At 33.0% G+C, this 72,089-nt stretch overlaps 6 protein-coding genes and 1 long non-coding RNA gene across 8 annotated transcripts; 6 read left to right on the top strand and 1 right to left on the bottom strand.

Moving 5' to 3' along the window:
• Positions 1-7,346: 7,346 nt before the first annotated feature.
• Positions 7,347-18,388, top strand: LOC123221628. 2 transcript variants are annotated; one of them, XM_044644507.1, is made up of 21 exons: positions 7,347-7,771; positions 7,954-8,016; positions 8,160-8,503; positions 8,594-8,693; positions 8,775-8,852; positions 8,966-9,025; positions 9,186-9,290; positions 10,274-10,384; positions 11,303-11,344; positions 11,497-11,601; positions 11,680-11,855; positions 13,439-13,710; positions 13,800-13,918; positions 14,086-14,128; positions 14,223-14,314; positions 14,610-14,658; positions 15,244-15,314; positions 15,468-15,587; positions 17,020-17,120; positions 17,550-17,595; positions 18,103-18,388. In XM_044644507.1, exons 1-21 carry the CDS (start codon positions 7,619-7,621, stop codon positions 18,151-18,153), a joined length of 2,301 nt encoding a protein of 766 aa, XP_044500442.1. In that variant the 5' UTR covers positions 7,347-7,618; the 3' UTR covers positions 18,154-18,388. The 2 variants fall into 2 exon arrangements, with proteins under 2 accessions (XP_044500442.1, XP_044500436.1); XM_044644501.1 differs by having other exon boundaries at positions 7,349-7,771; positions 13,797-13,918.
• Positions 18,389-20,190: 1,802 nt separating this feature from the next.
• On the top strand, positions 20,191-25,322 carry LOC123228279 (T-complex protein 1 subunit gamma-like). Its single transcript, XM_044653628.1, has 13 exons — positions 20,191-20,352; positions 20,441-20,502; positions 20,584-20,656; positions 20,775-20,842; positions 20,960-21,029; positions 21,510-21,578; positions 21,684-21,755; positions 21,875-21,948; positions 23,091-23,753; positions 23,841-23,966; positions 24,138-24,242; positions 24,559-24,633; positions 24,853-25,322. Exons 1-13 carry the CDS (start codon positions 20,328-20,330, stop codon positions 25,042-25,044), a joined length of 1,674 nt encoding a protein of 557 aa, XP_044509563.1. The 5' UTR covers positions 20,191-20,327; the 3' UTR covers positions 25,045-25,322.
• An 861-nt stretch (positions 25,323-26,183) lies between these two features.
• LOC123229186 lies at positions 26,184-29,552 on the top strand. Its single transcript, XM_044654831.1, has 3 exons — positions 26,184-26,195; positions 28,611-29,339; positions 29,423-29,552. The coding sequence occupies exons 1-3, from the start codon at positions 26,184-26,186 to the stop codon at positions 29,426-29,428; spliced, it is 747 nt and encodes a 248-aa protein (XP_044510766.1). The 3' UTR covers positions 29,429-29,552.
• A 1,222-nt stretch (positions 29,553-30,774) lies between these two features.
• LOC123209936 lies at positions 30,775-31,265 on the top strand. The gene is made up of 3 exons (XR_006501179.1): positions 30,775-30,882; positions 30,962-31,023; positions 31,119-31,265. It is a non-coding gene; the product is annotated as an uncharacterized LOC123209936 (long non-coding RNA).
• Positions 31,266-31,324: 59 nt separating this feature from the next.
• On the top strand, positions 31,325-32,628 carry LOC123194080. The gene is made up of 5 exons (XM_044607225.1): positions 31,325-31,377; positions 31,456-31,536; positions 31,610-31,867; positions 31,953-32,186; positions 32,276-32,628. Exons 3-5 carry the CDS (start codon positions 31,706-31,708, stop codon positions 32,462-32,464), a joined length of 585 nt encoding a protein of 194 aa, XP_044463160.1. The 5' UTR covers positions 31,325-31,377; positions 31,456-31,536; positions 31,610-31,705; the 3' UTR covers positions 32,465-32,628.
• Positions 32,629-45,302: 12,674 nt separating this feature from the next.
• Positions 45,303-56,462, top strand: LOC123222025 (chloride channel protein CLC-c-like). Its single transcript, XM_044644961.1, has 7 exons — positions 45,303-45,780; positions 45,866-46,066; positions 46,352-46,529; positions 53,500-53,762; positions 54,109-54,378; positions 54,667-55,795; positions 55,932-56,462. Exons 1-7 carry the CDS (start codon positions 45,584-45,586, stop codon positions 56,019-56,021), a joined length of 2,328 nt encoding a protein of 775 aa, XP_044500896.1. The 5' UTR covers positions 45,303-45,583; the 3' UTR covers positions 56,022-56,462.
• Positions 56,463-60,346: 3,884 nt separating this feature from the next.
• Positions 60,347-63,586, bottom strand: LOC123214081 (pentatricopeptide repeat-containing protein At4g39952, mitochondrial). The gene has a single exon (XM_044633796.1). The coding sequence runs from the start codon at positions 63,232-63,234 to the stop codon at positions 60,934-60,936; it is 2,301 nt and encodes a 766-aa protein (XP_044489731.1). The 5' UTR covers positions 63,235-63,586; the 3' UTR covers positions 60,347-60,933.
• Positions 63,587-72,089: the final 8,503 nt, after the last annotated feature.

The raw sequence follows: 72,089 nt of genomic DNA on the forward strand, positions 1-72,089 counted from the left end.
GGGACGGTACATGACCGTGTGTCACGGGCACACAAGCGTGTATCACTGATTTTCTAAAATTCCGATTGAGTTTGCACTTGTAATTCCCAGCCAACATATCCATTTTTCCAACAAGCAAATTACATAAATAAGGCATCCAAACCCAATAACATGTAATCCAAATTCTCACAATCAAAATACCATTAATCAATTTGTATAACTATCCACCCTTGAATCAAACAATTACAACCATCACCAAACTATTCCGAATTCAACAATATATCTCAGTTCAAGGATCTTAACATTCAACCAAAAATCATATGAATTAAAGAACATGCTATTTACCTTCCCTCTGAAGATTCCTTTATCTTCATGTGTCGTAGATGGCTTTCAAGAATGATCTTTCATGTTCCCAAGTGTCAAAACTCTCAAAACCTTTCTTTTCTCTCTATTCTCTACAAAGAAGAATGATGAGAATACTTAACCAAATGTGTTTGTGATCTTTTTATTTTTATTCCAAACAGTGATGCACAAGCATGTATGTCATTGTGCAAATAAAATCACATTCTGAAATCTCTATGAAACGCATCATTATCTAAAATTCAAATGAATTGACAATGCACGGACATGCATAACCCATGCATAGGCGTGTATATCCTCTCAACTTAGCCAAAAATAAGACAACAAATAGGAAAAAGATTGTTTTGCAACATACTTGCAAGTATTACGATAGTTATATACTAGGCTAATTAGATTGGATCAAATACAGGGTTTTCACACCTTAGCCATGTGAGCACTTACTAGTCTATTACACCTAATCATAATCTTAATTGTGCTTTACTACAAGCAAGTACCTAACTACAGGTATAATGTTCTACTATGGACACACTTTACTATAAGCAGTGCAGAGAAAATATATTTATAGTGTCCCCTCGTAACAATTTTAAGACGTCTAGCATGCATGCATCTCGAGTCTCATGTCATCTCTGGCTCAATTTCGCTTTCACCCTAATCACACGTCGTGCCTAACTATTTAACTTATCTCTTGACATATAGGGCACTACTGTGTACCCACAGTATCTATAATATCTCTCAGGACTGATCTTCAAGCCTCTTACTTAGTTCCTTTTTTTCTTCCTTTATTTTGCCCTTCATACACAAGTGTATTATCTAATATACACAAGCATGTATCTTATTTATGTATGAGACATGATTATCCCGTTGAAGGCATGTCTCTACTGTGCTCTATACACGGGCGTGTTAGCTTGGTAATTTATACACGACTTACTTTCCTTGTGGTGTCTCCCCATGTAAGTAAAATTACACATTCACGGGGATGTGGGTCCTTAGACAGGAGCGTGTACCTCTTTCTCTACATTTACCATATTTTTCATAGTTAACTCATCTCAACCGTTCTATTTCTTAGGGGCATTTTAGTCATTTTATCATACACATGGTCATCAAAAGTCATTCACAGGCAAACTCATGTCTTAGTTTATCACTCAACGATTAACAACATCTAATAGTTTAGGATCACTAAAAAATATTAACTAAATTCTAGGCTTTGTACCACAAGCATGTGTTGAAACCTAAAAGCTCAACATAGACTTAAGAATTAAACCTTAATTCAGTCTCTACAAGTTTCTATCATTTTAATATCGATTCAACAACTTTCCATCACATATATCTCCTATATTTAGGATCAATAATCTTCGCGATATTGCCACAAACAAAAGACATCAATCAAACATGCAATTTAACTATTTTCACTCATCTCATTTAATAAGTATGATCGGCTGATGAATTACAATATTACACCACACACAAATCAACAAAAATAACCATCAATATAGATGTCAAATCCTTTGTTTAGAGCTACACATGATCATTCTCTTATAGTCCACTTTCAACATGAAATATGTGATACTTTGAAAATACAATACTTGATTCCATATCCAACATCGTCATGCGAAGTTTATTATTCCATCAGCACTCAATTTTTAATATCATTCATATAATATAAAATCCAAAGTATCAAATTCAACTTATCAAAAGATAGACTCCTCAATCCATAGAGCATGAAAAAACAAGCAGAGAGACATACCACTTACTTGATTAGCGGTCTTCTTTCTCTCTACTAATAATGCTTTGTCTCTTGTCGAAAAGTGTCACCAAAGTTGCCAATAAAAGGTCTGAATAACCTTATCCTTTTTTCACACCTTGTAGGGGTAACAGTGTTATTTCCATAAGCATGGATGTGCTTGACTACTCCCTACATGCATGTCCTTGAAATATTGACGGTGCATGGGCATTCTTCCTCATGAGTGACAATTGTGCATCCTTAATTCTAACTAATATTGACCTAATGTCCATCTATATTTGTTAACTCGTGATTCCAAAAGTCACAATCATGCCTCCTTATATATAATGGCATGCATCTGCGTTGTCACGAATAGGTGTTTATTTTTGACCTTAATGACTTAACGTTCGTCCCTTTGATGAACAAGGGGGTTGTCCCTAACCGAGGGGATTCACGGGCATCCCTCCATGCAAGCACAACCGTGCATCGCTATTTGGAATTACCTACCTCACTGAATTCTATGTTTTTTGGCCATCAAACTCAATTTAGAGTTCTCACAATCATATCATTTAGTTGATCCACATGCTTAAACATGAGTCCAATATATTGTTAACTAAAATCACACATAAAATCACATAATTAAGAATTCATCTCATATTTTTAAGTATATTTTCATAGCAACATGCTTACAGATAATAATCACACAAAAAGCCTATGAACAATACACAATCCATCAATAATATCAATTTGTAAATCATCCAAAAAAAAGCCATTGTACTTACCTCACTTTCGACGTTTGCACAATTCTTTGCACGGCTTTGGTTAGTTTCTAGCATCCTTAGTTTGCTCCACAAGCTCCCTTAACACTCTCAATCCTCAATCTTTAGCTCTAAAAATTCTAGAAAATGTAAATGAGTCAAACAATCTGTAAATTCCTTTTTATTTCGGCGTAATAACACCATGAACAGTTGTGCATCCCAAAGACACAGTCATCTCTATGGTTTAGTGGGAAAATTACAATCCAAAATCTTTGCAAACCGTTCTTATCCACTTTTCAAATTTGTTGAATAGGCATTCACCTCTAATACACACGATCTATCATCCTTTGCCTTTAGTCATTTTCACGCATCTTATGTAAAGTGACAATTCTACCCTCTTTAACACAAGCATGGGCATGCACTCTACCCATGCATGATTATTCAAGCCCACAAACAACCACAAACATAAACAAAAAAAAAAAAAAAGAGGAAAAACAGAATTACCCTTAGATGTACTTGGGGGTATTATAGGCGTCCACTCTTATAATGTACAACCGTTAATACACTTTACCAATATATAATCAATTAAATCACATAAATTCAAAGGAAAAGACCAAAATATCCTTTTATGTGCCTATATTTGTTACAATTAGACTAGTATCAAACTATATTGATCCCTATATAAAACAGTTCAATGACCTCAATTCTAAAGATCACATGTACCTTCGTTCATTAAGAGAACATATTTCATAAACAATGGAATAAAATCCTCTTGGTGGGTCTCTTTGGTGAACACGTTTATAACGTAAATCAATATGTTACACTGACCTATCAACAAACAACTTTGATATATGAGAATTATCATAATCTTTTGATAATATCATTTAACACTATCATAACTCTATAACTATTAATTATACCTCTAGTCATGATAATATTAGAGTTACGAATGTTTTAAGAAAGATCCTTTAATGAGCACATAAGGTTTTTACAATAATGTGTTATGCACTAATTCATTCATCATAGCTCAATCATTCTAAGAATATTTATCTAATAATATATACATGCTTTAACAGAATAAAAAAACCATTTGAATTTACAAATATAATTTTTATTAATGAACTTATATGGTCCTAACGATTGATTTTATGGTAGTAACTCCAACAAGACATTTGAGTAAATTATTATTTAATTGGATTATTTATAAGTCAACAAGGTCACACCAAGAATACTTGATATAATTCAATTCCCAAGCCCACATAGTTATTTAAAAAGGTGGAGACATTAATTTCAAAGGAAAAATGAGGGTGGTGATTAAGTTAATTTTTTATAGTGAAATTGAGGTGTCCCTGGATGTGCTAGATGTGTTGTCAACTGTTTTTATGATGGGAAAAGAATTATTTCCCACTCAAATTTTAGCCCAATATCAAACCTACATAAGAATTATTTCTCATTCAAATTTTAGCCCAATTTCAAACCTACACCTACGGAAAATGAAAAACTCAAATTCTCACCTATCACCAAACTTCCGTTAATTTTTTCTATTAAAAGGAGAGGTAAAATGGTTATTTTACTGTTTATATTAAAAGCTATAAAGTTTATTACTTTCTACCTCCTAGGTTTTAAAAATTAACATTCACTTTTACTTAAAGTTTAAAAACTTTAAAAAGTAACATTTTCACCCTGAAACCTAGGGTTTTCATATTTTTCAAAGCTCAACCGCCCCCTAACTTTAAAAAACAACAGTTTCAACCCCGTTTTTCAACTTCATCTTTCGACGTTATCTCCAATATCGTCTCTGACCTCCTCTTTCTCCTTTGTCATCTCTGTCTTTTCGTTGCATCATGCGACAAAGAGATCTCTCTTCGCCGCATAACCCAAATGATGAAGGACTATGCTTCGTCGTCTTTTGTCGCTAGTCGCATAGTCCAAATGGGATGACGAAGGATGATAAAACGTCGTCCTTCGTTTGTTCTTTCAAATCTAGGCGAAGCTTCGTCATCCAGATTTGGGCATGAACGTCCTTCCTTCGTCGTTCTTTGTAGTCGGAGAAGAGAGATCAATGAAAAGAGTCAATCGTTCGTGGTGGCTGGAGAAGGAAGCAAATCCTAGATGCGAAATCTAAACTTTTCAAACTTTAAGGATGAGTTGAAGTGTTAGTTTTTAAATCCTGAAAGAGGGAAATGATAAAAATTTTAAAGTTTTAAATTTTATAGGTAAAATAACGATTTTATCTCTGTCTCTAACTAAAAATTTGGATAACAATTTGGTTATAGATAGAAGTTTAAATTTTTTATTTTTTATAGATATGACTTTGAAATTAAACTAAAATTTAGATGAAAAATAGTTGTTTTCCCTTTTATAACTCTTGATTTGGTGAGTATACGATGTTTCCATGTCTATCGATAAGATTTTGTTTTCCCTCCTACTATTTCTTCTTTCAATTACAATTTGATTTGAACTTGTGGATTTTTACGAGCTTGGTCGTGTTTGTTGCTGACTATATGTGTTGAGCACATTCTTTCTATTGTAACAAACTATTTTATTCAACGATTTGATTTATTCTCATTTATAGCGTGTCAAAGCATCTGACCATGCCTAGTCTTTGTGCCTTAAACTATAAGCAACAAGTTATTGTACCAAACTTTGGCGTTATCCAAGGAGGCCAAGGAACGAGGAAAAAGAAGAAAAGAAAAAATAAAGAAAAGGAAAAATATAACATAGTTAAGAAGTAAATATAACTTATTTATATAATTAGGGATATAATAATATTAATTTTATTATATAGTGTGTAAACTAATAAAAGAGTAATACTATTTATATTTATTTTAAATAAATTATATATATATTATTATATAATTAAATATTATTTTATTATTAATTTAAAATTATATAATCATATATTGATACATATAAATATATATTTATTTATATATTTAAAATAGATATACATAATTTTATTATTAATAAAATTAAAGATAAATAACTATTTTTCACGGAAGTTTTAATTGAATCTTAAAAATATATTTATGATAATTTAAAAACTTAAATATTTATTTATAATAATTTTTATTATAAATAAAAGTAAAATTGTTATTTTATTAATAAATTTCAAAATTTCAAAACTTTATATTATTTCTCTTACTTTTAATAAATTAAAAAATTATAATCTTCTTTATAAGGTTTCAAGTTTTTTGGTGAGCCGTTGATTCACCAGAATCTGATGGCCTGTCGGTGCCAGAAAAGTGTCAAAAAACACATTATGGTCTAAAACGATGCTTCTTCAGATCTATTTGAGAATACCAATAGAATTTGAAAATAGATAGAAATAAGAATGGTGAGGTGATGATGGTGAAGGAACTAATTGACTTGCATTGATGAAAATTATGGGTGGAAATGACAGTAGTAGGGCTACTGAAACGACATTATGTTGATCCCAATAGTGGTATACAGGGTCCATTCTCCCTGACTTCACTAAAACATTGGATTATTTTCCTCTAGTTAAGAGCCAAGACACGTGTCAAGCACATATTATTCAACAAAACTCAGATTTTTGTTTTCTCTTTATTTACGTCTCACAGACTACTTCCATGACTTTGGAGGATGAAGATAAATTAGTGTCCAAATTAAAATTATGGAATACAACGTCATATTTATTTTTCTTTCGGTGAATTACATTGTCCCACATAACATTTAGCCTTAAAATATTTTTTTATTCTTATTTGATATAAATAATAATTTTATTTAAAAATCAAAGAAAATAATAATTTTTATCTAAAATTAATCAATGTAATAATAATTTTTATCTAAAATTAATCCATGTTAATGGAACAATAAATTAAAGGGTAAAATTACCATTTTATTTCTAATTTTTTTATTTTTTAAAATTATTATATAATTTAAAATTAAAAAATTAAAAATAACCTTTTAAATATCTAAATTATATATAAATTATTTAATTATTTTTTATTTTACTTTCAACTTTTTTTTTCTCTTCTTATAAATAGGAATATTTTTATTATATAATTGCATATTATACATTAATCATAATTTTTAAAAATATCAAGAGTTTTTGTAAAAATTTTTAGGGGGTTCTTACAATTTAAAAAAGATTCAGAGTCTTTTAAAAAATTTTAAAATATCAATTTAATTTTTAATAATTTAAAAAATGATAATTATAATCTTAAAAAATAAAATAAAATATAACAGTATTTTTTTAAAAAAATTAAATTAATATATTAACAATATTTTAATTTAATAAAAAATTATTTTTTTATTTTGAAAATTAATAAAAAAGATGAAATAACTATTTGATCTTCACACTGTTAGTTTTTTTGATTAAAGGTTGAGTTGAGTGGGGAAATGTTAAAAGAAAAAGAGATCGACGGGAAAAAGGCCAAGAACTGTTTTTGGGGTTAGTTAGCAACAGAAGGAATTTTTCTTTTTTTTTTTAATGTGATGATAAAACGACAAAATAATTAAAAAAAGAAAAGAAAAGAAATTGACAGGAAAATTAGGAAGAAAGAGAAGACCGGCAGAAAAAGGAAGAGGACGAGGTGAGGGATTGATTTGAGGAGGAAAAAGAAAAGTAAAGAAAAATAGCTTCTTCCTCTTATGTATAATTACTCGTGTCAAGTGATTATATAGATAAATATTTTATATCTCATCTCGTGTCTTCCTTTTTAGGGTTTCATTTCCAAAAGCCCTTTTATTCTTTTACGAGAATGCTTCTTTTATTTTACAATTTGAATAAAATTCAATTAGCATGGTGCCAATTTTGAATTGAATTTATTTGTGAGAAATGGAGAACGGCCATGGTGAGAATTTACTTGATAAGTTGTCGGGATTAGCGCTCAATGATTCTAATAACAATAGTAGCAGTAACAACAACAATGACAACTTATATCAGGTTATGAAAGCCGTGGAAGCCGCCGAGGCTACCATCAAACAACAGGTACTTTATTCTTTGTCTCTCTCAAAATTTTCGTTGAAATGTTTTTATTCTTGCAGCTGATTCTAATCGTGTAAACCATGTCTGCAAAGCTTTATTTCTATGATCCATCGAGTTCTTTCTGTACTTTATTTTCAAAAGGAAGGGATTAGAAGAATTATGACATGTTGGTATGAACTTTACAGATAGAAGAGAACACCCAATTGAGGACTGAACTTTACAGGAAAATTCAAGAACTTGAAAGATATGTAAGTTTTCCCTTAGTCACTGCTTATGATAAGATAGAGACTAACTGTTTTCATCTATTAATTGGTTGGAGGCTGCATTTTTTGCTTTTTGCCTTACTTGTTTCTATCTGTTTTATTGGCACCTCCTTGTCATATATTCACAGAAATTAGAGGGATCAGTGGCTCAAAGATCTCATGGTGATCCGTGGAAAGAGAATCTACATGGACATAATGAATTTCACCAATCAGTACCCCCAGGAAGTAGCGTAGATGGAATCAGAAGCAATTCCAACACTTCTGTAGTTGACCCATCGGGTCTACTGGTTCCGCACCACGATCTGAAACCTAATGTTGATGGTGCTGCGTTGCTAAGCCATTCACAAAGCAGTTCTATTAGCCACAAGAACAATGGAATGCTAAAAGTTCATTCTAGTAGACAAGTAAATTCAGATATTGTGGGTCCCTCTCAGTTATCTTCACCTTCTACAGCATCCTTTTCTCCTACTAGGTATCTTATATCAGAATGAGTCTTATAATCTTCTGAAGCAATGTTATTGAAGGATGTGTAGAGTTTCAGCAATGTTTATGATTCTGTTAGGTACCAAATAGACGGAGAATACGATCAACAATATAATTTGCCTGGGCAGGGGCTGATGCCAGCGGCTGAAGTAAATAACCCTGGCAGTCATTGGAAGCAGGTACAGTTGTATGGTTATAGAGGATGAGCTTTTTCCTTTATAAGATTTAACTTCTATTGACCTAGTAATATATCTGTCTAGGAACTTTTTCTCAAGGTTCGGGAACAAGAAGAAGAGATTTTGCGGTTACGGAGACATCTTGCTGAATATACTATCAAGGTAAAATGTGTATATGTGTCTGGCTTGGATCAACTTTTCTTCGCTTCTATTTGTTATGTTCCTTGTTCAATATGTTCCTCTAGTGGACATGGCTAACATATATATTTTGATAGGAAGCACAAATACGCAATGAAAAATATGTTTTGGAGAAGCGCATTGCTTATATGCGTCTGGTAAGAGGGCCCCTTTTTTCCCAGTCATTGCTAATGCATGAACAATGCCTTCATTCAGCCCTTCTCTGTGTGTGTGTGTATGTATGTATGTATGTATGTATGTATGTATGTATCATTCTTGTTCAGGATAGTCATTAGGCTTTTATGTCTCTTGAATCAGGCCTTTGATCAACAGCAGCAGGAACTTGTTGATGCAGCATCAAAAGCTCTTTCATATCGGCAAGACATTATCGAGGAAAATATACATCTCACTTATCAACTACAAGTTTGTTTTCTCTCTGATTTAGTTTTATCCCCTGTATATCATGCAGATTGGTCTTAATTTGTTTGCAATTAGCAATTTTTCTAGAGAACTTTGATTTAATCATGCCTTGAATGTGCCTTTTTTTCTATAAATATATCTGGAAATTCATTTGTGTTCAATTTAGTTAATTTAACTTCCTTTGTTCTAATTTAAATCAATTCATGCCTCTTCTTGTTCTCATTTGCTCTTAACACTCTGTCATATGTTGGGATGAACCCAAGTTAGTGCCAGTGAGGGCTGTGGGCCCTACTGAGCCTAACGTGGCCTTTGAAAATCTCCATATAACTTTTTTTATAACTTAGTATACCTTACTTTGAACCCCACAAACCATCATGATGTGAAGTGTTCTACCATAAAGTAGCTTTAATTTGAGCAGAATTTACCAATACATATCAATTAGAAAGGTGAATACTATATCCCTCTTTTATGTTTCTTGTTTTATACATTTGTCCTTTAAGATTGAAACAAATAAAAATTATAGAAAAAATTGAATCTTAGTATATGACATTTATAACTTATATTAATTGTACTATTCAAGCTATTATAAACTCATAATAGGAAACCAAAAAATATGCCATAATGAAATCATGGAATATTATTTTTTAAAATTAAAATGCATTAAGGATATTTGTTAATATGAGAAAAAATGTAATTAATAATAATGATTATGTTTTAATTTTTGAATATTAAATGTGGCTGCCCCCACTCATGTAATTGTCTAGGTCTGTCACTAGTTAGGTTAACATTTAAAAATTAACTCAGGCTAATAGACTTGAATTTTCAAGTTATGCGAGGCAATTATTTTTATAAAAATTGTGAAATTGATTAATTTATCCTATGTGATGTTAATGGAGCTTGGAGTTACCCAAATATTGGAAATTCTTAATTTACATCCTTTGGAAGATTTATGTATAGTAGAAATTAATCAGTATTTCGTTTTTCAGGCTGCACAAGAAGAAAGATCAACTTTCGTCCAGTCCTTGTTGCCTCTCCTTGTAGATTATTCTCTGCAGCCACCTGTGCTTGATGCCCAATCCATTGTTAGCAATGTCAAGGTCAGTCTTGAAGGGTTTTAACTTTTTGCATTGAAGCATTAATGTTGTCGCCCACTAGCATGTTGTTAATGAAGATATCTTGTAATTACCAAATACAAGAAATTGACTCTATATATATTTGATCTATCTATTTTATATGTTCTAGCATCAATGTATGGTATTCCATATTGTACTTCAAAAGCTTCTTATAAATCTTGTCAAGATATTATGTATTTATGCACATCCTACTTGATTTGAACCAAGAACTTCATCCTTGGAAAGGAATCATGATTATCAATTTTTGTAACATCTAGTATAACAACTTGGTCTATTGTCAAGATATTGTCTGCTTTGAACACAATCTTTCATAGTTTTGTTATTCAGCTTTGTTTCTTAAAAACAAGTCTTGATAGCTTAGGAATTCATGGGTTTTTTAACTAATCTTTTCCTATAATTTCCAAATGATGTGATATATGAAAATTCACCCCTTTTCAAGAACCATCGTCCTCGTTGAATCTCTTCATCCTTTCAAGCTATTGTGACCATCCACACACTTCCAACACTTCCTGTTAGGTCTTGCTTTGATACCATCTATAACATCCTAGTAAAACTACCCAACCCATTGATAACATCTACAACATCTTAGTATAACAGCTTGACCCTCTATCAGCATATTGTTTGCTTTGGACACACAATTTATCATAGTTTTGCTGTTGGTTTTTGCAATTAAAAACACGTCTTAAGAGCTTAGGATCTCATAGGTTATTTATCATATCCAAGTGATGTAGAATGTCACAATTTACCCCTCTTTAGGATCCAACATCCTCATTGGCATCCCTTCGGGCATGCATTATATGAACTGTAGCTTATATAAAGCTTCTTCTTTTCTATCATGCATTTGCATGATATTTAATTGTTTGGCACTTTCTTCTTTTGCAGGTTCTGTTTAAACATCTACAGGAAAAGCTCCTTCTTACTGAGGTGTGTATGCAAATATGAGGTTGTCAATAACTTGCCATGCCTGGTTTTGATCTTGTTTGTCTGGGTCATGATAGTGTGATATATCATGCAGCATTACTTTTTGTTTCCACCATAATTGGATTGTGTTGATTATGTTCTTTCCCTGGTCCCAGTCAAAGCTTAAGGAGTCACAGTATCAACTAGCACCTTGGCGTACAGATATGAATCAATCCAATGTTGCTCCACGGTCACCAACTCATTCCACTGGTGCAGCATTAGTATGCTCATAAGTCTTTTTCTAGTTACTTCCTTCTGTGACATCATAATTTTCTGTAAATCCAATCTTTCTCTGTCAGAACAAAAATGGACTTGAATTGGTTCCACAGCCAGCATATTCCCAGGGAATGGTACCAACTACTGCTGATGCTCCAACACCTACAGACTGGGATTTGATGGGTCAGAATCGGGGTGCTGTGGGTGGCATCATTGGAAAAAGTCTGGACGATGTGAGGTATTCACCTATTGCAAGAAGGTGAGCTGGTCAAAATGGAGACTGCTACTGTGAACTGAATGTACAAATTACAACCATCTGCATTTGTTGGTGGGTTCTGTTTACATTGGATTCTATGTTGATTGGTCATGCATGAATGATTGGTTATCCAGCGATGCATATTAACTTGAGGATTGCTGAACCTTCATACTGGTATCTACTTCCATATGGTAACATGAAATGACACTTTCTAGTTTGCCTGTAAAGTAACCGCATGGCCTTTTTAGTTGCAGCTTCCATTCCTGGAGTATATTCCCTTATGTGGCAGCTGTCTTTGTGACAGAAACTAATTTATGCTTCTTGTCTCAAAAAGCAAGGAAGAAAAACAATTTGGTCTTGTACATTGTATCAAAATGAAGGTGCTAGAATTTCAGAGGATATGCCAATTTTACCTTTTTTTTTTCAAATGAAGGATAAGCTTTTAGTTCATCCTCTATATTAAGAAACATTAAAACTATTTTTTTCTGTTTTTGGTCATTCCACTAATTGAAGCTTTTGTTTTGCCTGATCTTGTATATTTTATGCTTGAGATAGTGCTTTCTTTCACATTGTGTATTTTGTTTTGTATGGATAGTTTTTACCCTGTAGGGTTGAGGTAGATGTTTTTGTGCCTTTCATCTTGTTGGGAAATTCCTCCTACTTTGAAGGAAAGAGTGGCCAATTTTTAGGAATTGGATAGATATCTCCTTTTGAAAGCATAACTTCTTCAGTTTTCTTAAGTTCTTTGTAGAGATTCCTTCTTGGGAGCCAGAGGAAGGGACCCTGAGGGTTTAATTATATACGTTGGTAGATGTAGATAGGGAAATTTTCATTTAAACAATTACATGACAATAAACATCTTCAAGCCAGAATGAGCTTGAATTGATTTTTTCCAGAGAATCCTCAGTTAAAATAAACGTGATTGTTATTGACCACAACCTCGATAGAGGCTAGCTGAATCTCATTGACACAGTATTGGAAGAATGGAAGAAGAGTGAGAAAAATATTGAGGGAGAAGCTGAAGTTTGATACCCAGAGCTGAAATGTTTAGGTTCACTGCAAAATGGATAGGTTCACCTTGCATGGTGTCTGTTCTCTTGCCTAGATTTTAGTTGAATTCCCATTGCCTGGACAAGAGAATCTTACTGTGTATATGTAGCCCGTTGATTTTGCTGGGCTGAAGTCAGTTGTTTGCGAACCTTGTGGTTGATTGCTTCACATCTTGAAAACTTGTTCATTCAAATTATAAGCAAAAAATTTTGAAGGTTGAACAAAATGATAGCTTGGCTTCTGCTTTTGAGCACAGATTGTTCAGAGCTTAAAGCTCTGTGGTGTTATTCTACTCTGTAAAGTCAATTTCTTTAAGGCCACAAGATTAAGTATCTCTTGCATGGTCTATTTTTTTGGGTAAATTCCAGTTGCTGTTTCTTTAATTAGCCAAAGTTTTCTTTGTTTGACTTATTTCAAATAAATTTATCTCCGATGAAAGTGTCACAAACAGATTATTAATGACATCTTATATTTGCTTGTTATCAGTAGTATGCATAAAACTTCTGCACTAATGAAGTGACTTCTTTGTATATCAGGACCTCTTCTTCCCAAGATATACCTATGACGTTTTCCAGTGCTCAGGCTGATGCACATGCACATGTTGCACAGTATGAAGAAACTGCCAATAAACAAGTGAACTTTGTGGACCCTATCAATAGTAATGAGTTGGATAATCAGTATGCTGAGGAACGCCAGAGTGAGAGAGATCAACCATCCAATTGGACTACAGGAAACTCTCCTTACACAACAACGGTTGATCATTACCTACCACCTGTTCTTGAAGAACCTTCTTCCTCTTTTTCTGAGCGTAAAGACCTTTTGTATTTAAAAGTGTCGTTGTTGGTATAAGCAGCAAAATTTGATATCTAAAATTTAAAAAATTGCAATTTGTAGCAGCGGAAGATGATCCATTGCCAGCTATAGAGGCCCTCCAAATTTCAGGCGAAGCTTTTCCTGGACGACAACTCCAGGCATGTGGATTCTCAATTAATGGAACTACCAGTTGTAATTTTGAGGTCTGTTGCTTGATTCTTTCACCTTATGTTTCTTTTATGTTTCTTGTCAATTGGTGCTTTGGACTATGTAAACTGCTTGGGCAGAAATGCCTTTTTGAAGTCATCTTTTGATTTGATGTATATAAAAGTTTTAATGCTTGATCTTGCACCATTTATTGCATTGGCAGTGGGTGCGCCATTTGGAAGATGGATCTGTTAATTACATTGAGGGTACAATTCTCCTTGTTGTCTTTAATATTTTTTATTCCTATGATAGTTCCTGCCTTACATCAGAATCTGGGTCTAAAGCAGTTTCTGATTATAGGTGCAAAGCAGCCAAACTATCTTGTTACTGCTGATGATGTTGATACATATCTTGCCATTGAAGTGCAGCCTCTTGATGAGAGGAAGCGCAAGGTATAAAATTTTCTTTACAATGTGGTTAATTTATTGTACCTAGAAATTGATTGGCATGTTGTGTGCTTGCATCTGGTCATTGCAACTAGACCATTTAGTTTTTGGCTGTTTGAGTTTGGATTAGTATTGATGGTCACAACATCCGATCTAGCCTTTGACATGAAACTCCTGTAAACTTGAACCAAGTCTGTCTTTGAATAGAGTACTTAAAACTACTATCTTATTTTAAGTTATTCATGTTGAGTTTACAGTTTATTGCCTGGTTTTTAAATAACATGCCTTCTTTTGATTCTAGGGAGAGCTTGTGAAGGTCTTTGCTAATGAACACAGTAAAATCACATGTGGTAAGTAATTATTCTGTCATTTTGACCTGTCTCGAGTATAATGTTTTTCATTGTTACCATGTGTATGATTGAAAATTGAGGCATTTTCAGAGAAACTACACAAACACAGTCAATTGGAAAACATTGCTTATACATCAGTTGCAATTTTATTTTTATTACTTGTTTTAATGGGCTAAGAATGTCAAATATGTTGTATACTTCCATTATCCATATAGGAGCAAAGTCATTATGTATCAACCAAATCGTCTCCTCTGCCCCAACAGCACCAAGGATTGTGGTCATTGTTGATCTGGGTTCAAGTGTCCTAATTGTATTTCTTAAAAAAATTGTTGTTGGCATTTGCATTTCAAATTTCTACAATAGTTTAATTTGCATCAATTAATGAGAAATCAAATCCTAGCATTGGTTTTGGGTGAAAAATTCAATAAATTAGAGGCAGGATGTATCTCTCTATATTTCGTATATTGGAAAATGCGACACTTCTCTGTATTTGCATTGTTCAAACAAAATCTCTCAATTGACTGTACTAAGTTTTTGTGTCTTTTATGCCCATGTATGTAATGTTTTTCCCTTTTATGTTCACAGATCCTGAGATGCAGAACCACATAGAGAAGACTCTTTATAGTGGTCATGTGTCATATCAAGTTTCCTTGTCGGTATGACTTATATAAAAAGGAAAAAACCCATTTTATTATTCTGTATTTCCTTTTACTATCAAGCTCTTACTAGAAATAGTCGGAATTTCTTTTTATTTTTTCTTCATCTATGAGGTATGGCCAGTGGTTTATAAATGCTTTTTGTCATTACAGACTAGATATCTTGATATATGGGAACCGGCTACTTTGACCATTAAGAAGGATGGTTATACTATCAAATGTAGTGGACCCACTGGTATAGTAATCACCGAAAAATTCTCATCAAGCACAAATGTAAGACTTTGCACTAACTCTTATACGATTCTCTATATTAACAGCTTGGGCACTTTACATGAGGAAAATAATTATTTTGAGGTGATAACATGTCTTGAAAAGCTTATGATATTGTATTATACATTATGAGATTCAATAGGGGGCTTAATCAATGAACCAGCTTCTTTTCTGCATGAATAAATAAAATTTACAAAATTTTATTTATCCATAACCAATAGATTTTTTATCATTAGGAATATTCTTTATCTTTTGTACTCCTTTTACCTTTGGTAATGCATACACTCTATGCCAAGTACTATGCTTGGTTGAGATGAGATCTTATTGAGGCAAGTTCTAGCTTGCTAGTGTAGTCTTATCATTAGACTTCAAAGTTCCTTTATACTTCAACAACGATGATAGGAATGTTTTCTCATAATATTCAATTTTCCTCTTAAGAGCAAAATTCACAACTGAATGTTATGATAGAAAATACATGTGTGTGGATACTAACATGCATTGGTTACGTATGTTTTTATCATACCATAAACACAAGAACCTTTGTTTCTTATGAAACAAAATAAATTTCAATAAAATAACACTTTATATAATTTATTTAAACTTTCTGTCTGGCTTAGAATGCTTTGATTAAATTGGCTTATGAATTTTTATTGAAATTTAATTTCCACTTGTATTTTCTAAATGAATTCAATTAGAATATTTAGTAGATATCTTAATAAAAATTCTGAGATCTAAATCTATGATCGCAATTTAAATTGATGAACTATCTTTTGGTGGAAGCAGGAAAGAACCAATCATCTCATCCAGTTTTCCCAATTGCATTGAAGTTATGGAATAAACTTATTAGTATCATTAATTCATCTTTATTATATCCAGTTTCTTGTGTGTCTCTGCTTGTTTAAAATCCTTTGCTTTGGGGAAGGAGGAATGCTTCTGTATTGTGCAACTTTTGGGTTTCATATATGCTTTGTGTCTTATGGGTGAAAGGAAATATTAGAGTTTTTGAAGATACAAAAGAATAATGATTTTTGGTGGGATGAAACACATTTTTTAGCATCCAATTGGGTGTCTGTGTGCTAAGTGAGTTTAATGATACACTCAGCTCTTTCTAACTGTAGGAAATGGACAGCTGTCGATATTTTTTCTTAAAGAAGTTTTATGGATACTTCTTTCTTTTTTCACAGAGATGAATCTGTAGTTCACCTTTTCTTCTAGATGTACAATTGTTAATAGGAAGTTCTGCTTTATATCTGAGTAAAAAACTAATGGAGTAAGTGATCTGCTGTCACTGATCATCTGATGTATTCATGTGCATGTACTGGTTCTGATAAAATCAATTTCCTAGAGTTAGGGAAGGTATTTTTTTGCGAACTTCTGTAAAATCATGATAATGGCATACTTATGTTTCTGCTGAACATTTTTTTTACTCTGCTAGGTGGCAATTTCTATGCAAAGTGCTGTGGAATTTATAATAACTGATTCTGGCAATGATGGGCAATTCTTACGAGCAGATAACAGCTCAACAGATGTTAGTTGGTAAGTTTATATTTTTCCTGTAATTCACAAATGGAGCAGGAGAGTGGAAGCAAACTCTTGCCTGTTCAAATTGATTAAAATTTTGGAGGCTTTTAACAGGAAAAGCTCAAGCTTACACATTATGACCTAGTGTTTGAGACTGGAGCCAAACTAATGCCTGTTCAAACTAATTTAGAGAAATATACTTTTCACTTTGTGGTAGATATGAGAATGCTAACGTCTATCTTTTATCATACATTCTTTACTATAAAGTTTTAAAACATTTAGATTTCTATCATCAAACAGACTCACAGAATAGCCATGACTAAAGAGGATCTGGGGGTCTGTGAAAGCTCTCTGTAGTAGTTTACGAAAGTTGGGGCAACTGGCTAGTGCTTTATTGATTTTTTCTTTAGGACCCTTTGTAACACAATTTCTGTTTCTATGCAGTTTCAGAGATACAATTGTGCTCACCTTGAGATTGTTTATCAGGAGGGTAAGATCCTTCACTTCTAAAGCTTTTTCATCTCTCTTTTCTGATAAAGGACGTGAGACTTGCTAACTTCTGTTTATGTATATTATTGGATTAAAATTCAATAATTAGATAAAATTGTTTGTCAAATTATGTCCTTTTCTCTATATGTAGAAGTAGCGATTTTGAATCATTTGTTTCTTTGGCATCTTGTGTTCCAAGTTACTGTGTTTTAAGTGTTCATGGTTGTGATCATTGATTGATAAAACTTAACCTGTATATGTATCACTTCATGTCATAAAGATAGAAACATGTATCACCTTACCTGGAGTGGAATTTAGGCGTTTGTAGCACGACATGGTTTGAACATTTAACAAGTGAACCTTTAAAGTGGTGACCAGGACCAGAAAAAATGGACTTAAAAGTGTTCTTTTGACTTGAGTCAATATTGCTCTCCTTGATGGGATCATATTTAGATTAAAGCGTCTTCATTTGAAAGCATTTTTATAGTGGCTGCCTGTACTGTTGCAGGCTGTTGAAAGGAGGAAAGGAAAGAAAAGGGGTTTGTTCTTTTACAAGTGAAGCACATTATTGTTAAGCTGCACCAAGCTAGGCCAGCCCAGCACAGCCCTAGGAAGAAGTTGGATTGAGGATGTGTTATTAAATAGATGGGGGAATTTCATTATGCTGCTAAATTTTGCTGAGTGGCATCTGTACCATAATTAGCATTCATTATTGGCAGGAATGTCATGAGTTGTAATTATTGAGTAAACGCTGCAACTAACCTTCTAGTCCAATCCACCTACTTTTATAGTAATTGCTAAATTTCTCAAGTGGGATATAATGAACTGAGCTTAATCTAAGTGATGAAGCAAAGTTATTCTATACAGTTAAATTATAAAGTGGGTACTGTTCTATATGCAGAAGAGTTCTACATATCACTAAATCTGGACTGGATCTTGCTCTTCAATGGGGCATTTAGTCATCTAACTTTTATCACTTTCCAATTGTTAACATTTATTTGTAGTAAACTTTAAGATTAAAATTAGGGTTAGATTGTTGTCATATAAATTCTTGACCGTTCATCAAACACAATCACATGGATCAGAGAGAAAAATGTGAAATAATTATTTTTAATGTTACATCAACAGCTTTTAAACTATTAAATTGTATTGAATATTGACAAAAAAAATACGTGTTGCAAATGTTATTAAGCAATTGGTTCAGCCACTGGAAAATAAATATATTGTTAGCTTGCCGTGTTAACCAAGTCTCCACCACATCTAAGATAATACCCTTGATGACATAGCCTTCACTTTTCTGTTTGAAATAAAAACCAGTTTGAAAAAAAAAAATCTTATAAGGATGACACAATCCAACAAATTTAAAAAAAAAAACAGTAAAATAAATAATTTTTTAGTAGTAACATTGTAAATATGATAATTTAATCATTTTATAGGTTTAAAAGTCTACATTTTACTCTTTGCAATTTTAATAACTCTAGCCACCACCCTAAACAATCACAATTTATCAATTGTTCCTTGAATCTTGCAAATTCATTGCGGCACAATAACTTCATTAACAATAAAAAGATACACATCGAACTAATGAAATAGCTGGAGTAGGTCACTAACAACACTCTTTATCTCCCACACCCCATTGACAGTTGAGTCTAGTTTTAATAAAGTCACAAGTAAAGAAGAAGGCAAGAGTGATGAATCAAGGGTTTGGGCCACCTAAAACAGAAGACATGGAAGAAAATGCTAGTGTTTTGGTGAGAATAGACGCTTTAAGACCCATGAGAGTCACATTGATTTGATAGCAACAATAATAGTGCTGGGAACTAACTAACTAGATGTATGACAAAGAAGTGAAAAATGGTAGGTGTAAGAGAGATTATAGGGTTGATAGGGCGAAAGGGTGGCCCTAGTTGTAGGAGGAAAAAACAGAGTATTAATGTATAAGTATTAATATATATTTTGTGTGTAAAAGGATGATTTGGTGATTTTGTTAATGAGAGTTTATTAATTAAAAAAGTGAAATAATTAAACATAATATGGTAAGTTAATTTTTGAACATTGTGTGTCCGGAATTCTGTTTTGTTAATAGTATTAGCCTTTAGATAAGAAAGTATGATTGATGTATTTAAAAAGTTAAAAAGTAGTTTTAGGCCTAATTGGACGAAAAAATGTAAACCACTCTAACTCAGGAGAAATCCTATTCGGACGTCGATAAGGTGGTGTTTTTGTGATGTAATAAAATTATCTGTGTATCTTTATTTATAAATAATAATATATTTTTATATATAAAATTATGTATATTATTTATACATATAATATTAGTCTTTATAATATTTCTAGAACTATAAGATGTTCAAGAGAATTTTCCTATATATATGCACATTTATACATTAATTTACTTCGGATTTTTTTTTTAGAGTGTCTAAAAAATAAATTCTAAGTTTTTTTTTTTTTGTGGTAAGAAAAATATTATTTTTAAAAGTTTAAAAATTTTAGGTAAGATTGGAGTTATTAATTTTTAAAATTTTAAGTGAAAAATATAATAAATTTTATATTTTTAATATTATTAATAAAATATCACTGCAGATTTAAAAAATGCAGCGAGTATAAACTTGGGTGCGGAGTAAGACCTTTTGGCCTTAATTCAATAAGAAGAAAAGAAGACAGGAGGTTCGAGGGTTTTCTACGAGCATTTGAAAGACAAGGATTGGTACCGTGTGTCAATTACTAAAAATCATGCACTCTCCAGTACTCGTTCTCAGTAAGTTTATTTCTTCCCATTTTCGAGCCTTTAATATGGATTGAATCTTTTGATTTCTTTGTTCTGATTTATTGTTTGAAATGAACAGAGGATTCATTGAAGCGGGAGTCTGGAACTAAGGTTCACCATGCCAACATTCAGGCTTCTAAGGTAAAATGCAACTTTCTTGAGATCGTTAAACCATTTTTTAAAACATTTTAACCCTAAGTACTTGTTTACACAATTTATCAGGCTGTTGCTGACATCATTCGTACGACCTTGGGTCCCCGATCCATGTTAAAAATGCTTCTTGATTCTAGCGGAGGTAATTTTCGTTTTCAACTTTATAACTTGTATCGAAAGATTGTTTATATTTAAGTGTTTTAGGTCTTTTTTCATATTCTAGTTAAGTTTACTGAGTTTATTTGAACTCTGCTTAACAGGAATTGTAGTTACTAATGATGGCAATGCTATTCTTCGTGAGCTTGATCTTGCCCATCCAGCTGCTAAGGTATTGTTTGACGCTCTTCTGCTTCTCTTATGGTTACTTTCTTGTTTTGTTTCGGAATTCAATCCTTATTTTCACTATGGGTTTCTTTTGAAATGTTTGTTTGTGGGTGGGTGGTAGTCGATGATTGAGTTAAGCCGCACACAGGATGAAGAAGTAGGAGATGGAACAACTTCTGTCATTGTCCTTGGTAAGATTGTAGTGAATACTCATTCATAATTTTACACCTTTTCTTGCTCTGGATAGGTTACTAATTTTTTTTGTTTTAGTCCAGGAAAGTATGAGTGATGTAAGATTAGTGATTGCTTCAGCTGATGATATATATTTAACATGTGTGCCAGATATAAGATTGACTTGATTTGGCTGAGTCTGAGTAGTAGGATTATCACAATGTCCTTATTTGTTTGTGCAGATTATACTTATGTTTGAGTTTTATCTGCACCTTCTTTGTACCCTTATCTGAGGGGATGCTCTCTTGATGGTGGAAATCTGGTCCCCTTGCTGCATTTTCATGCCTATATGTGATAGAAATAATATTTTTGTTTTCTATGTTTAAACACAAAAGAATTTCACTGAACCATGCTTCTTAGAATGTAGACCTATTATATGTGTGGTTAAATAGCATATTCTAATATGGTTTCTTTTGTTGCTTATTTGAACAAAAATGTAGCTGGTGAAATGCTTCATGTTGCTGAAGAGTTCATTGACAAGAAATATCATCCCACAGTTATTTGCCGAGGTAATGTAACTTTGTGCCTTTATGTAGTTCACATCTTTGGTTTCATTGGGAGCCTATGAATTAATTGCTACTACTAATAATTTTTTTTTTTTTCCTGGTTTGCAGCTTACAATAAAGCTTTGGAAGATGCTGTTGCTGTGCTTAATAAAATTGCGATGCCCATTGATGCTAAGGATCGTAAGTTTCTTGAACACTTGATTTTCCTCACTTCGAGTTCTTGGCATTTTACAAATGTGTTTTGAAGTGTTGCCCTGTAGTGTATTATGTGAGAGTAATAGATCATTTTTTTGTGGCAGGTGCAACAATGTTAGGACTGGTTAAGAGTTGCATAGGCACAAAGTTTACCAGTCAATTTGGTGATTTAATTGCAGTAAGTAGTTGCTTTTATGATAAAGATTATGTCATTGGGGTTACACTTTTTTCCTTTTCCTTTGACCCATTTGACTTAAAATATAGGGTGATGGGTGTATAGCTTATGATGTATATATGGTAGCTATAAAATATCATAATTTGATCCAAGACTGTAGAATATATCTAGGGGTGGTTTTGAGCTGAGCTTGAGTTTGGGCCAACTCATGTTCAACTCAGCTTGAAAAATTTGAGTTCGAGCTTGACGAGCTCCCTTGAAACCAGTTCAAGCTTTACTCGGCTTAAGGGGAGTCAAACTCGAGTTTAGCGTAAGTTTGACTATAGTACCGAGTCGAACTTGAGCTGAGCCAAAATTGATTAGAACGATATTGTTTTAATGTGTATTAATCAAAATAACGTCGCTTTAGCCAATTTGGTACAATCGTTTTTAGGTTTGTGAGTTTAGCGAGCTGAATGCTCCAAAGCTCGAGCTTACGCTCGACAATGTAAAACTTTTAGGCTTGAACCTGCCTAAGCCAGGCTCATTCAAGCCAGCTCGGCTCGAATCCACCTCTAAATATATCTTAAACTAAGATTTTATCATGTAAATTTGGGTTAAAAAGAAGGTTGAAGGGAGCTTTTCTCCCCACCTTCTCAACCTCTCCTTCTGGGTGCATTCTATTCCCTTGCTTTGTATAGAAATTAAATTTCGGTCTTTATATTAATTTATATAACTAACAGAAAGCTTCTAAATTATTTATATAAAATTTCATATGAGGGATGCTTCTAGTAATTTTAATTGCCTGTTCCTACTTCCTCATAAAGCTGAAGAGAGGCCTTACTGCCTTAGCTAGCTTGAAGTTAATTCTGTATGAAATTGTACATTCCCAAAGCTTGAATAGAAAAACTGTGAGGTTTGCTAGTTGTTCCTTCTCTTTATTAGTATTATGATTTTTTACTAATGTGGTTGCATGAAGAAAGGTAGTCCCACAATCCCATATGCACACATGGAGTTATGAGCTATATTGTCTGGCTAGTCCTTTCTGCAAAAGTTTTTATAACCTTAGGTAGAGCTAGGAATGTTACACTATTTTCTGAACAACCTGTAAAATGTCTTGTGGGTTGCTAATCTGGCATGTTTTTGTATTTTTGTTGACTAAAAAGGATTTAGCTATTGATGCCACCACAACAGTTGGTGTTGATCTTGGCCAAGGGTTAAGGGAGGTGGATATTAAGAAGTACATTAAAGTTGAGAAGGTCCCCGGTGGCCAGTTGGAAGATTCTAAGGTTCTTAAAGGAGTTATGTTCAACAAAGATGTTGTTGCCCCTGGCAAAATGAGGAGAAAGATTGTCAACCCACGTGTTATCCTTCTTGACTCTCCCCTTGAATATAAGAAAGGGGAAAACCAAACAAATGCTGAGTTACTCAAGGAAGAAGACTGGACAGTCCTCTTGAAAATGGAAGAGGAATATATTGAAAACCTCTGCATGCAGATACTGAAGTTCAAACCTGACTTGGTGATTACAGAGAAGGGGCTAAGTGATCTTGCATGCCATTATTTGAGCAAGGCTGGTGTTAGTGCAATCAGGAGGTTAAGGAAGACGGACAACAACCGTATTGCCAAAGCATGTGGTGCTGTTATTGTTAATAGACCAGATGAAATGCAGGAGTCTGATGTTGGTACTGGGGCTGGCTTATTTGAGGTTAAGAAAATTGGAGATGAATTCTTTGCATTTATTATAGATTGCAAAGAACCAAAGGCTTGTACTGTTCTATTGAGAGGTGCCAGTAAGGATCTCCTAAATGAAGTGGAACGAAATCTGCAGGTATTTGAGTCTGACTGATGTTCAAATTGTTCTTTCCAGAGAGTTATAGCATTTTTTGAGGGGTTCTGAATCTTGGTTATATTATAGGATGCTATGTCTGTGGCTAGAAATATAATCAAGAATCCAAAACTTGTTCCTGGTGGTGGGGCCACAGAGTTAACGGTATCTGCTACTTTGAAGCAAAATAGTTCATCAATTGAAGGAATTGAAAAGGTGAATGTTTTATGTTTTATCATTTTGTTCATTCATCAGTTTGGTGTTCTGAATATTTCTTTACTTCTCCTGCAATATAATAGGTGAAAATAGGAAGTGAACTTTGACTTCCCTTTTTTTTTTTTTTTTGATGTTTAATTGTTCTTCTGTTAATGCTCAATTGTAAAACAGTGGCCTTATGAAGCTGCTGCTATTGCCTTTGAGGCTATACCACGGACATTGGCACAGAATTGTGGGGTTAATGTGATTCGAACCATGACTGCCCTGCAAGGAAAGGTATGAATTTTTCTTGATTGTGATTGCATATTGTTCGGTTAACTTTAGTTAGTTCACACATATACTAACTAATCTGGATTGAGATTTTCAGAAACCTTACTTAAGGTTCCTGTTTTCAGTAAAGCTAATTTGTCTTGATCCATTTTGCAGTTTATTGATGTTTTAATTTTAGAATTTGTTTTCTATGCGATGCTCCTGTGTATAAGTCTTCTATGCTAGGGTAGTCCCTTTGGAATCTGCTTAATGAATCTATTATCGATCAAACCCACTTACTCTAATTTATCTTCTTTGTGTTGTTCTCAAACTATTAATGTAGCATGCAAATGGTGAAAACGCCTGGGTTGGCATAGATGGAAACACTGGTGCAATCACTAACATGAAAGAGCAAAAGGTATTTACAACTGTTATTTTTATTCTCTTGTATGGTAGAATTTTGTTACTGTGAAAAGTCTTGGTAATATTATTGTCTGTCTTAAACTCATTCTTCCTTAAATTTTGTCCAATTCATTACTTCTACACCTATTTGTTACCAAAACAATGGAATCTAATGATTGTGACTAGGAATCTGGTGAATGGATGATTAACTATATGCTTGTTTCTTTGTGATCAGATCTGGGATGCATACAATGTGAAAGCACAAACCTTTAAGACAGCAATTGAAGCTGCCTGCATGCTTTTGAGGATTGATGACATAGTAAGTGGGATTAAGAAGAAGCAGGCTCCTGGCGCAGGCCAAGCACCATCACAACCCAAGATTGAGACAGAAGCAGATGCAGATGGTGAGCAAATACTTCCTGACTAAAACTGTTGAACTGTTTGGCTGACTTGGTGGTTATAGTATTTGAGAAAATGCTGATTTTATGTTTTGCTGGCTGTCGAAGGGTTTTTGAGCTTTTGATTGATTGCATTGTTTCTGTTTTCCAAAAATTTTGAGGCCTTGGCTGTGATTGCTGTTGATTTAGTGATTGTAAACTGTTATTAGTTCAAGTGTTGAAACACCTAGAGAAAAGCTGTGATATTTTATTTTTTATGTGAACTTTTTGGGACAAATTTTTATCAAGTGCCATCTAAACTTATGTCTGAACTTTCCAATTTGTGTAGTTACCAAAGATGACTAATAGCTACAATAGGTTTTGCTGCATTCTCTTGCATTTCTTATATTCAAACGGGGAGAATTGTCATGTTATTGGTTAATAAATGTGGCAATGTTAATTATGTAACATGTTTCTTTTTACTGATTTATAATTGTCCAAGATTTTTTGAGGGGTCCAAAAAAGGTTGTAGCATGCGCTCTTGCAAACTTTTTGCCCATTTTGAAATGAAAATGGATGGGATCCAACCCATGGGAGGAGCCCAGTTGTATTATAATTTGGAGGGTTATGACATGTATTCAACCGAAATAACAGACCCACCGGCTGATTCACTGAAAGCATGTGTTCCACGTTCTTCTCTTAATGATTCTTTTTCTTTTCTGGTCTAACAATATCCCTGCCAACAACTTTATTCAAGTTGAATGGCATGAGATAATGTAATGCAAAATTGGAGACTAATAGAGCATGGTTTTAAAAATTGGATCAGTCAATCTGGTTGGATTGGATAAAAAATTGGGTTTGATTTGTTTGCATTAAAAAATTATAATTTTTAAACATATTTATACTAGGGAAATTATTAAAAATAGGCAAAAGTAAGGGGGTTTAAGCGAAATTACCCAAAAAATTCATATTTAAGCAAAAATGCCCAACATTTGTGAAATGTCTAAACTACCCCTATATATAAACAAGCCAAAATTTCATAATTCCCACTGTAAAACGCCCATAATCACTGTATAAATTAAAAAAAAATAGACTTTTCTCCCACTATGAACCGCGTTCCACTATCACTCCACTGTCGGTCCACTGTGAAGCCATTTCTGACTATTTTCTTGCTCTCCGATGACCGAAAATGGTCAAGAAGGTTAGTATATCTTCCGTCATCTTATTTGAATCAAGTTATTGTTCATATTATTGAGATTTGAGTGAGAATTTGTGGTTTGAAATATTAGGATTTGCGGTTTGAACATTGCTTAATATGTTTTGATTTTTGGCTGTTTTTGTTAAATTGGTTGAGGGGTTTTGTGTTAAAGCATATCTAGATTCGATTTATGTTGAAATAGGAGGCCGAAATGAGCGATTTTTGGCCTAAAATTGCGTCGGAAGTCATCGACAGTGCGACAGTGGAACAGTGAGGGTTTGCAGTTTGAACATTGCTTAATATGTTTTGATTTTTGGGTGTTTTTGTTAAATTGGTTGAGGGATTTTGTGTTAAAGCATATATAAATTTGATTTATGTTGAAATTGGAGGCCGAAATGAGCGATTTTTGACCGAAAATTGCGTCGGAATTCATCGGTAGTGCGACAGTGGAACAATGTTTTCCACTGTAAAGATGAACAGCCCACTGTGACAGTGGTTAGGGGGGTTAAATGGCTTTTTAAAAATATTAGGGATCCATTTGTTATTGTTTGGCCACTGTAGGCGTTTCTGAAATTTGCCATATCACAGTGGATTGGGGGGAAAATTAACAATTTTGAAACTGTAGGGGCGGTAAGAACTTCGAGAATTACTGAGGGGCAAGGGATAAATATTGGACCTGTTTGTAATAAACATTTTATCAGGGGGTAAATTGATATTTTTCACATCCAGGGTTTCTCGATACGTAGTTTTCGAATTTTATATCCGTTTTTTCTGTTTTAAGATTTTTCAATACGTAGTTTTAGAATTTTAGATTAAGTTTCTCGATTTTTGTGCCTCTTGGACACATTTTACGATGTAATGACTCGTATTTTTAAAATTTCTGAAATTTTTTTCAATTATTACCATTATATGGTATTTCAACTTTTAGAATTCGAATTTCAGTTCCGTTTTTTTGAATTTTAATGTTTTACGATAATCGATTCGTACTTTTCAGATTTCCGAAAATTTTTTCGATTATTGCCTTTCTAGGGTTTTCAACCTTTAGAATTTGAATTTTAGTTCCGTTTTTTCGAATTTTATCGTTTTATGATATATCGATTCGTATTTGTCAGATTTCCAAAGAATTTTTCGATTGTTGCCATTATAGGGTTTTTCAACATTCAGAATTCGAATTTCAGTTCTGTTTTTTCGAATTTTATCGTTTTACGATATATCGATTCTATTTTTCCTATTTCTGAAGAATTTCTCGATTGTTGTTATTCTAGGGTTTTTCAACCTTTAGAATTCGAATTTCAGTTCCGTTTTTTCGAATTTTATCGTTTTACGATATATCGATTCGTATTTTTCATATTTCCAAAGAATTTCTCGATTGTTGCCATTTTAGGGTTTTTCAACCTTCAGAATTAGAATTTCAGTTCTGTTTTTTCGAATTTTATCGTTTTACGATATATCTATTCGTATTTTTCATATTTCCGAAGAATTTCTCGATTGTTGCCATTCTAGGGTTTTTCAACCTTTAGAATTCGAATTTCAGTTTCGTTTTTTCGAATTTCACTGTTTTACCATAATCGATTCGTACTTTTCAGATTTTCGAAGAATTTTTTTATTATTACCGTTCTAGGGTTTTTCAACCTTTAGAATTCGAATTTCAGTTTTGTTTTTTCGAATTTCACCGTTTTACGATATATCGACTCGTATTTGTCAGATTTCCAAAGAATTTCTCGATTGTTGCCATTCTAGGGTTTTTCAACCTTTAGAATTCGAATTTCAGTTCAGTTTTTTCGAATTTCACTGTTTTACGATAATCGACTCGTACTTTTCAGATTTTTGAAGAATTTTTCGATTATTGCCGTTCTAGGGTTTTTCAACCTTTAGAATTTGAATTTCAGTTCCGTTTTTTCGAATTTCACCGTTTTACGATATATTGACTCGTATTTGTCAGATTTCTAAAGAATTTCTCGGTTGTTGCTATTCTAGGGTTTTTTAACCTTTAGAATTTAAATTTTAGTTCGGTTTTTTCGAATTTCACTGTTTTACGATAATCGACTCGTACTTTTCAGATTTTCGAAGAATTTTTTGATTATTGCCGTTCTAGGGTTTTTCAACCTTTAGAATTCGAATTTCAGTTCTGTTTTTTTGAATTTTATCGTTTTACGATATATCAATTCGTATTTTTCATATTTTTGAAGAATTTCTCGATTGTTGCCATTCTAGGGTTTTTCAACCTTTAGAATTCGAATTGCAGTTTCGTTTTTTCGAATTTCACCGTTTTACAATCTTGAAATCTTATTTTTAAAATTTTTCAATCACCTCTTTTATTGTTTTGTATTTTTTTTCTTTTTATGATTTTTCCATGAAGACATTTGTTTATATATTTGCTATTTATGAATGGCTAACGAATTTTGTAAATTTTCGCAGGAAATTTCTCGCAAAAGAAGACGTGTTGAAAGCGAGCTGCGAATTCCTGATGAGTCCAGACACTTCCGGACAGATCTGATATGTCGTGCACAACGCACAGTATTATCTAGGATTACGTCTACACTGACCCCGGAGCAGTTACGACTATTTGAGAGGACATGTTTCGGGTATCTTCTTCGTTTACCCGAGACCAAATTCTCTGGTATATTAGTTCATTCATTTATACTACGGCAGCTACATCGATTCTCTGCCAGAGATGAGTTTTGGTTTCGGATTAGCGGGGTTGATATTCGTTTTAGCCCGTTTGAGTTTGCTTTGGTGACGGGTCTTTCGTTTAGTCGACGCACTGATATTTCTTCATATATTCCTCACTCCTCCAGTCATAGGATCAGAGATACGTACTTTCGAGGTTGTCTGAAGGTGCAGTATCATGACCTAGAGCGTGTTTTCTTGTCAAGGCCGTGGGGGGATGACGATATTGATGCAGTCAAGATGGCCTTATTGTATGTTCTTCACATGGTTTTGTTAGGGAATGATCGGCGAAAGAAGGTGTCTTTAGAGTATTTACAGTTGATCGATCATCTGGATGGGTTTAATTCCTATCCCTGGGGGGTTGCCGTGTGGCAGATGACATACGAGTCTATGTCACAAGCGAGTGACAGAGTATATTCTAGACGGATGCCTGAGATGCGTAGATACGAGCTTTACGGATTTCCTTTCACATTTCAGGTTAGTTTTAATTTATTGATTATATATATTAATTTGAAAAAATATCAAATGATTTATTTAAATCGTAAATGATTATATTGCAGTATTGAATATATGAGACTCTGGACACATTACACGATTGGATTGACCTCGTTGATCTCTATGCGGCCCCACATATGTTTAGGTGGCGTACGCGAGATGTCCCTAGTTGGACTCATATCGGTCGTATTTTCACTGGTGATCTAGTATGTACAAGTTAATTATTAAGTCGATTAATTCATTATATGTTATAATTATTTTGACTTATAAAACATCATCATTAGGAGGATGTCACATTCCCTTTTCGTCCATCATCGATCGAGGAGGGTTTACCCTGGTACGGTGAGATTCGTGAGTACACCGGTTTACTCGATGCTGATTCCTCCTCATCTTCTTCGATTCCGACCGCGACTAGAGACGGGGCATCTCCAGCATCAGGACCTTTAGCTGTACTCGTCGAGTCTTCTGAGTCACATGAGGAGCCTATTCAGCCTCCTGTTATGGAGCAGCCTATATGTTTCCATGTAGTTCAGAGCCCACGGACGGCAGCCATCCTGGAGAGGAGGACTATCCTAGAGTGGAGGACCATCCTGGAGAGGAGGACCGCACTACCCATCATGCCACCGAGCAGTGTCCCCCATTCGTAGCACCCAATATTTCTACAGTAGATGCTACATTAGCGCATTGGGGTGCTACGATTTTACGTGAGATATCGAATTTTCGTGAGGATATCTCTTCCCAGATATCTCAATTACGTGACGATATCTCTTCCCAGATGACTCGATTAGAGGATTGTATGACTCGTTTGGAGGACATCGTCACACGTACATATCCAGCCCCCGTCTCTCAGGTTGTAAAACCACTTCTAATTTATTACTAAAAAAAAATGTCTATAGTGTTATTATTCTGACAACTATTATTACATTCGTATATGAGAGGGACGACAATATCCGACCGACGTCTCCCATTGATACCGCAATACCATCTCATCACTCACACGAGGTTCGTATGACATTTTAAATTTATATTTATTGTTAAATGTCATTATTATATTATAATATTTTTATTTATGAAATGTTACTAATTAAGTTATTATTACTATTATCTCAGGGTAGTCGTCAGGAGGACTAGGGCTGGATTCGAGTCGAGCCAGCTCGAGCTCGGGCTCGACTGGGCTCGGTTCGAGCCCGAAACGAGCCAGGCTCTGCTTGGCTCAATCGAGCTCGAGCTGGCTCGGCTTGGCAGGGCAGATTTTTTTAAAAATTTTAAAAAATTTTTTTATACAAAACGACGTCGTTTTGATCCATATATATACACAAAACGATGTCGTTTTGATATGAAAAATGAGCCGAGCTGAGCCAAAAACGAGCCGAACTCGAGCCGCCCCTAAATAAAGCGAGCCGAGCCCGAGTTGGCTGCGAGCCGAGCCCGAGTTGGCTGCGAGCCGAGCTCGACTCGACTAAAATCCAGCCCTAAGGAGGACACATCGGTTAGCCGTTCTGTTGCATTACCTGTCCAAGCTGAGGTATTTCACTTATCAATGAAACTTTATTTTGTATTTTTTTCGGTTATCGATTAATATAGGGAATATATATTCGTATAAGGTCTTCCTCATGAGGGTCATCCGGTCGCTTTATTTACAGGTTCTTTAGATCCTCCACATGAGGTATGATAATTATTATACATTATATCAACTTTTAGATATGATATTATATTTTATATGAAATATCATTTACCATGTTGTCCTTTTCATGTATATAGGGAACCGGTATTGATATATTATCGATCGAAGGTTCTCCCCGAACACCTTCTCCGGAAGTCCAGGTTATAGGGATTTAAGAAATATCATTGATCAATTTGTTTTTAATATTATATTTTTTTTAATGAAGTTTTATCTCTTTTTCAGGACGAGCGACTATGGATACTTGCTGATATCCCGAGCTCGACCAAAAAGTTTGTGGATATTAGTTCACAGGAGGAGGACTTCCAGGAGGATGTTTCTGAGACTATCCACATTGAGGTTTGTCAATTATAATTAGTAAATAAATATAATTGATAAATATGTGTCACTAAGATGTTTTTATATATAATTACGCAGTCTGTTGAGGGAGCACGCGATGTGGACATGACCGTGATTCAGGATTCTCCAGCCAAACCTCTTTCCGCATACATGGAAAAGGTAACATAAATCGAATAATGTGTATGATTTTACAGGATGAAATAATAAATTAATAGTTTTTTGTATCATGCAGTTGTTTCGTGCAGCACGTGGTCGGATCGTCTGAAAGGGTCCGCTGGTTCGCACCCCGTATACAAATCCACTCAGAAGGAGGGCGAAACGACAACTCATGACGATTCCATCCTCTGCGTCACAACGTGAGGAATCTTTCCTCACATGGTATACCAGAGCTGCGGCTTCTGACACACATGATGTCTACTTCATAGGATCGACGTCGAAGGACAGCTTTTGGAGGCTTGTAGTAGAGTTGCGTGACTGGTTGACCGATGATGTGAGTTGTCTATACTATATAATTTGGTAAAAAGCTTGATATATTTATTAATAATTAACACGTGAACTTGTTTATACCATTTTAGCATGTGGATTCCTTTTTGGCTTTATTACGTCGACATCAGGCCTATCGCCAGTCGACTGTCTCACAGCGTTGGACGACTACCCACACATTCTTTGGAGGCCATATTGAGATGGCTTGGAAGAGTTGGCAGACCACGCCGATTGACGAGTTTGAGTTTTCGGGGCTCTTTACGAGGATGGTTGATGCAACGTACACCTCGGGATTACTGTACAAACCATGGGGGATGGTCGATCAGGTATAGTATATATATATATATATATATTTCTATTACATTTAATTGGTTAACGACAGTGATAATTAACTAAAATATGTCACTGTTTATAGGTTTTCATCCCTATAAACTTCGAGAACGCACATTGGGTCGCTGGAATTATAGATTTCCGTGAGTGGACGATTACGGTATATAATTCGGAGGTATCATATTCGGAGAATATAGAAACTCTTGAGCAGCGGATGCGACCGTATATGACATTCATTCCCTCGTTATTAGAGGCGACGAGTGGGCTCCGGTGACTTACTTTGCATCGAGCGACAGATGTCCCTTAGTAGGGAGTGGGCTCCGGTGACTGTGGCGTGTTTATATTACGATTTTTTGAGTGTTTGGCGTTGTCACGGAGCTACGGATTTTCTCGAGAGTCGTCTACCTCTATGCGTCGACGTTTAGCGGCGCAGTTGTATTTTTATTGTATCGAGTAGCTCACGGATGTATATTTAGTTGACTCATTGTTTATTTATCGTTATTTCTATGTTTAGATGTATTTATTTATTGTATGTGCGTATGTGGATGATATACTTTATCTGTGGTTATATATGGATATGTGATTTCAGTGATGTTACTATTAAGCATAAGTTGATATATCGTAAAACGGTAAAATTCGAAAAAACGGAATTGAAATTCGAATTCTAAAGGTTGAAAAACCCTAAAATGACAACAATCGAAAAATTCTTCGAAAATCTGAAAATACGAGTCGATATATCGTAAAATGATAAAATTCGAAAAAGTGGAACTGAAATTCGAATTCTATAAGTTAAAAAACCCTAGGGGAAGAGGGGGTAGCCCACTGGGGGTCTTTGTGAAATTTTATATGGGCTAATGCAGTGAAAATTGTGGGTTGGGAGGAAATTTACTTTTTTTAAACTGCAGAGATTCTAAGAGATTAGAAAATTGCTGAGGGGGCTAGGGATAAATATTGGACTTATTCCCAGCAGAAATTTTCTAAGGGGGTAAATTGGTATTTTCACATTTAGGGTTTTTCGACATGTAGTTTTCGAACTTTATATCCATTTTTTTTGTTTTAAGGATTTTTGATATATAGTTTTCGAATTTGACATTCAGTTTTTATTTTTTGTGTTTTTTTAGGCATATTTTATGATGTAATGACGAAATTTTTGATCGATATTTTGGTTTTTTTGTTTGTAGGATATATCGATTCGTATTTTTGAATTTCAATTTCATTTATATGATTTTTACCATTTTAGGATATATCGACTTGTATTTTTGAATTTCAATTCTGTTTTTTTTTTATTTTAACTGTTTTAGGATATATCAACTCATATTTTTTAGATTTTTAAACGAATTTTCGATTTTTAACATTCTAAGGCATTTCAACGTATAGAATTTGAATTTTAGTTTTATTTTTTCAAATTTCATCATTTTATGATATATTGATTCGTATTTTTAGATTTTCGAACGATTTTTCTATTGTTAACATTTAAGGGTATTTTAACATATAATATTCGAATTTCAGTTCCATTTTTTTGAATTTCATCATTTTAGGATATATTGACTCGTATTTTTAGATTTTCGAACAATTTTTTTATTATTGACATTCCAGAGTATTTCAACTTATAAAATTCGAATTCGAATTTTGTTTTTTCAAATTTCGTTATTTTAGGATATATTAACTCGTATTTTTAAATGATTTTATGATTGTTGACACTCCAAAGTATTTCAACGTATAAAATTCGAATTTCAGTTCTGTTTTTTCAATTTTTCCCATTTTAGGATAAATCGACTCGTATTTTTTAAATGTCTAAACGATTTTTTGACTGTTGGTATTCTAGGGTATTTCAACGTATATAATTCAAATTTCAGTTTTGATTTTTCGAATATTGTCATTTTAGGACATATCAACTTGTATTTTCAATTTTTTGAATGATTTTTTTATTCTGGACATTTTAGGGTATTGCAATGTATAAAATTTGAATTTCGGTTACATTTTTTTTGTTTTCATTATTTTAAGATATATCAAATTGTATTTTTCAGATTTCTGAATAATTTCTGAATTGTTGGTATTCTAGGGTATTTCGACATATATAATGTGAATTTCATTTTTGTTTTTTTATTGTTCGCTATTTTAGGATGGATCGATTTGTGTTCTTCAGATTTTTGAGTAATTTTTGGATTATTGATATCCTAGGATATTTCAGCGAATTGAATTAAAATTTCAGTTTCATTTTTCAGATTTTTGTCATCTTTGTTTTGATTGTTTTTGTAGTTTTTATCTTTCTATGTTATTTTTATTTGTCATTTCCACATTTATTTATATATTTGTTTTTTTATGAATGTGTTACAAATTTTCAAATTTTTTTGCAAGATACTTCTTATAAAAGGAAAGATGTTGAAAGCAAACTATGAATCCCTAACGAGTGGGGACATTTTTGGGCAGAGGTTATATATCGTGTACAACGCACCGCATTGTCCAAGGTAGGTCAACATTGACCTTGAATGAGCTTCGACTGATTGAGAGGACATGTTTGGGGCATCTCCTTTGTCTACCAATGTCAAAATTTTCGGAGTGTTAGTGCATGCATTTCTTTTACGACAGCTACATCGACCCTCTATCAGAGATGAGTTATGGTTTAGGGTTAACGAGGTTGACGTGAGATTTAGCCTGTTCAAGTTTTTCTTGAAGACAAAGCTATCATTTAGCCGACTCACTGCACTTTTATTGTATATTTTTCACTCATCTGGTCTTAGAATCAAAGATACCTACTTTTGGGGCTAGCCAAAGGTGTAGTATCATAACATAAAGCGTGTGTTTTTAGCTAGACCATAAGGGGATGACGATATTGACGCTATCAAGATGACCTTACTGTGTTGTCTACATATGGTATTATTAGAGAATAATCAACAAAAGAAAGTATTTGTCAAATATTTACAGTTGGTTGATCATTTGAATAAGTTTAACTCTTATCCTTAGGGCATTGCAGTGTGACGATGATATACGAGTCGATGTCACAAGAGAGTGATAGAGTCTGGCTCTAAACGGATGCCTGAAATGCATAAATATGACCTCAACGGATTTCTGTTTGCATTTTTGGTAAGTTTATATTTATTGATTATATATATATATATATATATTAATCGGCAAAAATACGAATTGATTTATTTTAATCATTACTTGTTATATTATAATATTGGATATATGAGACGCCAAACACCCTGTATGATTAGGTTGATATGATTGAGTACACCGATATGTTGGATCTGCATTCCTCCTTATTGTCTTCGATGCCTCCCTCTACGAGAGATGGGGTTTCTTCAATCATGCCACCTTTAGATAGACCAGTCAGTACTCCTAGGATACTTGAGGAGTCTATTCAACCCCTTATTATGGAGTAGTCTTTATGTCCCCCTGTAGTTCAGACCCCAGCGGTTGAGTCTACAGACCTTCTTGGGGTTAAGGATCGTGCTACCCATTCTGTCACACAAAAGTGTTCCCTGTCTACATCACCTACTCTATCTATAGTAGATATTGTATTGGTGCATTAGGGCACTATGATTTTATGTGAGATTTCTTGTTTCTACGATGAGATGTCTTCACAGATGACTCGATTACACGACGACGTATCTTCTTAGATGACTCGATTAGAGGATCATTTGACTTATTTGAAGGAAATCGTCACAAGTACATGTCCAGCTTCAGTCGATCAGGTTATAAAACCGCATCTCATTTATTCCTTATAAAAATTATATTTCGTTGTTGCTTTAATATTTATATTAACTTTGTACAGGATCACGACGGTGTCGGGACGACTTCCCCCATTGACAGGTCAATACCATCCTAGTAGCCACATAAGGTCTGCATTTAATTTTTTATAGATATTTAATGTTAAATGTCGTTATTATATTTTTTATTATGTTTTATATGAAATGTCACTAATCAAGTTATTATTACTATTACCCTAAGGTAGTTGTTACGAGGGGGTATCGATTGACCCTTCTATTATATCACCTCTCCGATTTAAGGTATGTCATTTATCGTTGTCACTCTATTTTTTTATTAATTATCATTAATTAATTCCTTTTATATATTCGTATAGAGTCCTACTCTTGAAGGCATTTCGATCGAATCTCCGATTGCTTCAAATCCCCCACCTGAGGTATGAAAATTATTATAGTTATTATGTTTTTTATGAAATATCATTTCTCTTTTTGTTTTTTTCATTCGTATAGGGTATTGGCCATGAGGTGTTATCGATCGATAGTTCTCCTCGTAGACTTTCCCCGACAATTGAGGAAGTTTTTTTTTTTTTTATGAAATCTTATTGATCAATTTGTCTTTCTAGTTATTATGTTTATTCAAAAATGTTTTGTCATTCTTTTCAAGATGAATAGTTGTTGTTACTTGCTGATATCCCCAATTCCAGCAAAAAGGCAATTGATATTAGTTCACAAGGAAAAGACTTACAGAATGATGTTTCCGATGCAAATCAGGTTGATGTATATCCATTAGAATTAGTATATAAATATTCATATATACTAATCATTGAAAATTTCAAAATTATCATTTTGCAGTCCATCGAGTGGTATGCATGATTGACTTAACTATGATAGAAAATTCTCTAGTCAAACCTCTTCTGGCATACATGGATAATGTAACATTAATCAATTAATTCATAATTGTTATTTAAGATGAAATAATGAATTAACAGTTGTAGTTGAACATAGTCGGATCATCAAGAATGGTCTGCTCGTTCGCACCCCGTATACAAATCCAATCAAAGCAAGGGTGAAATGATAACTCCAGACTGTTCCATCCTTTACTGTAGAGCATGAGGAATCTTTCTTCGCATGGTACATTGGAGCTACAACATCTGATGAGCATGATGTTTACTTCATCAGATTAAAGTCGAAACATAATTTTTGGTAGATTGCGGTGGAGCTATGCGAGTGGTTCACTAGCGATGTAAGTTATGTGTACTATATAATTTCATTGAAAGTTTTATATAATCGTTAATAACTAACACAATTCAAGTTTTTTATGCTATTTTAGCATGTCAATTATTTTTTGGCTATATTACGTCGATACTAGGATGATCACCATGCGATCGTTTCATAGTGTTGGATGACTGTCCATACCTTCTTCGTAGGACATATCGAGATGACCTTCAACAGTTGGTAGACCACATCGATAGAGGAGTATCGGTTTCTTGAGTCTTCATTAAGATGGTTGAGACAAATTATATCCAAAAATTGTTTTACCAACCATGGGGAATGGTCGATATGGAATAGTATAATAGTATTTCCATTATAATTTCCATTGAATTAGTTTATAATCTACATGTGTATCCATTCTAATTTTTCACTATTTATAGGTTTTCATCCCTATAAATTTTGATTGCACATATTAGGTAGTCGAAGTTATAAATTTTCGTGATTGATCGATTACGGTATACAACTCTAAGGTATCATACTCAGGGAATATAGGGTATCTCGAATGACAAATACGATCATACATGACATTCATACCAACATTATTAGAGGTGATAAATTTTTGGACAGTTTATGGACGTACACCACGACATGATCCCTTAATGTTACATTGAGTGAATGGTGTCCCCAGCAGGGCGAAGGCTCCGGTGAATGTGACATGTTTATGTTATGCTTTATTGAGTATTTTACATTGTCACAGTGCGTGGATTTTCCCCGAGAGTTGTCCACGTTTATGCATCAGCTTTTAGTATCATAGTTGCATTTCCACTATATCAAGTATATCACAGATGTATATTTAGTTTAATAATTGTTTATTTATCAGTTACGAAAGTTGTTATGTATATATTTATTGTATGTGCTTATGTGTACGATATATATTATCTGTCATTATATATAAATATGCAATTGATTTCATTTTCTAAATAATTTTGTCATGAAAATAATTATATATATGAGATTAAAGTGATGTTATTAACTAAAAATTATGAAATTAGTGAAATACTCAAAAATATTTTTAACATTACCATCATTATTATTTATTTAATTTAGTTTAGGTTCAATAACAGAATTTATTGATTTTTATAAGTTAAGTTTCATACACAAGTAAAGTATATATTAATCAAATCAGGAAAAGTTAATTCTAGTAATTGTAATAATAATGCTCACTCTAATGCATTATGAAATGAAGAAATTATTCACACTAATTTATTACATTACATATGAATACAATTACTCATTTGAAACAATAGTCAAAATACAACAATTACAAATCATTTGAATAACTAAGCAGAAGTTTGTTAAGATCTAAATTCTTTACCTTTTTTGGATGAACCCTGTAGGATGGAGGTCGGGATTGGTGCTGGGCTTTTTCATTGGGTTCAGACATGCTTTGGTTCCTTACAACGACTGTAAATCCTGGGGGTAATATTTTTCCCTTGTGAAGGACATCGATTTCTGTTATAAAAGTGACTCGGTCTACTATTATCTAGAATAGGGGACAAGATAACTCTTTCTTCTGGTGCATGCAACCATTCTGATTGGTTTCCAAGAGGATTGACAGGTTCTTCATATATTGCATGGTAGAACTCAGTGCGGAAGAATGGATGAACCTATGCATTGACATTTGTGAGCCTCATGTGTCTTATAATAGTAACAATATGCTTGCACGAAATATGTGAAATTTGAGACTTTTTGCACGTACAAGACATTTCATTGAAGTCCACAATGCCCATGTATTCACCAAAACCAACAACTTGATACCGAAGAGGTGTAATTGGCCAAACTTTTGAGTGCATAAACTTTGACACACGACGACTAATCTTCTCTTTCATCTAAGGGGTGACAAAGTTGGGGCATTCATCTGTAATTTGAAAAAATATTAACAACACATATGTTAATAATAAACATAAAGAAAGAAATATATGTTGAAATACATAGTTATTAACAATTGGGTACATACTTGCATGGTTTCTCCTTTCGTAAAATCATCGCTGCAAAGTGCCACGAATGAACTCAGCGAGCATCGTGATAGACAGATCTCATGCATGTCTGACAAGGGCATTAAATGACTTTGCAATATTAGTTGTCATTATATTGTACCAATGCCCTGGAAATTATGCTCTACTCCATTGTTGAAATCCGACCTCACGTAGATATACCCCAACTTGAGGGTTTATCGCCTTAAGAGATCACATCATAACCTTAAAATCTGCTTCTGTATATGATTTTCTGGCTTTTCAATATACACTGACAACTTACAAGGTAATAAATAATATAAGAACTTTATTATCAAAATTTATAAAATGTTGAACAAAATAAAATTTTTATAAATGTTTAAACATGTTACCTTTGAGTCTCGTTTGTACTTTGTCACATGTTACACAGAAGACGATGACAACAACATCTATGGTGGACATATGGAAAGACTTCAGTCATTACAGAGTATATAACATGATGTCGATCCGAGATTATCGCCAACTTGAGGATGTCATAGATGCATTTCTTAATCTTCCTGAGAAACCAACATCACGTGTCATGATCTTTTTTTTTACTGACACCGAAACCAATAGGGTATATCTGGTTATTACTGTTGAGGCCCACTGTAAGGAATAAATGACCTAGATATCGACATAATAGGAAAACAACGTCAATGCAAATAACAGATCGAAGATATTCTCTAAATGCATGAACAAAACATCTTAATGCCATGAAAAAATACTTAAATCAATGGTCATCGTTCGTTTCAATAGAAGTAATGGTTCTCGGATTAGTATGCTGTAAATTATAACAATAATCCGATAAGAACATAAATGATTTTTCCAGTGAGCCCTTTAGTGAATTTAAAGCCTAATTTCTTGCTTGTCAAGTTGTGAATATGAAATGTCAATTTTATTCTGGTTGGCGATGTCCATAATTTTTTCTTTAGGCCGATAAATTTGATCAATCACTATTAACTTTGACCTCATTAATTGACCTAAAGCTCGAGCCCCAACTTATCAGTGATATGATATTATTTGATTAATTGAACATGTGTAGGTTGGATTCATTTTATTGATTTGAAAGACGTCACCGACTTTGGATTTGGATGCAGATATATACCATTTATAGTTTTCAGTCTCGCACTTAATATTTCATCACCGTATGTCAGATTTCTTTACCCTGTATTGAAATCCTCTTTGTAGGGCAAATTGTTTCACAATATCTTTCAATTATTATTTATTATGAAAAATATCACTAAGCTTTACAATATTCTTCTCTCAGATCAATTATGTACCACCTGATAATGTTGATAGCTATAGAGGAAAATCAGGAAGTCACCTAAACGGATCAGTGGAGACATTATCAAAAAATGGGTTAGAATAATTTTCATCACCCAAAATAGGATCTTCAAGCTAAAAACTATTCATACCCTCGATAATAGGTGGCTTATGCTCAGACTCTGCATTTTCAAAAAGAATATCAGTCATGTCATTCCCATCAAAGTTATCCCAGTCGGGAATCCTATCTTTCTTTCTATGAGCCCATAAGTTTGTAATATACAATGTGTCATCACTGAAATCAATCAAATTTTTCAAATCATATTTTTTTTCACTCCACTAATTTATTTTTCTTCTTGTCTTTCTATCGGGGTACATGTAACAAAAACTGTAATACATTCTTATAAGTATTGAGACATATCATAAGAACTTGGAGATCTTCATCATTTTGGATCTGTACGGGCACTGAGTTCAATTTTTTTTAGCTTCATAGATAGTTGAATGTAATTTTTCATTTGATCAAGACTACAAGACTACAAGACTTCTTCAAAAGCTGAATAAATCTCTCAAATGTTGTTCTAGAGGAAATTTTAATCAATATTTTAGATCTTCCAACATATTTCATTGTGTTGTCATCATTTTGAATTCATTCTCCTTGATAATGAATCGATGCATAACTATCATTTTAATTATCAATCTTACAATGACAAATTTTTAGAAAAAATTAGTCATTTATAAGAAAAAGTCCATAATAACAATTTAAAACAGTCTTATAATAATTAATATCAAAACACCCTCATATTTTTTTAATATTTTTTTAACCCCCTATATTAACCTAACATTTTATTTAACATTCTTGTATATTATTTTGTATCAAAATGCATCTATCTACTCTTAACATTTCATTTAAAACGTTCTTATAATATTTAATATTAAAATACTCCCCATATCTTTTATACACATCATTTACCTCTATAATTATCTAATCTTTAACTTTATATCCATGTATGTTGTCTTATATCAAAATGCATTTATTCGTTGTTAACATATAATTTAAACCCATCTTACAATGTTTAATATCTGAATACCCTCATATTTTTCTATTATTTCATTTCTCCCCTATAATTATCTAACATTTCATTTAACACCCTTGTATGTTGTCTTGTATCAAAATGCATTTATCTATTCTTAATATGTTATTTAAATCTTTTATATATTATATAATATTAATATACCCTCATATTTTTGTAACATTTCATTTAACCCCCCATACTTATCTAACTTTTTATTTAACATCATTGTATGTTGTCTTGTATCGAAATACATCTATTTATTCTTAACATGTTATTCAAATCTTTCATATATTATGTAATATAAAAATACCTCCATTTTTTTAACATGTTATTTTACCCCTTATAATTATCTAACATTTTATTCAACATCCTTGTATGTTGTCTTATATCAAATGCATCTATCTATTCCTAACAATTTATTTAAAACGTTTTTACAATGTTTAACATCAAAATACCTCTAATATTTTTTTAACATTTTATTTAGAGTTCCATAATTATCTAACACTTCATTTAACACGTTTGTATATTGTCTTGTATCAAAATATACCTATCTATTCTTAATATGTTATTTAAATCCTTTATATATTGTGTAATATCAAAATACCCTCCATATTTTTTTAACATTTCATTTAACTCCTAAATTATTATCTAATAGTCAAATACCTCATTTACATGACATACGAATTAGATTTAACAAATAAAATTAAGTTTTGAGTTAAGATTCATATAAATATTTTTTTTTCATGATTTAACTTTTTTCGATTCGAATTTAGAAATATGAACTTCTTCTTTCCGAACGAATCTATAGTAATTGATATTAAGTAAAAATGAGAGTGAGAGTAAGTGTTTGAATGGTATGAGAACTGTATATAATAAGAGTAAGAGTATGAGAGTTTATATAGATGTGGTGAAAGATAATTTTGGTATTTAAAAAAAATCTAGGATATTTTTATTTAGAAATAGGAAAAATAGATATTTTTGCTTAAGAATAGAAAAAATAGGTATTTCCATTTAATAAAAAGATAAAAATGATCATTTAATTTAATTTCTTTATAAAAAATTCGATTTTTAATTTTCAATAGGGAAAAGGACTATTTCCCATCCAAATTTTAAGTTATTCTCAAACCTACATCTACGGAAGATGAAAAACCCCAATTCCTACTCATAGCCAAACTTTCGTTAATTTTTTATATTAAAGGGAGGGGTAAAATAGTTATTTTACTATTTATATTAAAAAGTTATAAGGTTAATTACTCTCCGCCCCCCCAGGTTTTAGAAATTAACATTTCACCTTTACCTAAAGTTTTTAAACTTTGAAAAGTAATATTTTCACCCCCAAACCTAAGGTTTCCATATTTTTTAAAACTCAACCACCCCCCATAACTTTCAAAAATAGCAGTTTCACCTCAATTCTTCAACTTTATCTTTCGACATTGTCTCCGACCTTATCTTTCTCTTGGTGCGACGACGGTGGTGCGATAAAGAGATCTCTTCGTCGTATTGTGCGATGAAGAGACAAAGATCTCTTTGTCGCACCAGACAACGAAGGATGACGCTTCGTCATCCTTCATTGCTTTTCGCGTCATCCAGAAGCGACGACGTCGTCCTTCATCTATTCTTTCAGATCTAGACGATGCTTTGTCGTCTAGATTTGGGTGACAAAGGGTTATCTTTTATCGTCCTTTGCAATCAGAGATGAGAGATTAGTGGAATGCATCGGCTGTCGGTGGTGGCTGGAGAAGGAAGCAAACCCTAGGGGTGAAACTAAACTTTTTAGACTTTGAAAATGGGTTGAAGTGTTAGTTTTTAAAATCTGGAGGAAAAAAATGATAAAATTTTATAGTTTTAAATTTTACCAGTAAAATGATGATTTTATCCGTCTCTAACTAAAATTTTGGATAACAATTTGACTATAGGTGAGAATTAAAATTTTTTATCTCTCGTAAATATAGGTTTAAGAATGAACTAAAATTTAGATGAAAAATAATACTTTTCCCTCTTTAATATAATATACTACTTGATTACCTAGCCGAGACAGTACTAAAGGACAAAAAGCCACCAGGTGAGAACAGTTATTTAAAATTTTGCGTCTGACTGATATAAAACAAACAAATTTATGAGTAATAAATAAATAAAATAGTGCATCCGTGGGGTCTCGTCCACATGTTTGATATATGATATGCTCAAGATTGTGGGAACTGGGGCAGGTTTTATCTTCTCGAGGCCTAACACTGTTTGTCATCCTTACCTCACTTTCTAATCTGTCGTCAGATTTTATGATTATTCATTCCCGCCCTCTTATCCTTTTATTAAACAAAACCCCAAAAAAAAAAAATCCAAAAAGATAAATTTCTTTATTTTTTATTTTTCTAAAAATATATTAAATGCATTAATTACAGTCGTTCAAAAGTAAATAAAATACAACTTGTTCAGTTGTGTGAAATCAATAAATAAAATAAAATTTACAGTTGAAAAGATAAGGATGATAAACACTACATGGGACCTTATTATTATTATTATTATTATTTAAAAAAATTTTGCCTGTATTAATTAAATAAGTTAATTTGAAATATGCTTATGAAATTTATAATTAATATATTAGATATGTTAAGATTTTATAAATATAATAAAAATTTAAATTTAAATTTTTAAAATTTTTTTAATATTTTATTAAACATTAGAGGTGGGTTGGTATTATTATCACTTATATTTTATATTTTATAATTAAAAAACTGAAATATTTTATTTCTAAATAATGCACGTGAATTGGACCAGTTACCCCAATTTCATTTATCTTGTTTGCTCAAGTCATTACTGAATTAAAATATCTCCCAATCAAAATCAATTACAATTAGGTGATAAAATAGTGTTATTTTTATAGTATTAAATGTAAAGTGACTTTCACGTGCACTCCACTACCAAGTCACGTTTTCAACTTAGGAGGATTTGGACTTTGACAAATCATAAAAATATTTTTTCCCAGCCACCCACCAAAGAAATTTTATTGTAGGTCAAATGGTCATTTTCCACCAAAATTTTAGTTTATTTTCAAAATTATATTAATGGTAAATAAAAATTTAAACATATACATGTGTAAACTAATTAACATTAAAAAATTTAATTAAAAATAAAAGATAAAATTATCATTTTATTTTTAAACTCTAAAATCTTAAAATTTATATAATTTTCTCTCATGATTTTAATTAAATAATACTTCACCTTATTTTCAAAGTTTAAAAAGTTTAGATTTTACTTATATAATTTGTTTTCTTTTTTTGATTACCATCATTCTGACTGATAGTCAACTCTTTTCACCCATATTTTAGATTCGGTCAGGAAGGATGGCCACCCACCACCATGAAGGATGACAAAATGTCATTTTTTGTTGTTTTTTCTCAATCTAGACGATATTTCGTTAATCAGATTTGAACGATAAAGAGCCATCCTTTGTCGAAGAAGACTGTGGCTTCTTCCTGATCATTGATAGGATCTTCTAAGTCACCGAAGATGAACCTTAAAAACAGGAAAAGTGAATTTTTTAAAGTTTAAATATGAAGAGGAAATTGTTAGTTTTCTAAATTAAGAGAAAAAAATAATATTAATTTATAAGGTTTTAAGGTTTATAGATAAAATAACGATTTAACTTCAGTTTCTAACTAAAAATTGTAAGAGTAGTTAGCATATGGTTTAATGTTTAAATTTTTTTTCTATTGTGTGTGCGCTTTGAGTGTGGACAAAAAATTGGATGGAAAATTGTCGTTTGGCCTTTATTTTATGGTCTAAAATAACTTTCCATTTCCATCACATTCTGCGCTTACTTGTTCCTTTGATCCTTCACTCCTTTTTCTTAATCATGTTTTAGATCATAATCATCATCGTTTATGCAAACCCTTCCCGTCTCTTTTTCTGTCTTGTTTAACTTGTTCTATACAAAAACCATTCATGAGATTATCTTCTTGGGTTGGGAGCATCAATCAGTAGAAATATATGTAAATCATATGATCTCAATTCTCAACCCTGTTGTGTTTTCTCTCTTTTAAATCTAAGATTTAGCAGGTTGCAGGGAAAGTTGAAACAATCATACATGGATAGACAGAATAGTGCAAATCATGAGTGTGATATGGATGGGCGGGACATTGAAAATGATCAACTGATGGATTGGAAGGAGACTGAGACTACTGCATCTTACATTCAACCACTGTTGTTAAAAAGGGTCAACACCACTTCTCAGATTGCCATTGTTGGTGCCAACGTTTGCCCCATTGAAAGCCTTGACTACGAGTAACTTCTTGTATATTCCCTTCATTTTAGGCGACAATTGCTATTCTTTCTGCTTAAATTTCGCTACTTTTTTTTTTTTTTGCAGGATCGTGGAAAATGAGTTATTTAAGCAAGATTGGAGATCCAGGAGCAAGGTTCAGATATTCCAATATGTAATACTCAAGTGGGCATTTGCCCTTTGTATAGGGCTATTCACTGGACTTGTTGGCATCTTCAACAATATTGCAGTGGAGAACATATCTGGCTTTAAGCTGCTTGTCACTACGGATTTCATTACCGACAAAAAGTAAGCTTGCCTTCTTTTAAATGCAGCTAGACTTCCATATATGAGGTACTTTTGTTTTTATTTTGCCACATTAAAATTGTTTTAGGAAACAATTTACATAGACGTTGCCTTTCATTAGACATGTCTATCAATAATTGTAGTTTAATTCAACCTGGTTGCTTACTAGTTCACCGATAAGAAAGCAGAACGATGATATAATAGCTTGCTTTCTTTAATTTAATTCTGTCTGCGAGTTTTATATTCAATTGGCTGTATAACTGTTATATGATAATGATAATGATGCAGATATTTTAAGGCATTTGCTGTTTATGCGGGATGCAATATAGGTTTGGCTGCTGCAGCTGGAGCTCTGTGTGCTTTTATTGCTCCTGCAGCAGCAGGGTCTGGTATCCCTGAGGTAAAAGCCTATCTCAATGGCGTGGATGCTTACACAATACTAGCTCCAGGTACTCTCTTTGTAAAGGTGAGTAAAATTTGACACCTATTTAAGTGTGTGCACATTATTGTCTATACATGTATTTGACTGGGTGGCTGTAAAAACATATTAAAATATAATGATCTACTAGAATGTGGAGGAAACTAATTGTGATTCATAATCACGACTAGTCCAATAGATGTATATTTATATGTGTCTTGTAATTTTGTGCCAAAATTTCTACTTCGCTCTCTTCTTATGTTGATGCATGTTAGGATTAGATAATAATAAGTTTAATGAATATTTATTATGATAATAATTAAGATAAAATTTGAATAATTAATAGGATAATAATAGAGATTTGAATTTGAAGATTAGGATGTCATTTAAGTACAATAATTTATAATTGATTAGGACTAATATATAGGTGAAATAATTTGAATTGGGGACTTATGAAGCATGTATGGTATGTGTGAAATTGGATAGGGAGTTATAAAACATGTATGGTAGGTATGGACAATATACATAAAGAGCTGCTAGGATTGTAAATTGTTACATTAATATATGGCACCGTTAAACAAATCCCGCATCAGCAAAGTAGGAAAGAGATGTTGAGTTTGTCTGTACATTCCATATTAACTACTTTGTGAGTTCCTTAAATTGTTAACACACGTTTTGGGTTGCAAAGTTTAGAAGTAAAACCATAATGTACTATATGTCCGAAGTAAATAATATTTTGATAATAAGTCAGATTATTAGACCATGGATGTTACAGATGGTATCAGAGCCGCTTCGCGTGTCTTTTTGAGTGATTGTGGGGTAAAATTCAGTGAGGATATTGAGTCCCGTAGGGGGGTGAATATGACATCCTTAGGCAAATCCTACATTGGAAAAATATGAGAGATATTAGGTCTGTTTGTACATCCCATATCGCTTAAGGATGAAAAAATTAAACTGGTTAAATAGCTTGCGAGCTCTTTAAACTGTCAAGATGTGTTTTGGGTTGCAAAACTCAGAAGTAAAACCATGATGAACTGTATATCCAAAATAGATAATATCTTGATAGTGAGTCAGACTATTAGACCAGAGATGTTACAATCTGTTAGATCTCGCGTGTATGTCTCTTGCAAAATGAAAAAGAAGCTAAGAAGAATGGAGCACAACAACAGTAAGTTGTATAGCAGCAAGGGAGAGGAGAGTATTCCAGTTGACAACAAAGGATTGGAGCAATTAGCAAAACAAAATGTGCTGGGGCATTTTGGGGCAATAAGGACACGTGGCACTAGGAAGAGAGATGGGGAATTGATGAGGAACAAAAAGGGTGGAAATTAGTTAGAGAAGGGTAAGCAGAAAATTAACGAGTAAGGTAAGCAGTGGGAGAGCATAGGCCTCTCGAAATGCTTGGGGACCTCGGATTGTCAACTTTGATTTTGTTATTCAGTATGTTGTTGTTCTCTTCTTATTATTAATCAAGTTGTAATGAACTATCCAATTTATTATAAAATTCAAGTAATGCAGAAAAGTGATGTTTGCTTCATTGAGATTGAGTATTAGCTTTGTATTTGTTTGCTAAGTTGAAATACCAGAATTATGTTGCTATTGTTGTTGAAGTATTGGTGAATATAAAGAAAACAGAGGAAGTGCTGTCCAATTCATTCTTGGTCTCTAACAAATTTGGTATTAGAGCCAAATGACGAGGATGGAAGTTAACGTGGATGGAATGGAGAAGGAGCTGGAATCTGTGAAAGGAAGGATGGTGGAGTTTGACAACAAGATAGGGGAGATGAATGGGAACATACAAGTTGTCTATGGACGTTTGTAGGGGGTGAAAAAAGCAATGGAGACCATGAAGGAATACTTACGTGAGTTGGGGAGCTATTGGCGGTGAGAGATGAAGCAGTGACCAACAAAGGGAAGACTCTAATTGGGGGTCCATCGTCACCCTCTCATTCAACATCAGTGAAGACGACCACACCATCACCACCGTGTACAACAGAAGAGCCAAAGCAAGTGGAAACTGAGAGAGAACTACGAGAGGAGGCAAATGAAAATACTGGGGGGGTACGTGAGGAAGTAATGCATCACCATCTGGAGCTACCAGTGTTCATGAGCGAAGATCTAGTTGGGTGAATTTTTAGGGCAGAACAATATTTTTCAGTAATTTCCGTTAAATTCTGGAAGGTTCTTTGTACAGGATTTAATGGCGCAATGTATTTTGGTACTGTGGAAAGAGTATTAGAGTGATTTTGATGCAATTTCGGCACTGCTCGGAGATGCATGAGAAGAAGTATTATTGTCGGCGTTTATGAATGGTTTAAGGAGAACGGTGAGTGTTGAAGTAAAACTTTTTTGACCGACCACCTGAAAAGAAGCCATGATTCGGGCACAAGAAATTTAAAAGAACTTGGTGATAGACGCCTGACCCGGAACTTATTATAAATGCTTAAATTCTAAAGCCCAAAACACCCACTCCTCTCGCTCAGCCCAACTCACCAACATATCTAGCCCCACGATCCACTGGGCTATGACTTTGACCCAATCCAATAGTCTAATAACTTACTAATCTCAATCCAATACCAAGCCCAATCCATTTTATACCAACTTGACCCAAACAACTCCTACCCAATTACCAACCCATTCACAAAATACACAAGCCTTAAGAAATGAAAACCATAATTGCTTAGCCACACTAGTGATGTCTCGAGGAGTGAGTAGCTCCTATGCCACTTTTCCACGTTGCGACAGTATCTTCATCGTCTCTCTGATGAGGAATTCTAACTGAAGTTTGAGAAAGGTTTTTGTTTCAGATACGACGAGAAGTTTACTTCGGGTCACAAGTGCAAGTTTCGTCAATTCCGGGTCATGATTGCTTCGGAAGGTGAAGAAGAAGAAGAGTTAGATGCCGGTGAAGATGAGGAACCAACCATGAAAGGGAGATGGAATTGACATTGAATTAGAGCTCGGTGGTAAGATTTAACACATTGAAAACTATGAAGTTTGTCGGGTTTTTGAAGGGTAAGGAAGTGGTGATTTTATTGGCTAGTAGGGTCACTCACAATTTCATTTCAAGAGCTTTCGTGGAGGAATTAAGGATTCCCATGACACCAGTCCATTTTGTTGTCATGTTAGGAGATGAGAGAAGAGTGAAGGGCGTGGGCAGATGTGATTCAGTGGAGCTTCAATTTCAAGGGATGATTGTGAAGCTGAATTTCTTCCTTTTCGAATTGGGAAGCATAGACATTATACTTGGCATAGACTGGTTATATAGGTTAGGTGAGATGAAAGTGAATTGGAGATTGCAGACGATGACTTTTGATTGAAAAGGGAAGAGGGCTAAATTGAAAGGGGATACATCCTTAAATCGACTAGAATCTTCGTTGAAGACAGTGGTGAATTTAGTCAAAGTGGGGGGAGAAGGTTTCTGATTGGAATACAGGGGAGTGACACATGCTAAGGAGAATACAGAGGTTGAAACAAAGCCTAGACTTAGAAGCTTGTTAGAAGAATATAAGACATTATTTAGGAAGTCATTTGGACTACTGCCTAAAAGAGTACACGACCATGCAATACGACTCCTTCCATCTACCCAACCTCCAAATATACGATCTTATCGGTATCCGTATTTCTAGAAGAATGAAACCGAGAATATAGTCAAGGAGATGATAACAACAGGGGTGATTTGACCGAGTGTCAACTCGTTTTCAAGCTCCATATTGTTGGTAAAAAAGAAAGATGGTAGGTGACGATTTTGTGTTGACTACCGAGCCTTGAATAAAATAATGATACCTGACAAATTTCTAATTCCGATCATAGATGAGTTGCTTGATGAATTAGTCGAAGCAACTTGTTCAGCAAATTGGATCTAAAATCAGGTTATCATTAGATTCGTGTAAGGGAGAAGGATGTGGAGAAAACCATCCTTTGCTCTCACGTCGGTCATTATGAATTTCTTGTAATGCCATTTGGACTCTCGAACGTGTCGACGCCCTTTCAGAGTTTAATGAATAAGATCTTTCGGCCGTATTTAAAAAGATTTGTACTAGTCTTCTTTGATGACATTCTAGTTTATAGCAGTTAAATGGAGGATCACCTGAGACACTTGCGGGTTGTCTTAGAGTTATTGAAGGATCACAAATTGGTCGTTAATTTGAAGAAATGTGCATTCGAAAAGGATCGTAATAGATTATTTGGGTCATATTGTGTTAACAGGGGAGTCGAAGTTGACTCGAAAAAATTTAGGCGATGCAAGATTGGCCTATCTAAAGGATTTAAGGGAACTTAGGGGATTCTTAGGCTTAACAGGCTATTATAGGCATTTCGTGAAGGGATATAGGAAGATTGTAGAGCTCCTCACTTGTTTATTAAAAAAAGATGCTTTTGTGTGGAATGAAGAAGTTGTAGAAGCTTTCAACAAGTTAAAAACAACAATAATGACGGTTTTTGTACTCATGCTGCCTGATTTTTCGAAAGAGTTCGTTTTTGAGACTAATGTTTTGGGATTTGGTGTAAAGGCTGTATAATGCAAGATGGTCGTCCTATTTCTTTCTTGAGTAAGGCGTTGTCTATTAGAAACGAAAGCAAATTGGTATACAAAAGGGAGCTGATGGCCATTGTTATGGCGTTCCAAAAAGGCATCATCTATTGAGACAACATTGCAAAGTTAGAACTGATCAACACAGCTTGAAGTTCTTAAAAGATCAGAGTGTTATCAACAGTGATCAACAGAAGTGGGTCATGAAAATGTTGGGATGTGAAAATAAAGCAGTGGATACGCTATCTCGTAATCCAAATTTCGAAGAAAGGCTATGGGCAGTTACGACAGTTCACATGGTGGGGTTATAAGGCATTGAAAAAGAAGTAGCTGAAGACACGCATCTTCAAAAAATCATTCATGATCTATTGAGCAGAGTAAATGCGCATCTAGGCTACAAATTGAAGAAAGGAAGACTATTCTACAAAGGAGGCTTGTTCTTTCACGAAACTTAGTCTACATTCCTCAGTTTTTATTTGATTTTCACTCATCACCTCTTAGGGGACATTCTTGGTTCTTCGGACTTTGAAGCGGATTTCTGCAATTTTGTTTTGGGAAGGGATTAAGACAGATGTCAAAAAATGTGTCAGAATGTGATATCTGCCAAAGAATGAAATATGAGATGCTATCCCCAGGAGGCTTACTCTAGCCGCTTCCTTTACCTTTCAAGGTTTAGGAAGATATCTCAATTGATTTTGTAATCAGGTTGCTGAAAACAGTGAGAGGAGTTTCCATTTTAGTCGTGGTAGATCGCCTAACAAAGTACAACCATTTTATAGCCCTTCGACACCTTTTTACAATAGTTAAGGTGGCTCGTAAGTTCATCAGTGAAATGGTGAAGCTAAATGGCTTTCCTCGTTCTATAGTTTTAGATCGTGACAGAGTTTTTCTTAGCCAGTTTTGAGGAGAGTTGTTTAAGGTAGTCGGAATTGCTTTGAAGTTTAGTTCAGCTTTCCATCCTCAGTTGGATGGTCAGATAGAGGTGGCAAATAGGAGTCTTGAAACCTACTTACAATGTTTCTGCTCTCGATAGCCCAAATGGTGGCCAAATTGGCTACCTTGGGTTGAATATTAGTTCAACACTACCTACAACAACTCTACGGGTATGTCTCCTTTTAAGGCTCTCTATGGAAGAGACCCACTGACACTATTAAGTTCGGTAGAAGAAGAGTCAAAGATAGAAAAAGTTAACGTCTTGATTCGAGAGCATAATGCCATCCTTGATGAGTTAAAGGAGAATTTACAACAGGCTCAAAATAGAATGGAAAAATTTGCAAATAGGAAACGACGAGAAGTTCATTTTGAGGTGGGGGATCATGTTTTCCTAAAGTTTCAACCATATCGTTTCTGCTCATTGGCCACTAGACCAAATAAGAAACTCAACCCGCACCTTTACGAGCCTTATGAAATTGTGGAGAAAGTGGGTACTGTAGCATATCGTCTTTCACTGCCTCCTATTGTCAAAATTCATCCCGTCTTTCATGTCTCGTAGCTGAAGAAGCAGCTTGGACCTACTATGATTACCCAATCGCTTCCTGATTATATGACTGAAGATGGAGAATTAGAGCTACACCTTTGGACATCTTGGCTTATCGTTATTCAGCTTTAGGAGACCTGGAACTTTTGGTGAGATGGAAGGATCTACCTCTTGTGAGGATTTGTGCGAAAATTATACAATTTTCAAACATCTTTTTCCTCATTTTCACCTTGAGGGCAAGGTATCTCTTGATAGGAGGAGAAATGTTAGATCTCAAGTGTATGTCCCTTGCAAAATGAAGAAGCTAAGAAGAATGGAGCATAGCAGCAATAAGTCGCTTAGCAGCAAGGGAGAGGAGAGCATTCCAATTAGCAGCAAAGGATTGGAGCAATTAGCAAAACAAAATGTTCTGGGGCATTTTGAGGCAATAAGGACACGTGGCACTAGGAAGAGAGAGGGGGAATTGATGAGGAACAAAAAGGGTGGAAATCAGTTAGAGAAGGGTAAGCAGAAAATTAACGAGTAGGGTAAACAATGGGAGAGCACAGGCCTCTTGAAATGCCTAGGGACCTCGGATTGTCGACTTCTATCTTGTTAATTTAGTATGTTGCTGTTATCTTCTTTTTATTAATCAAGTTGTAATGAGCTATCCAATTTATTATAGAATTCCACGAATGCAGAAATGTGATGTTTGCTCATTGAGATTAAGTATTAGCTTTGTATTTGTTTGCTGAGTTGAAATACTAGAATTACGTTGCTATTGTTGTTGAAGTATTGGTGAATATAAAGAAAACAGGGGAAGTGCTATCCAATTCATTCTAGGTCTCTAACACAATCACTTTGTTGTGTGAAAGCCTCAATCAAAGTGTTAGTGGTATTGATTTATAATTCTTCCTTATGAAAATAAATATTTACCTATATGGGAATATTGATTGTATTCTCATCTTTTCTGCTTTTCTATTTTCCTGGGCTGTTTGGATTTTATGTGATATTACTTAATATATATGCAGATTTTTGGTTCTGTGCTTGGTGTGTCTGCTGGATTTGTTGTGGGTAAAGAAGGGCCAATGGTTCACACAGGTGCTTGCATAGCCTCTTTGCTTGGGCAAGGGGGCTCTCGTAAATACCATTTGACATGGAGATGGCTGAGATATTTTAAAAATGATCGGGATAGAAGAGACTTGATCACTTGTGGAGCTGCAGCTGGTGTGGCTGCTGCCTTTCGTGCTCCAGTTGGTGGTGTCCTCTTTGCTCTTGAAGAGGCAGCTTCATGGTACCTCTATCTCTTGTATTTTTGTTTATTTTGCTGCATAGTCATTCATTGAATATGGCAATAAGTTAATGGTACCTCTATCTCTTGTATTTTTGTTTATTTTGCTGCATAGTCATTCTTTGAATGTGGCAATAAGTTAGAAGCTCTTGGCTCTATTCAAATATGCATTTGCTTCAATAATATTTTATCTTAATTAGATTACGCAACTGCTTGGGAAACTCAAGCCAAGGAAATGTTTTATTAATAGGAAGCATACATAGTAACTAATTTTCAGGGTGTATTTCAAAGTTAGGTTTTGGGGTTGTTTTGACAATCAATGACATATCTTTCATTTGACACCGTTCAGGTGGCGGAGTGCTCTTCTTTGGAGAACATTTTTCACAACAGCAGTGGTTGCTATAGTCTTGAGAGCTTTTATACAGCTTTGCTCTTCTGGAAGCTGTGGATTATTTGGTGAAGGTGGTCTGATAATGTATGATGTCAGTGCAGCAATAGTTACATACAGCAGTTCAGATATATTAGCTGTCCTACTTTTAGGAATCATTGGAGGCATTTTTGGAAGCTTTTATAATTATCTGGTGGACAAGGTCCTTCGTGTTTATAGCATCATAAATGAGTATGTCTTCTAATTTGATCACAGATATTACATTTTTCACATGAGATAGGTCACAAATATTAGTAGTGGCACAACAGCATTGGGTAATCATCTGTGCTTTTAACTTTGTTTTAAGAAAAAATACCCCCTTCCTCACTATTGAGCTTCTTGATGGATTTTATACCATTTTTTATTCAATTATACACTGATGAAACGTTTGTGGTGATGATAATCCATGGCTTTATTTATTTGTAATTCATATTTTGTTCTGATACTAAACCCAATTGTTTACTATTTCTGCTGCTACAGGAGAGGTGCTGCCTTTAAAATCTTACTTGTTGTCACTATCGCCCTCCTAACATCATGTTGTTCTTATGGCCTGCCGTGGTTTGCACAGTGCATCCCCTGCCCTACTGATTCATCTGTTAGCTGTCCCAGTACTGATGCATCTGGCAACTATAAAAGCTTCCAGTGCCCGTCAGGTTACTACAATGATCTTGCCTCTCTCTTTCTGAATACTAATGACGATGCTATCCGAAATTTAATGAGCACCAGTACAGCAAAAGAATTTCATATTTCTTCTCTGGTCATCTTCTTTGCTGCTGTCTTCTGCCTGGGAATTATAACCTATGGGATTGCTATTCCCTCTGGTCTCTTCATCCCTGTCATACTAGCTGGTGCTTGCTATGGCCGTTTAGTAGGAAGATTATTTGAGTCCATTTCCAAACTTGATACTGGTCTCTTTGCCCTACTTGGAGCCGCATCCTTCCTTGGTGGCACCATGAGAATGACAGTTTCCCTGTGTGTAATACTGCTTGAGCTTACTAATGATTTGTACCTTCTGCCCCTTGTCATGTTGGTTCTCCTTATTTCAAAGACCGTGGCTGATAATTTTAACAAAGGTGTCTATGATCAAATAGTGAAATTAAAGGGATTTCCTTATATGGAGGCCCATGCAGAACCTTACATGCGGCAGTTAGTCGCACTGGATGTTGTCACTGGTCCATTGATAACCTTTTCCGGTGTTGAAAAGGTTGAGACTATATTACATGCTCTGAGAACAACAGGGCATAATGGATTCCCTGTGGTTGATGATCCACCTTTCTCAGATGCACCAGAATTATGTGGGGTTGTCTTGAGGTCTCATTTGCTTGTTCTCCTCAAGGGAAAAGTTTTTTCCAAGGACAAAATACTTGCTGGAGAAGAGATATTGCGAAGATTTGCAGCATTTGATTTTGCCAAGGCTGGCTCAGGGAAGGGAATCAAACTAGATGATCTAGATATTGAACAGGAAGAGATGGAAATGTACATTGATCTCCATCCAATTACCAATACATCCCCATACACAGTGGTTGAAACAATGTCACTTGCCAAAGCTGCTGTCCTTTTCCGGCAACTCGGGCTCAGGCATATGTGTGTTGTTCCAAAGAGTCAAGGGGTAAGATCTCTCTCTTAATTTCTTTTAATGCGTATTTTTATTCTTTTTCCAATAGGAAGCTTATGTTAACCCTTTATAGCCTTACATATTCCCGAAAGTATAATTACTAGAATGTTGCTCTGTCTGCTTATTGCAGAGGCCTCCAATTGTTGGAATCTTGACGCGACACGACTTCATGCCAGAACACCTATTAGGATTGTACCCTCATATAAAGCCACACAAGTAAACATCTGAATGAAATTTGGTTGTCTGCTATATGTTTAGCTATTCATTTTATTGGTTGTGGATGGTTAAGATCGTGTCTAGTCTTCGTCAAAATGAGATCGAAGTTTAAACATTTTTTGGGGGCAAAATTCTTAATGGAACAGTATTTTAATGAGTTGTAGAAGACATTCAAGCCTTTTTAGCAACGGCAATGTCATGTTTCATTCTTGAGGCGTCTTATTCTTGCTCTTGGATTAGATTTGAAGCAGCATAGGGGAAAAAGAGTTAGGCGCTTCAAAAAGAGTAATTATCATGCAACATTCATAGGGTTTGAAGTTACTTCTTTTCTTGGCCATGCCTCTTGTAAATGATATGTGGAGGATTTTTGTGTACCATATATATTCCAGTAATCATTGAATAGAACTTGCATATATTATAAATTGGTTCCTCAGTGGGCATTAAACTTGTGGATGTTATAAGTTTTCACTTTATAAGAAAAAATTTGTCAAGATATCGGGATAGTTGAGAAGTTTTCATCTTCTTTGAAGTAAAATGATGTTAAACCTGGGTATTAAATGAAGCACTGAGAATGATTTATCAAGAAAGAACATTTGTTTGGATAAGTAATATCATCTAATCACAAACTAACTACCACTTTGATTTATACAGATAAATTTGTAAACTTATTTATATACATAGTTTTTTCCTTTTTTGGACTCCATGGAAATGAACATTGTAGCAGACAATCTAGCAACTAGAAGAAACTCTTTGCTAGGATCCCTTATTGACTTTATTCTGTTGATGCCCCACTTGTTTATGCGAACATTTAAGAAAAGTCTTTTGTAAGAATATCTACTTCTTGTTGTGACTTGGAAGCATAAAAACAGGAGTGATAGGCTCAGACTTGATGAAATTTCTGTCAATTGGACTGAGCACTACGCATTTTACTGTTATACTATCACTGAATAACTTCATGGGTTATGTCAAAGGTGTCATCTAGATGAGTTCACATGCTCCTTGTGCTATAGCTATAGACTTTAACTTTTACATAACTTTGAGTGACTGCAAATTGTTTCGTGTAGATTTATTATCCAATTTGTGAAATCGATTCATTTATTTATGTAATGAATCTGACTCAAGAATGATGAGATAAGTATAATTATTTTATATTAAATAAAAATAGTTACAAAAATAATTTAATAATTTTACTTATCTATAATTATAATCAATGTTTTGGTCAATTTAACTGATTTAATCAAAAATTGATCCTTAATTCATCATTTTTTTTTTAATTTAATTGTTAACAAATTAAAAAGTTAGTTAAATCCAACGAAAATCAGTTAACCCAAGAAACATGCTTAACAATTTACATATTATTTTATTTAATATTAAAATTAAAAACATTAAAAATTTAAAATTAAAACTTAAAAAGTTTTAAACCCTGAAACTAGAATCAAAACTGAGGCAAATATAACTAATACAAAAATTTCAGTTTATAAGAATTTTTGTATATATTTGGCTCTAAATATGGAAAGGTTTGTATTATTAAAATTTGGAGTTAATAACCCATAATGAATCAAATGCAATTTATATGAATTATTTGTATTGTATTTATCAGTATAAAGAAATAGATTTAAAATCATAATGATTCTTTATAAATTTGGAAATGTTTGATAAATAATATTTATATTAATTAATGAAATAATTATATAGTATTATAATGTGTTAATTTAATATTTTATGATTATTCATTCAATTATAATGGTTTAGAATAAAACAGATTGTTTAAACTAGTTAAATTGTGAACCAATGAAATAACTGGTTTAAATATCGGTCCAATTTTAAATTATGATATAATTTTTATTTTTTGGTTTAAAAAGTTAAAATTTAGATAAAGAAAATATGATTTATACAATCTCGGTTTGAAAAAAATTAGCTCAAATTTTGACTTAAAAACATATAATTTATACCAAAAGATTTGTTCCCCCCTAAGATATAGTGAAATTTTATTTTCCAACTTTTAAAAACCTAAATATCTACCTATGAGTTAAATTTTATTAAAATTTTCAGTTAGAATTAAAAATAAAATCATTATTTTAATAATATTATTAAAAAATATATAATGAAGAGATGAAGATCTCTTTGTTGCACTCGTTGCCAATTCACTAGTGGATTGCTTGAGCAAGGGAAGGGTGATGTAGGCTCTACTCAGGTGAAGGAGGCCATCAAAGATGGATGGAGATGATGCCGAAAACTGAAGTTCAAGAAGGGGTGAAATTGCTATTTTTAAAAGTTTTTGGGGGGCAACTGAAATTGGAAAAAGGTGGAAGCCCTAGGTTTGTTTTTTTTTTTGGGGGGGGGGGGGGGGGGGAGGGTGTGTATGTGACTTTTCAAAATTAAAAAACTTTAGGTTGAAATGAAATTGTTAGTTTTTAAAACTTGAGAAAGAAAATACATAAATTATATATATTTTTAATAGTATTATTAAAATGACGATTTTACATTTAATTTTAATTAAAAATTTTAACCAAATTTGATTTATAAATGAGTATTTTAGTTTTATAAAACTATATAAATAAACAATAAGTATAATCTTATACACAAACGATAATATGTCATAACATAATTTGATAATTTTGAATTAGGGATAAAATAATATCTAATCATATGATGATATGTCATCTTTTGCATATAAATTTGTATCTATAATTTATATATATAATATTATTTTTTGAGTTTTTGATAATTAAAAAATAAAAGATTGAGATTTCGTTATATCTTATCCAGTTTCTTGGCCTATAATTTATTCCATTAAAAGCACAGTTTTAACTAAATTATTGTTGATGTTAGCTGGCCCTGCATGATCTTCCAATAAACCAAAGAGACTTATCATATTCTGAGATTTTAAGAGGGCCAACTTTAGAATCACAATGCCATTGGTCGACTTCCTTCCATCGTGTATGTCAAATTTTAGGTTGATGATATGTTTATATATTAGGTTTATTAAAAATCTAATTTTTTTATATTATATATTAAATATCATATAATATAATTTTTAAAAAATAAAATAATAAAATATTAATTAAATAATAAAAAAATTAAATTAACTCATCATCATTTTAAAAATATCATAAACATCTTTAAAAATTTAAAATTTCTTATATACATTTTTACAATATTGTTATTTTCTTTAAAAAAAAATATTGACCTATCTGAATAATATGTATCATATCGTATGATATGATACGTCTACTATATCGTATTATTTTGATATATCTTATGATACATATCATTTTATACATAAATCATATGTAAGAAACATATCATGTATTATAAAATATAGATAACCATATATAGAATGATTTAACATAAAGTTCTCTATAAACACCTTATCATATCAAAATGATTTAGGCCAAAGGACTATTTCCCACCCAAGGTATGCAACTTTTCCAAGTTTTCCCCCTTTAACTTTAAAAATCTCAAATATCCAACCATGAGCAGTTAAAATTAACGGAACTCTAACCCCTTAAAATTTTATCTCTTTTTGGCCCCCTAAACTTTAAAAACTAAAAGTTTTCCCCAACCTAAGTTTTAAAAAATGACAGTTTTCTTTTAGGGTTTTGTTTCCAGATATTCGATGTCATCTCCAGCTCCATTGCTGGAGACCTCTCCCTCTCGATGGTTTCTCTCTCTCCGATAGTCTCTCTCTATCTATTTAGAAGCTCGATCGACATAGAAAGAGCCTTGGAAGATGAAGAGCTTCGTCGGGGAAGACGAAGCTTTTAATTCTTCGTCTTTGTCTGGGAAGACGATCGTTTTCCCAGAAGAAGACCTCTAGGAAGACAATCGTCTTCCAAGGCGAAGATGACAACTTTGTCTTCGTTTTGGAAGATGAAGAACTCCGTCTTCTCCAACGAAGCTCTTTGTCTTTCACAGCTCCTTTTACGTTGATTGAGTGTCCAAATGGGTGGAGAGAGACCGCTGGAGGGAGAGAAAACTTTGGAAGAGAGAGGCTGCAGGCAATGGCATCGGAGATGGCTCCAGAGATCTGGAAATAAAACCCTAAGGGGAAATTGTCATTTTTTAAAACTTAGGCTGAGAGAAACTTTTAATTTTTAAAGTTTTAAAAGGGGGGAGGGGGGGGGGGGGAAGAAAGATTATATTTTAGTTTATTTTTAATATTATAGATAAAATAACAATTTTTTCATTACTACTATTAATTTTAACTGTTTGTAAATGGGTCTTTAAGATTTTTAAAGTTAAAGGGGAGAAACTTGGAAAAATAACATAGGTGAAAAATAGTCCTTTGACCAATGATTTAACATAAACTACTCTATAAACACATTGTCAGAAATATGTTGTCACTTCTTTCAAAGAATTGTATTTTGTACGGTGAAAAGTAATTTTCTTCATATTACAATCCAATCCAACCAACTTTCCTCCCATCTGCCTGAACCCACTTTCCAATAACTACAAGAATACATCAGAAGCCATAATTTTTTAGGTTTACATTAATTTGAAAGCTTTGCCATCCTTACTCCCAATTCTATTTCATTATCAAGTTTACAAACAATTAATAGAGCTCCCCTGCACACTCTCATCGGGTGGCATCGCATTGAAGTAATTAGTGCTTCAGCTTCCTACCCAAAAGATCCACCATAAAAGTGCAGGGTTTCAAATTTGGTTTCATGTCATCTTGTTACAATCCATCGAGGAGCAACATCAGATTGAAAACTACTAATAATATCCTGTGTTTTCCATATGAAACTCCAGCTATTATACCCATCTTGACATTTCATACTTTCTTTCAGTCTTACCTGAAAGATGATGAACAAGAAGTAAGAAAGTGTTCCTCACTTCTTGGCCAGTGCACATGGTTACACTGATAATATGCTTTTGTGACAAAAGTAGTATATGTTCTTCACTTTTTCATGCTACAATACACTCCAACCAGCTCTCTTCCCGATATGCCTTTCCTTCATCATTTTCCTTACCCCTTCTGCCTCAACCCACTTTCCGACAGAACTATACATGTTGCAAATCATTATATAATACCCATCATTTTCAGGCTCAGATTCAATTGCAAGCTTTGCCATCCTCACTCCCATCTCTATTTCATTATGAAGTTTACAGGCACTTAGCATAGCTCCCCACACACCCCCATCAGGAGGGATAGGCATCGACATAACCAATGCTTCAGCTTCTTGCAAATTACCTGACCTACCCAAAAGATCCACCATACAAGCATAGTGCTTCAAATTCGGTTTCACACTATAATTTTGCATTCTATCAAACAGATACTTCCCTTGTTCGACTAGCCCTGCATGAGTACAGGCTAAAAGAAGAGCGAGAAATGTAAGTGTATTTGGTTTAACATTTGATTTTTCCATTTGTTGAAAAATCTCTATTGCTGATTTCGCATCTCCATGTGTTCCATAACCTGAGATCATAACGTTCCAAGAAATGGCATCCCTTTCCTTCATTGAGTTGAACAATTCTCTTGATGTCTCAAGTTGCCCACATTTTGCATACATGTCAACCAATGCAGTGTATAGAGATAAATTGAGCTCAAATCCTGTTTCCTTGATGAACTGGTGAATCCTTTGACCTTTCTCAAGGGATGCAAGCTGAGAACAAGCTGAAACAACTGATACTAAAGTAGCTGCATTGGGCTTCACATTTTCTGAGATCATTAGGTCAAATAAAGCAACTGCATCAGCAGCATGTCCTCTATGAGTGTAAGCTGAGATCATTGTATTCCATGCCACCACGTCCTTTTGTGCCCTACAAAACAATCTCCATGCAATGGTCAAATTACTATTCTTCCCATACATATCTATGAGTGCATTGAAGACTGAGATGCTTTCATCTTCAAAGTTTTTAATCATGTAGCAGTGAAGTGACCGGCCTAAATAGATTGCTCCTAACTGAGAACAGGAAGAAATGACAGAGACCAAGCTGTTTGAGTCAAATTTAATGCCTAGATGTTGCATCTCTCGAGATAGTTGTATACATTTTGCTTCCATTCCTGCCTTACCATAGCCAATAACCATAGTGTTCCAAGCCTCCCTGTTCCAATCAGATTCTGTCTTGAAAAACTTCTCAGCTTGAGTTACAAGCCCAAACTTGCAGTACATGGATAATAATGCACTCTGAACCATCTGATCCAACACATAATTCCTCCTCAAAATTAACCCATGAAAAGCCTTTCCTTCAGAAACATACATTGAATTCCCAAAACCCAAAAGCATGCAACTAATAACAATTCCATCTGGATACAGTCCGCCAACCTGCATTTCCCAAAACATGGTCAAGCATTCTGTAATTAAGGCAAATCGAGCACACACACCAATAATGGATGTCCATGAAAAAAGATCCTTTTTAGCCACTTCAGAAAATGAAAAATAAGCTTCTTTGGTATCTCCACACTTAGAATACATAGCCAAAACTGAGGACTGAACAACTTGGCAATTTCCAAGTCCAGTCTTCACAGAATAACCATGCAAACACCTTCCTTCGCTCAAAACACCCAAGTTCCCACAAGCTTGGAACCCACCTTCAATTGTCCTAAAATTTGGTTTTTCACTATCTCCACCAACTCTAATCATCTCAAAAAGACACTCCAAACCCCTCGCACTCTCCCCATTCTGCACATACCCAATAACAAGTGCCGTCCATGCAACCACATCTCTTTCAACAATATCATCAAACACAACACATGCATGCTCCACACAACCACACTTCGCATACATATACACGAGACTAGACCCAACAGCGGAGTTCTTTTCAAATAGTCCACATTTTAAAGTTACCCCGTGGATATAATCCCCATAACATTTCCAATTCAGCTCCGCACATGCAGAGACAACCATGGGAATGGTGAAATCATTAACCGGGGTGTTTGATAACCGCATAGAATGAAAGAACTGTAAAGCTTGACGGTAGTTGGCATTAGAGAAGTGGCACTTGATGATGGAGTTCCAAAGAAAGGTGTCAGCTTTGGCGGAAACTAAGCTGAATACTTGAGTGGAGAAATGGGGTTTGTTGAAAGAAGCATAGAAAGAGATAAGTTTGGAGGCAATGAAGATATTGTCAGAGTTGGCAGAAGTGATTATAAGAGCATGGTATTGGAGAAGAGAGTGGAGCGTTTGTGGGGGATGAGAGTAAAAGTAGTTAAGTAAACTTGAAGAAGTTGAATATGCAGAGACCCTAAAATTTTTCAACAGCTTAAGCATCGGTGTTATTGCTCCTTCACCACCAAAAAGAAAAAATCAAAATTTCAACGAAAATTCCACACAACCAAACCAACCCGGGAAAATCCCACGAAATAAAAACCCATCAACAATTAAATTGTTATCTGAATATGTCAACTTATGAAACTTGTCCCAATTAAAATACAAAGAATATAACCCGGTCACTGACGATTCCAACACCTACTGCCGCTCTCCCCCGGAAATATGAAGGGTTTGATTTTTTGAGGGAGTTTTATTTTTCTATTGATGATTCTAAAATGGAAGTTGACAGTTAAGGTAGTTAAATGCAAAATCATTAACTGGGAATTGCTTCCGTTCTGCCACTTTTGAGGGTTTCTTTGGGAACATTTATGCTTATTCATTTCACGCTTAATAAAGAATCAGGAACATTTAAAAATTACTTTAAAGGCTGTTTGGTTTCCGTATTTAAAGATCACCTTGGTAATTTATCTTTTATTCTCTTATTTGGTTTATTAGTAATAAAATATTACAGCAATCTTCTATTATCAATGCTGATGTGACAAGTTATATAGGTGGTAATCTGATTATCACATTCAACTTAGGTATTTAAAGATTACCAAGATAATCTTGATTTTATTATAATTATATTATTTTTTATTAATTTTTTGAGACAAAAATAAATTTATTTTTAGTTAATATGATAAATAATATAAAAAATATTTAAAAATAATTATATTCAAGGGTATTTAAGTAAAATAATTTACTAGTAATATTTTATTATCTTTAACCAAACCTAATAATTATTTATACCTACCAAATTTTATCAAACATAATAATGATTTATATCCAGTAATCTTCTAAGTAATTTATCTTCAAGATAATCTTTCTATTTTGATAATAAAACATTATTCAAACCAAACGCCACCTAACTCTATGTCTGTGTATTTCGTATGAAGAAAGGAAAGATCCTTAAAGTTAATCTTCTTTCTCCTAATAGAATCTCCTTAAAACCAATATTTAAAAATTTAGTTTTCATCTTTACATTTAAAAATAGGAAAACTAATATAAAATTCGAAAATTACACTTGAAAAACCTTAGATGTAGAAAATATCAATTTACGCCCTAAAAAAATTTCAATTGTGAACAGATCCAATATTTTCTTTTTTGCCCCCTCAACAATTTTCTAATCTCTTACAGCCATTGCAATTTAAAAAAAAATCAATTTCCCCCCAACCCACGGTTTTTATTGCTTGAGCCCACGGGTTCATGTAAAATTTTCAAAAACCCCCAGTGGACTACCCCCTATTCCCCCGATCCCTAGAATTTTGAAAAAGCTAGCTTTCCCCCCAACCCACGGTCGATGTCTCCTGCCCGTGGGAGAATTCATTTGGTCCATGGGTTCCACTGTTCCCATGGACCGAGCGCCGGTGCTTCTAACCCATTTTTCGGCCAAAAAATCGTTGTTTTTGCTTCCAATTTTAACACAAATCAAATCTACATAACTTATAACACAAAACCCCTCAAAAAATTCAATAAAAACAACCAAAAGTCAAAATATTTTATGCTTTGTTCAAAATCGAAACCCTCAAGTTTCAAACCTCAAAATCTCTCTCAAATCTCAATAATATGATCAATAAATTGATTCAAACAAGAGTAGGAAAAATGTACTAACCTTCTTTACCATTTTCAATAACCGAAAAATATAAAAATTGATGAAAATCTCTTCGCCCGTGGAAAAGCCAAAATTCTTTGAATTTGCATAGTGAAACCGTGGGAAAATAGTGGAGAAAATTTATAAAATTCTTGCTTTATATATAGGGACAGTTTGGTTATTTCACAAAAAGGGGCATTTTTGCTTAACCCTAATTATTTCAGATAATTTCACTTAGAACCCCTTAATTTAAGGCATTCAATATAATTTCCCTTTATTTTTCTATTGATGATTGTAAAATGGAGGTTGACAGTTAAGGTAGTTAAATGCAAAATCTTTTAACTGGTAATTGCTTTCGTTCTGCCACTTTTGAGGGTTTTCTTTGGAACATTTATGCTTATTCGTTTCACGCTTAATAAAGAATCAAGAACATTTAAAAATTACTCTAATTCTATGTCTGTTTATTTCGTACGAAGAAATGAAGGATCCTTAAAACCAATCTTCTTTCTCCTAATAGAATCTACTTAAAATCAATATTTAAAAGTTTAGTTTTGATTTTTACATTTATAAATATAACTTTCATATTTTTTGGGTTAACTTAATTTAAAAACCTGTAATTATAAGGATTTTAAACCAGACTCATTGATACCTTTACTATTTATTGATAAAAACTGAAGTTATATTATTATCAAATTATACTCTCTCTCTCTCTCAACAAAAAAAAAAAAAGATCTTAAATTAGATGCATGCACTCAATAACATCCCATCCTCCTGGCATCTTCTCAAGGGTAGTTCAGTGGACAATGAAAAGTCCTACGTATAAAAAAGTATGAGTTTAAATTTATATTTCAAAATTAAATTCATAATTTACTTTAGTGATTGTATAGACTATTATATTAAAATATATATATTTAGACTTATAAGTATAGAAATCAAAACTTATATTACACAAAACTAATTGACATGTGTTAAGCTTCAATCTCTTACACTTATATATCACTAACTCGTATTATATTTATTAGATATGAGACTTTTAGTCTCTAATATTTTCTCTTAAGTGCAATCACTATAAACCATTTGAGGATGTATTGCCACTTGGTATCAAGATTACTTTAAACTTGTTAGGCTCGGATCATTTTAGGCTGTTAGGATCACTTATTTGGTTTTTAGCTTTGATATTATATCAGAATATATATTTGAGTCTATAAATATAGCGATCGAAACTCATATTATATAAAACTAATTATCTTGTGTTAAGGTTCAATCTCTTATACTTATATATTACTTATATTGTATTTATTAGATATAAGAGTTTTAGTCACGGACAAATTATTGAACCAAAAATTTTACCTACTTCTGACTTAAATGAGGTCCTCATAAAAAAAAAATGATGGTCATTCACATATTTCAATGCATATACATGAACGGGGGAATATGTTCTTCATTTCTTTGCAAGAAATGTGGATAGTATTTTTAAAATTAGATCAGATTGATCGATTCGATTAATTAAACTGTAAATCAATCTAAAATTAGATTCAGTCTATATATAAATATTAATTTATTTAAAATTTGGTCAAACTTAGTAAACTCATTAAATCAAAAAAACTATTTAAAATTAATAAAACTGAGTTAACATAATACTACACAATTTTTATTGTATTAAAACTTAAAAGAGTTATAATTTATAAGATCTTAATTGAGTTAATAATAAAATTTATAATTATTTTTTATCTATATAATAGAATGTCACTTATTTAATTATCTATTTAAAATTATATTTTATATTTAAAAAATATGAAAAATATTTAATATTATTAAAAAATACAATAATTTTATTATATTTTATATTTAAAAAATATGATAAATATTTAGTATTATTAAAAAAATACAATAATTTAAGAATAAGTTAAACGGTCACCAATCCCATTTTAACAATATTAAATGGGAGTAATATGCAGCTGTAAGTAGCCAAGCCAAGTCTAGGCCAATTGGCGACGCCTCGCACTTGGACTTTCTCACATGGGGAATGAACCAGAAAGATGCTCACTTTCTTCTTCACCAGACAACCATCCAACTTGCTTTCACACTTCAATTATCATGGACCCACATCTTCTTTCTCCTAATAGAATCTCCTTAAAACCAATATTTAAAAATTTAACTTTAATCTTTACACTTATAAATATAAGTTTTATATATTTTTTGGGTTAACTCAATCCAAAAGCCTGTAATTATGCAGGTTTTAAACCAGACTCATTGATACCTTTACTATTTATTGATAATAACTGAAGTTATATTATTATCAAATTATACTCTCTCAAAAAAAAAAAAAATCCTAAATAAGATGCATGCACTCAATAACATCCCATTCTCCTGGCATCTTCTCAAGGGTAGTTCAGTGGATAATGCAAAGTTTCACGTATAAAAATGTATGAGTTTATATTTATACTTCAAAATTAAATTCTTAATTTACTCTAGTGATTGTATAATCAATTATGTTAGAATATATATTTAGACCTATAAATATAGAGATCAAAACTCATATTATACAGAACTAATTGACATATGTTACACTTATATACCACTAACTTGTATTATATTTATTAGATGCGAGACTTTTAGTCTCTAATACTCTCACTTAAGTGTAATCATCATAAACCGTTTGGAGATGCATTGCCATTTGGTATCAAGATTACTTTAGACTTGTTAAGAGCAGAACATTTTAGGTTGTTAAGATCACTTATTTGGCTTTAAGCTCGATACTATATCAAAATATATATTTGACCCTATAAATATAACGATCGAAACTCATATTATATAAAACTAATTTCTTTGTGTTAAAGTTCAATCTCTCACACTTATATGTTACTTACTTATATTGTATTTATTAGATATGAGACTTTTAGTCTCTAACAAATTATTGAACTAAGAATTTTACCTACTTTTGACTTAAATGAGGATCTTCTTAAAAAAAAAAATGATGGTGACTCATATATTTCAATGCATACACATGAACGGGGGATATATGTTCTTCATTTCTTTGCAAGAAATGTGAGTAATGTTTTTAAAACTAGATCAGGTCGATCGATTCAACTGATTAAACTATGAATCAATCTAGAATTCGATTCAATCTATATATAAATATTAACTTATTTAAAATTTGGTCAAACTAGGTAAATCCATTAAATTGAAAAAACTATTTAAAACTAACAAAATTGAGTTAACATAATAATACACAATTTTTATCGTATTAAAATTTAAAAGAGTTACAATTTATAAGATCTTAATTGAGTTAATAATAAAATTTATAATTGTTTTTTATCTATATAATAGAGTGCTATTTAATTATCTATTTAAAATTATATTTTATATTTAAAAAATATGATAAATATTTAATATTTTTTAAAAAATAAAATAATTTAGGAATAAATTAAACCACAAAACGGTCACCAATCCCATTTTAACAATATTAAATGGGAGTAATATGCAGCTGTAAGTAGCCAAGCCGAGTCTAGGCCAATTGGCAACGCCTCGCTCGCACTTGGACTTTTCACATGGGGAATGAACCAGAAAGATGCTCACTTTCTTCTTCACCAGACAACCATCCAACTTGCTTTCACACTTTAATTATCATGGACCCACATCTTGGCATCAACATCAATCAGACTACAGATTGTAAACTTTGTCAACACTGCAAATTAAAAACTTTTCATTCCCCTCAAACCCAATTTTGGTCCATACAACCGACAAGATTTGCTGGCTGGGTTGCTATCAAAATTTTGGCAGAGTCTTTATCACTTCTAGCTGTAGAATAAAAACTTTACAATGTCTTTGATTGATGTCTTATGGAAAGCCGTCTCCACCGATAATATAGAATATCTAACAGTAGGTTAAATGGAGACAATTCAGGATTTTAGTAAGATAATGTTCTATCTGTTATTGACAGACTCATTGGGTTTGTTTTATTAACAATTTTCCGCCTTCATACTTTGAAAACAATATTTTTGGTTAACTTTAATAACTAAAAGATGAAAAGGTAATCGACCAGGAAAAATCAACAAATTATAAATATTTTAAAAAATGTCAACCAGTGAGCTTGACAGTAATCCCACTGTTCGCTTTACCATCAACAATGCCCACCCAACAGTGTCACCAAATCATCGTGCCCCCCCCCCCCCCACACTAAACAACTCTACTCTCCTCAACCATCATCCCTTCTAATCATCCCATGCCTCCCAATTTTCTTCAATCTCTTCTCTCTTTTCTCAACTCTCCAACATTTTCTCTACTAAATAGACAAATAAACCAATTTTCATTCTTTTTTCTGTAGATGCAATTAACATATTTCAAAGGCGATTTTGATTTTAGTTACAATTTAAACGATTTTTTCGTTTGCACATCTCTTTCTCAATAGTTGAGATTGATACAAGAACTTTGTTTTGTTTTATGCAATGGTGATATAGGTAGTCGTTGTAGAGGTGGAGATTGTTAACCACCTCACCCTAAGTCGTAGGAAAATGAAAACGTAAAAACACAGAAACAAAAATATTAAAATGTATTTTCTAAAAAAATGTAGAAAACAAAAATGTACAAAAATATGTGAATATGAAAAAATATAATTTTTTAAATAAATATCATATTTTAATAAGAAAATATTGCAATCTTTATTATTTCTTTAAAAGTGTATACCGTATAGGTTTTTTAACGTGAGACAGGGCAAATAACATTTACTGTTTCTTTTACAAGTATGCAAGCTTTTTACTTGTTAAATTATTTAAAAGTGTGGATCAAACAAATGCTCCTGAAAACAGATTGAATATGATAAAAATTGTGAGAAGGATTGCAACACAGATTACTTCCAAGTCTTGCTAGGATAAAAAAGACCTGTAAAGCTACTTAGGCAAGTCTCCAAATCAACGCATCTTAATTTCATATGCCAAATTTCATTTTCACTCCTACCAGCAAATTTATACAAAATGCTAGTATTACAAAGTAACAAAATGAATATTTTCTAAGACAAGGAACTCACATAAATATCATATTAAAACATAAATTAAATAAATATTCAAGTATTCAATTTTTAAAATGAACAAGGAACATGTATGCCTATATAACATATTAAAATTTATCGATAAAATTATGCATACCCATTTTGAATGCACAAATAGGTATAAACTTAATATGTATTATTATGTAATTAGGAGATTTTTAATTAAAAATAAATAACACCCAATAATGTGATGATACACATAAGTGTATACCTATTTGAGTACACAAAGTGGGTATACATAGTATTGCTCTTCATACAAACATAATATTTAAAAAAAGTAGAAGATATTAAAATGTTTAAGCTATTTTCTCTACTCGACTATTCTCGTTACCCATTATCTCATTGACATTCTCATTAAAAAATGCAAACTCTAATTCTGGTTAATCTAATGAGAGGTTGGCTAACTCAAGAACTCGCACATCTTTCATTCTCTCAAAGTCATCTCCACCAATATCTCACTCTAATTTCGGTAAAAGACAAAAATTGTTATAAACAAAAACCAAGTTCTCTACACTTTTTGGAATTTATGTATTATTTATAATTGAATAAGTGAAGAAATAAGTTCTCCAAATACTTTCACAGTAAGAGGAAAGACTAGGTTGACCAAACACTTTAAATGCTAACTTTTGAAGTAGTGGAGCATTTAAACCAAATTACACCAACCACTTACTAGGTTTCGTATCATATTTAGCATAAATAAAGTTAGGATCCTCAAACGATCCACTTTTGGGGGTAAATTAGCATCCTTGTTTAACGTTTTAACAAACTCATCTTTAGAAAAGATTCCTTTTAAAACATTTGTTTTGATGGAGGACAAAGGTATTCAACTTGCAAAGACAAAACAAAGCTAAAATATAAAAGGAAAAAAGATCAAAAGAAGATTTAAAATAAAAAAGAGGTTAGGTGAAGAAGGTGAACGAAGACATTGAAAAAACGGGCCAAAGATAATAGAGAGGACGAGTGAATGATGTGACAGTATGTTTGATATGACATGACAAAGTGATTTGATATGCTTAAGTGTCATGTTTATGTGACAAATCATGTGGAGTCAAGTTTCTTAATTGTTAATAGTTTATTAAATCTAACTTTTCTAATGTTATTGAATATTTAATTTGAAGTTAATTTCCTACCGTGGTAAGTATTTAATAGTTAATTAAAGTTGTTAAGAGTCCTATTTTAAGTTTAGAAATATTTTATGTTTATAAAGTTAAGTTTAATTATAGTAATTTGAGTTTAGGAAAAAAGATATTAAATATAATAAAGAAGTTTTAGGATTTTATTGTTTAGGAAAACTCAATTTTAATTAAAGTCTATTAAAATTATTTCTTAGAGTTTTTGTTTCCTAGAATTTGGAATTAATTAAGATTCTTATTCTAGTTAAACTAATTGCCTTTATGTGTTTAAGTTTTCCTAGTCTAGTTCAAAAAATAAGTCTATACAAAAACATGAGTTTTGTAACTTAATTATCAATTTATTAGATTATCAATAAAATTCAGTTAAGTTTTCATCAAGAAATATTGCATTTTTAAGCATTGTTCTTGTTTATCCTTTTGCCCATTGAACAATATCAATTTTTAATTGTCCTTGTGAACGATATCATAACTCTACTATGTTTGTTCAGTGCTATGTGTCCTCTCAATAAATACTTCCCCATATATATGAGGAGAAACTCTACCTTCACCTCCTTGAAGTCATTTTTCACTATAAAACATATCAAAGAGTTAAAAGATTAAAGACCAATTTAACCAATTAATGTATAAAATGAGCATGGAAGAAATATAACATTCGATTAGAAATTAACCTATAAAATGAGTGTGGAAGAAATATATCATTTGATTAGAAATTAACCTTAGATTCAATGAACAGTCTAGATAATGAAGTGGAGTATTACTTTTTGCCTATCAGTAATAAAGAATATGATAGACCACCAAATAGAAAGGAGAAATCTCAATTGACAAGTTTTCTTCGTGTTCATAATAGCCAATTTTACTTTTGCAATAATAAAATTCCTATACTCATAAACCAAATGAATGCATGACTTGTTTGTATCACACGCTCAAATCATATCACAATACAGAATATGGTAGATCACCAATTCTCATCTAACATCTTCTCCTGAATAAATCTTGTTTTGCCTATATCGTTTTTCCTATATTGTACCCATTCACTTAAAACCAT

The sequence above is a fragment of the Mangifera indica genome, chromosome 1, assembly GCF_011075055.1.
Source record: "Mangifera indica cultivar Alphonso chromosome 1, CATAS_Mindica_2.1, whole genome shotgun sequence".
Classification (NCBI taxonomy): Eukaryota; Viridiplantae; Streptophyta; class Magnoliopsida; order Sapindales; family Anacardiaceae; genus Mangifera; species Mangifera indica.

Coding starts and splice junctions, on each gene's coding strand:
- LOC123221628 (XM_044644501.1), top strand. CDS start 7,619: ATGGAGAACGGCCATGGTGAGAATTTACTTGATAAGTTGTCGGGATTA. Junction 11,602..11,679: donor ATTCCACTGGTGCAGCATTA/GTATGCTCATAA, acceptor TTTCTCTGTCAG/AACAAAAATGGACTTGAATT. Junction 13,711..13,796: donor TTCTTCCTCTTTTTCTGAGC/GTAAAGACCTTT, acceptor TGCAATTTGTAG/CAGCGGAAGATGATCCATTG.
- LOC123228279 (XM_044653628.1), top strand. CDS start 20,328: ATGCACTCTCCAGTACTCGTTCTCA. Junction 20,353..20,440: donor CTCTCCAGTACTCGTTCTCA/GTAAGTTTATTT, acceptor TGAAATGAACAG/AGGATTCATTGAAGCGGGAG. Junction 20,843..20,959: donor TTGCCCATCCAGCTGCTAAG/GTATTGTTTGAC, acceptor GGTGGGTGGTAG/TCGATGATTGAGTTAAGCCG.
- LOC123194080 (XM_044607225.1), top strand. CDS start 31,706: ATGACGATTCCATCCTCTGCGTCACAACGTGAGGAATCTTTCCTCACA. Junction 31,868..31,952: donor GTGACTGGTTGACCGATGAT/GTGAGTTGTCTA, acceptor ATACCATTTTAG/CATGTGGATTCCTTTTTGGC. Junction 32,187..32,275: donor CATGGGGGATGGTCGATCAG/GTATAGTATATA, acceptor CACTGTTTATAG/GTTTTCATCCCTATAAACTT.
- LOC123222025 (XM_044644961.1), top strand. CDS start 45,584: ATGGATAGACAGAATAGTGCAAATCATGAGTGTGATATGGATGGGCGG. Junction 46,530..53,499: donor CAGGTACTCTCTTTGTAAAG/GTGAGTAAAATT, acceptor ATATATATGCAG/ATTTTTGGTTCTGTGCTTGG. Junction 53,763..54,108: donor CTTGAAGAGGCAGCTTCATG/GTACCTCTATCT, acceptor GACACCGTTCAG/GTGGCGGAGTGCTCTTCTTT.
- LOC123214081 (XM_044633796.1), bottom strand. CDS start 63,234: ATGCTTAAGCTGTTGAAAAATTTTAGGGTCTCTGCATATTCAACTTCT.